Source organism: Pyxicephalus adspersus, chromosome 11 (assembly GCF_032062135.1).
Source record: "Pyxicephalus adspersus chromosome 11, UCB_Pads_2.0, whole genome shotgun sequence".
NCBI lineage: Eukaryota > Metazoa > Chordata > Amphibia > Anura > Pyxicephalidae > Pyxicephalus > Pyxicephalus adspersus.
Window position 1 is genome coordinate 16,129,276 of NC_092868.1, and position 72,089 is coordinate 16,201,364.

The 72,089-nt window shown below is 36.6% G+C and overlaps 1 protein-coding gene across 1 annotated transcript; it reads left to right on the forward strand.

Moving 5' to 3' along the window:
* The first annotated feature begins 1,189 nt into the window (after window positions 1-1,189).
* Window positions 1,190-59,102, forward strand: SLC17A7 (solute carrier family 17 member 7). The gene is made up of 12 exons (XM_072426879.1): window positions 1,190-1,895; window positions 23,330-23,582; window positions 26,577-26,695; window positions 45,939-46,053; window positions 47,206-47,293; window positions 49,571-49,657; window positions 50,632-50,774; window positions 52,059-52,208; window positions 53,261-53,393; window positions 53,925-54,035; window positions 55,394-55,521; window positions 57,310-59,102. The coding sequence occupies exons 1-12, from the start codon at window positions 1,834-1,836 to the stop codon at window positions 57,652-57,654; spliced, it is 1,734 nt and encodes a 577-aa protein (XP_072282980.1). The 5' UTR covers window positions 1,190-1,833; the 3' UTR covers window positions 57,655-59,102.
* The last annotated feature ends 12,987 nt before the right edge of the window (window positions 59,103-72,089 follow it).

The window sequence follows — 72,089 nt, forward strand, 5'->3', positions numbered from 1 at the left end:
GCAGTACAATTATGTTAACAATAATTATTGTAAAAGTGTGGAGTTTTACATTACTACAAATAATAATAGCAATATTAATAATTACCAAACTGGCTTGTGTATCACACACATTAATTACTTTTCTGACAAGACCCAGAAGCCAAACCACATAATTCTTTACAGCTCCCTGTTTACTTACATCTTCCAAATGCTTGTGATTTGAAAGTGGCTACCCAAAAACTACATCAAAAATATATTCCATTGAATGGTCTGGTATGGTAATATGTATATATATATATATATATATATATATAGGTGATAATGTCCCTGTATCCTTATCTCTCCCTCTTACCTTTTTTACTTTAGTCCTGGAGTCTTTATTGGTTAACTCTTTTAGGTGGATTTATTATGGTGTCACAGTATACATGCCAATATTGTATGTTGCATTCTATTAAAAATAATATAATTATAAATATATATATATATATATATATATAATTATTAATCCTAATTAAAATTAATACTAATAAATGTATTTATATTTATAGTAATAAAAGAATTATCTGTCCCTATTCACTTTTTTTTACTTTAGTCCTGGAATCGATATGGGTGAAACACAGGTAGATTTATCATAGAATTATTATAGTTCCATAGTATGCAGGCAAATAGTGTCATTCTTTTTAAAAAATAATATTAAAACATATACTTTTTTTTGGAGATAAGCAGTTATCTTACCCTCTTTTGGTTCCTGTTTAGGTCCTGAACTCTATGCAATAAGCAGTTATGAGAAACTACTCCATGTCTTATTAGTCCTGGTGGTCTGCATAGGTTTATTACTGTAAGGTGGATAAACTATTAGAGTACCATAGTATACATGTCACAAATTGTATGTTAATTATATATATATTATTGTTGTTGTAATAAAAAATTGTGCCCCTCTTACATTTCTTACTTTATTCCCAGAGTCTATAGATCAAACACTGTTGAATGGATTGCTGATAGTAGAATAGTATGCATTCCTAAACTGCACCAACCCTACCTTTGCCCATCCCTCCCACCCTGCCATGCAGACCACCTGCACCCATCCCCCTTCTTTAAGTACCTTTACAGATTATTACAAGTGATGCCTCCTGCTTTTCCATCTCCCCCACCCACCGGTCCTCATCCCCTCCCTCACTAGAATTCAGCTGGGACAAGCAGGAAAACGTCTTTTAATCCTTCTCCAAATATAGCCATTGAAGCGGAGCTGTCTATGGTGCTGGGAAGGAGAGGAGGGGGTAAGGCGCCTGCATCTGATCGCAGGGAGCTCATCCCCTGTACACTAGCTCTATAATTACCGGACTGATTTATGGGACCAATAGGTGTCTAGGTATTTCAGTCAGTGCCTGTGAAGTTGGTGCTGAAGGTTCAGGATTTCATTGAAGTGAGTGGGGAAGCTTGGCGCTGTCCTTGGTGCTGAAGTCCAATGCTCATCCAGCGTCCGCCACCAACATCTTTCCCAACCGTCGCTTCCAACTGACTGCAGATTGTTCCCCTCTCTTTCATGGCCGTCCCACGCAAGAAAGAAGAATTTTATTGGATATTATAGAGCATAGCACAGCCTGATCTATCCTCTTATCACTCCTATGGCTCTGCTCATTACTACATAAGCTCACATCTACTTATGCTTGTCTCTGTTAAGGCCAAACCTTTCACAGGCTTTTAAAAAATCTTTAAATCAGAAGCTTAATGTGTCATATTTAAAGAGTAAACTGCAAAGGGCTTTTTTGATATATAGCTTAAAATTCGTAATGAGAACTTTTGCTTAAAAGCTCAGAATTAGAACCTGGACGATTCCAGATTAATAGGACTACCATGGAGTTTAGGAAGGAGGAATTCAAGAAATTGGCTGGGAATACCTTAGGACAACTGCACAGGTATGTAATGTTTTCTATATTAGGTTTAATATACAGTAAATACATTTAATTAATCTTTTAATTAAGGGTGTTTTATTTTATAAACCCATTTGGTTGGGGTTTGTACATTTATATATATTTATTGTAGCTGTGATAACAATAATCTTTCATGGTTGATACACTGTCTTATTTTTTATTAAATATTACAGAAGCAGATAACAAGACTTTGCAAGAGACTTTGATATAAATTTCGTTCTGTAAAGCTATATTGAATTAATGGATTGTCTTCTGTCTGAACACAGAATAGCTCAAACAGCATTACATTATTTTTTTCGTTTTATTAGGTTATTTTAAACCCTCAATGTCTTCCCCATTGTTGTAAATATGTTAATTCTGTCTAATAAACTGATAAAACTAAATCTCTTCGGTAGGCAATGTATTGTATATTTTTTTTAAATCTGGATTTATGTCTGTAGCTCAGAATGTAATGAAATTCTTATTGTGCCATCCATCATGGGCGTTTCATGCCCGTGTGTGGCAGGGTAACCCCCAAGGGGTATGAACAGGAAACCAATGGTTGTAGAAATATCTCCCCATTCATTTATTTTATCCTAGAACCATAATCCGAGCAAAATCAAAGCGGCTTTTCCATTCACAGTCAATAGCATTTTTTATTCCTTTCTCTTCTTGATTAATTTATGTCCAGTCTTGTGAGTGGGCAGAGAGGACCATAATGTGCTTATGGGTTTAGCAGGGTGAAATGCTGGGAGGAGTGATTACGTTGATGGCCTGCAAAGTATATTATCCTGTAATCCCGAACTGAGGTTAGGGGATAATTTGATGGAGGGGCTTTTTTATCTGTAATTCGAGACCTCACATGCAGGAGGACACAGAAACTGCACAGAAAATGCAATCCATGGTGTGTGTGTGTGTGGGGGGGGGGGGGAAGTGGATTGGAATAAATCTATATAGGTTAAAGAACCCTAAAAGGACCTATGTATCTATTTATATATACATTCTTTCACCAGTGGTCTAGTTTGTTCTGTATTCTTTATAAAATCTAGAACCTTACCTCCATAACCAAAATTTTTTTTTATTGAAACCTCTATCATTCTTCTATCTAGTCTATTCTAGTCTAGTCAGATCTTCTATCTATCTATCTATCTATCTATCTATCTATCTATCTATCTATCTATCTATTCTCTATTTATCTATCTATCTATCTATCTATCTATCTATCTATCTATCTATCTATCTATCTATTTATCTATCTATCTATCTATCTATATGTCTATCTATCTATCTATCTATCTATCTATCTATCTATCTATCTAATCTATTCTATTTCTCGATACTATTCTGTAAATTGTTTGAAATCCCTCCTAAGCCTTTGCACATAGGGCAGCAAACGACTGCTTTGCTCTGCATTGAGACCTGTTGGATTAAACGTGTTCTGCTGAATTTCTATGTCTTTTCAAAGTCACCTTGTGCATAACCTTCTTTCATTGATTGCTGAATCAGGATGATGACTGATCACAAGGTGTAGTAGACTGGCCACCTCTAGCCCCGCCCCCTCCTGATACAACAATAGAACTGCTTCTACCTGACTCCATACTATGTTCTATGACTTTCTGTTGTAAGCCAAACACCTCCATGGCATTGTTATATACCGGAGGAGAATGAATGTTTATTGTGGAACCTTGATATAGACACTGGAACATTAATTATTTATGTTAGTCACAAATAAATTTGTGCAATTTATCTTTATTTTTGATATGCAGTGTTAAACTATATGTAAATCGATGGCAAATCGGCATTTTTTTTTATAATCTGAATGTTTTAAAAATAATGTAGAACCTTTTGAGTGCGACATAGGAAATGTATAATCTTCTAGGAACTTAAATTGTACAAATTCATAAATGTATGTGAGTGTGTATGTATATATATATATATATTTATTGATATATGTTTTTGTAAAAATAAATAAAAACTGGGTTTAGATAGTAAGGTGAAGCAGTATTTGAAAATAGCATGCAAAAAATACAATAGGAAACTACAATTTGTATATGACTGCCTGAATGAATTAATGAACATAGCTTCACCAACAGTCTCTTTAGTCAGCCATATTATCTATGTATCTATCTATCTGTCTATCTATCTATCTATCTATCTATCTATCTATCTATCTATCTATCTATCCGTCTATCTATCTATCTGTCTATCTATCTATCTATCTATCTATCTATCTATCTATCTATCTATCATCTATCTATTTATCTATCTATCTATCTATCCGTGCTGTTATTTATATCATAGGTGTACATGATTATCAGCACAAAGCATCTTGTGAGTATTTAAAAAAAAAAACATAATAATTAGACACTCAATTGGTTTGTTCATTTTGCTGCAAATAAGATGTTGGCATGTGAGTAGAAAAGGAACTATTGCCTAAAATTAATGAAATAATAAATATACTATTGTAGCTGAATTTGGCTAGCTTTTTGTAGTTTATTTTAGAGCTTTTACATATGTTGGCAGCAGAGGCAGCTGCCCAGGGTGATACATTTTGGTGATATAGTTCTGGCCATGAGCATATCTATATACAATATATATATATTATATATATATATATATATATATATATATATATATATATATATATATATACACACACACACCTTTACTACAAATACCGCTAATTTAGCATTCCAAAGGAAGACAATGTGATGGAAATGGGTGAACACATCGGGGTGTGGGCTGTAGAGTTTTTGGCAATATTACAAAGTGAGCTCGGAGCACACAACCCCCATCTTTCATCTCTGATGACCCTCATTTATATTTCATGTAATTAAACATCGTCCTTGCGACTCGCCTGGTTCCGCAGCTCTCTTTTAATCATCAGAAATCGGCTAAGGAAAATATGAAACAAACAGCCAGAAAAAAAGTCTAAAAGGGCATTGTAGTCCGAGGAATTATGCTGCAGTACAAGATTACATCCACCGCAATAAACGCCGCTTGCTGCATAGCAATTAAATGTATCGGATTCTTCAGAGGATGGAGACAGTGAGAATAGATACTTATGGGGCAGAACACAATGGCAAATCAACAGAGTTTAAATATATTTCATTTTTTAAATATGTTATGAAACGAAATAAATACTAGCATGACCCCAAAAATCTCATACAAAATAATAAATAACCGGTTTTCTCTTGTACACTATACAATAATTAAATGTGATAAAAAAATACAATGTGTAAAAATTAAAAACACGTTATTTGGTAAAACGATAAATGTCTTTAATTTTTTTTTGCATAAATGATCAATCTCAATATATATATCTAACGATATATAAATATATATATTTAATTATATATAAATATATATATTTATATAAATATATATATTTAATAATTTATATATATATATATATATATATATATATAGAACAGAAAAAAAAAAGATTTTAGTTAAGGATTACCAAAAAAAGAAAAAAATGATAGCATTACAAAACCAAAGCTTTTTTTGATTTTAGAAAGAAAAGTTGTTTTAATTGAATATGGTTTATCCCAACCCTTGTTACTCCAGATTATTTTTGCTGGACAGCTGTCCTGCATTTAAATGTGGAGAAAAAACAAAGGATTGAGAAATATATAAATGGAATTAATGTAATAAATGCCATAATACAGGAAATATTACAACATTACAAAATAAATAACATCATACAGTAAGAAGTATACAAAAAGTTTTGCAAGGGGGGTAATTTAAATAGTAAAGGTGCACAGTCTATACAGTCTTTTCGCTCATCAATATACGTATTGATTTGGGTGAACTGGTCTTCACTGGTCTTATTCACATTTGTCCATTTTCCTGCTGTAAAACTCATCAATTTTACCTAATTAAAATGTATTATAGGTAAATATTCGGTTTTATTCTCCGTGACTTTTTCACATCTATGCACTGCAGTATAGTGTGTTTTAGGGATGCAAGTACATATTTCCATCCATGTTATCTATAGTGGTACCAATGGGCTCTTTAACATATTCACTACATCAAATATAGATGTTAACACATTGTACAGATGTGAACTAGCACAATTTTGAACACAGTCTAACCCAGATTTTCTTGACCTTTTTAACATAGGGAAAGCCTTGAAATAACTTTTAGATATTCAGAGAACACATTGTATGATTACTTTACCACAGCTCCCAGGATAGCTTGGCAGTCAATAGAAAGAATGCCTCTTACAATGTTGGCCAGTAGGAAGAATGCCACCCTTACAGATAGCCAAAATGATCATTGGTTACAGTTAAACTGACCTGAGGCACAAGTTAGGAACCCCTAGCAACCTCTGGAGGAACCCTGGTTGGGAAACACTGGTGTAACCAGTATGGATGTGTTCTTTATGTGTAAATAAGTCCAAATAGTTAATGAGAGAATACTTCGGACATGTTCCTACTACAGATTCCAAAAATGGTGTGCATTTACAATTCATGTTGCTGTTCATGGCATTAGGGCAGCCCAATAATTTGAATGCGCAATAACACAATAAATTATGCATGCTGCACTTTGAAATGCCAGGCATTGCTGCACATTGTGCTGAAGTGCACTGGCAGGGTGCTTTTGGGTGTGCCATTGGAAATGTTAACTTAGCCCACCAATGCATGTCAGGTCTTTAGGTAGACACTTAGGAAAGCAGATTACTTAGAAAGCAGTAAATATCCTGACTATGAGGGGCACATATTAAAAAAAAAGATTACTATATTTTTCTTTGTCAACCCTCTCTCCATTCCTCTCAAATTTGCTGTATAGAATCTCCTTTGTTCTGTTTTTCCATGGAAGACAGATCGATTTTGCTGATGGGTGTTATAAATATTAAATGAATAAGTACAGAGGCAGTAGTAAATGCCTTTGTTAGGTGCAGATTTGCTTGGAACAGCAGCCCCATCCTTCAGATATAAAAGTGACTCTGTATATCATATTTGTCTCAGTGAATACACATTCTCTACTTTGCCTATATTATAAAGACATCATAAGAGATGCCTCATCACAGTCCAGGGCATTCAACAACCTAAGCATGTTGATAATTAGAATTAAAGTCACGTTTCTCTGTATTTTTCTCAACTGTTATACCTTGCTTTCTAATATCAAATGTACAGATGTATTCCAAAGGTGAAAATATATGGCGAGTGGAAGATCTGGATGCTGAGTAATTGCTCTTTGGGCTGATCAATGAAAAACATGCATTCCCTCATTGGCAGAGCATGTACGTTTATTTCCTAAACATGCTTCTCTGGCATTGACCTTATCTGGGAGGAGTAATATGTTTTACCTTGGATCTTACAAATCATCACTTACTCATTGTCAGCCAAGGGGTGTCTCCAAAGGTGCCCCTAGCCCTAAAATAGTTTTCTGATCTGAACATAATCAGCTGGATTGGTAAGGTGAACCTGTCATCACTATGAAGGATAAAAGCACATGTAAGAACATGCACATATCTTTTTTAAAGTCTCCTTTTTCTGGTCTTCTGCAAAAAAAAAATAGTTGCCTGGCTTTGTCTAAATCCAATATTTATGACTTAGATACCTAGAACAGACATTTAACTAAAGGAATTCAGAGAATGTAGAGTAGAAATCTTGGACTCCAGGTTAATGACTGTATACTACGACACTAATAACCACTAACACTACTAGTTGCCTCTATTACTACCACTACTGTAACTACTGCTGATACTTTTCAGCATTTTAAACTATTGTGAGATATATATATGGGTTGATGTTTTTGAGGAAGTATTGTAGCCAAATATTAACATTACATTGTGTTAAAAATGCTTTCTAAGATTAACAGATTTTTGGGCTGATTTTTTTCAAGTGGTGTTGTAAATAAAAAAAATAGTCAAAAATAAATATTCAGCAATCTTTTGTGGCAGTGACCATCCTGAACAATATAATATTTAAGACCATGGGGACATATCAGGGAATTTGAGATGGTTTTATTGATGACACTTTATAACACAGGCAGGAGTACAGGCAATATATTTAATCAGCTGTACTTCCTAGAAGAACTGTTTATAACTGTAAGGAGTATATGAACCCTTTTCTTTGTATTACATAAACATTTTTTTTCATTTTGTGTTGTATAAAAAATACATCCCTGGAGGTTGCCCCTTTGAAAACAAGTTGGCATTGACAACATTTATTTCTCTGCAGTCTAGCAGGGTTTTGTATGTGTGTTTGGCTTTCCTTGGGATAAACAGATACCCCAGGCCCTGTTTATGTAAACTATTTGAGGCACTAGGATTAATTTAACCCTTAGGACTCTATACTTGGAGGATAAAAAAGGTCAAGATTTCTTTGTATTTGTGCTGCCCTCTTCTAGAGATTAGCATTTCAGTCGTGTAATCCGTTGGGGAAAGTCTCACTCTTGGGGAATTATTCAGTGAAATCCGGAAAACCAAGAAAGATTACAGAGGAAATGAAGGTCCAGTAATATGATTAATTTTAGCCTGCTATGTTTCATAATAACTGGTGATCACAGCTGTGTGATGCTCATGTATGATCTTGTCATCTGGCAGTTGGTCTTTTTTTAGGGTGAAGTATTTATTGCCTGCCATCAAGTCCTGCCCTATATACAGTATAAGGGCAACTGAATAGGAAAAGTTTTCTAGAATTAAATAAAATTCAAAGTTTTACACACATATATGTTTGTCTACACATCTTATTCCTTCTCTTGCTCCTTTTTACTAAATCTCTTTGCAGTGAGAGGAAATAGTGGGTACTCACTCTTATCCCCTAAAACAGCTCTCCCACTGCATTAAGTGCCAAATTTCTTTACAATAATGCTTTGTACTGCCCTAAAAGAAGTGCACCAATAATTATACTAATATGATCATTTGTTATCTTAGTCATGCTGGAACAAATCACACAAAGAAACATATTGTCTGAACTTTACCCAGGTTAGCTCCAATGGACCTTCTTGGGTATTTTATCATTACTTGTTCCTTTGTATGCATTGTATCCTCCACTGTTTTATACAGCGGTGGAATTCCACAATTGTGTCATCACTTGAGAAGGGAACCCCTATATATTTAGCAAGAACAGCTTACAAAACATTCATACCCACTCTTCTTGCATAGGGAACCATAAGGAAAGTAGGTCATGGATCAATGTGCTGTCATGCTATGGGGCCTAGTCATGCTTCCCATGTGTTTACAGACCCATAGTTTTCAGCTTAAGGGACCTTTATTTTATAGACAGTACATGCTCAGAAATCCCAACCTAAACCTCCCATTTTGACACATTTAACCTAAAATTGAGCCTAATTATAGAAATAACATAGAAACAAATGTTTTCAAGTGGAGATCATCAGCTTCTATGGATCCTCTGAATTCTAGGGTCTGGTTTTTGCTTTGCTAATGATCTGTGCTGTGTCATTATGACAACATCAAAAGTGCTCTCTAAGGCCCTCAGAAAGAAGGTTGATGATGCCTATGAGTCTGCCAAGTGAATTAAAAAAGGAAATACAAACATTTTTTTAATCAAACACTTTACTGTAAAATATTCTACAAATCGTGCAGATTTTTAACATTCCGGCTCAGCAAATTCACCCTAAGGACTGACTGTATGATGCTAGGTAAGATAGTAACATAGAAGCTAGTTGAATTTAGTTACTTAAAGCTAAACTCCACTCAGCACTTCAAAGTACCCTCAAACCTTCTTCTCTTCCCCTTGTGTTTTGTTCCTTGGTAGTTTTTGTAAATACCTTGATCTAGTACTATGAAATGCCTCTTACCTGCTCCTATGACATATTTCCAGGGATTGTAAAAGATCTATCCACAGCAGTATGATAGAGTAGCCTAATATCTGTGCCCCCATGTTGAGTTAGGCTCCTTCACTGAATGCTGATTCATTCCTCAGCTAAGGTCTTTCAGGACACCTCAATATGCAGTAATGTGGAAGTTGTTGGGAAATACTGAGCATGGGAAAAGTGATGGTTTTTCAAAAGACTTTAATTAGATTGTTCATGTTTATTGCAAGGATAACACTCCTTTAGGTTCAGTTTTTTAAGGAAAATCATATGTTACTGTACATGGTTTTGTGATCCATAGACATTAGATTCATGGACATAAACAATACATTTTTAAAGCTGTCATTACTAAACTGTTCTTTTAAGAATGCTAGTTGCCAGACTCTTAACGTAGATTCAAAGGATTCAATGCTTTTTAAGTCACTGACTTGGAAGAAGTACACAGCAGAAATTTGGGTCAGTGATAGCTAGGTAGGTAGCATTTTCAGGGGGAGACAGCAATGGCACCCCTATTGTTGTAAGTGTAGGGTATATATAGGGTTAGAATGAATTCACCATTACCTGACATCCTTCAAATATTTTCCATGACAGTTATGACCTTGAAGAAGTCACATTTCAAGGTCATTGAACTGGGATCGATATTGGTAATGAAAAGATGATCTGTCAGCCTGTTTCCCAAGCTGCCTAGATAGTACAGAATCAGCAAACATCAGATGTAAACCCTAATAAACAGCTAGCAGTACAGATCTGCCATAACAGCAACTAACAATAATAGCTGGAACCTGCACAACAAGCACAGTAGATGACATTAATAATAATGCCAGAATAAAAGAAAATGAATGTGAATTTATAATTATAATTATAAAACCCATAAAAGAAGCTGCAGATAAGCTCTTTCCTGGTAAATATTAAAGATACATAACCATATTTACAAAGTTTGAGTCACATTCCTCATAGTAATCAGTGGTTCTCCTGTTAAAACTAGATAGAAAGATAGGAAGTCATCAGAACTCTGGTAAATGCATTTTACGTGTTTTCTTTTAAAATATCACATATTTCAAAGTTGCCATTGTTTTGGGGCCTCGCAGGGTCCCTTTCTCAAGCTAACATATTGACCAATAAAACACAAATAACAGGGATGGTGGTGACTTTCTAACTTCTTACGTGATTTACACATATTTGTGTATATTTGTTGTTTACCAGAGCATTTGCCAACTTTTAAAAGATTCACCAACAACTGAACTTGTTTTCAGATTATGTACAGGTTATGAGCAGAGTTTGCCTAGTGGGTGTTACTTTATTGGTCTGTTACATTAACATCACTCTGAACGACATTTAAACATTTCATTTATGCTCTATGCTTAATTCTAAATTCTCAATTACAAAAAATTGTCAAACACTCATCAATGATTTATCAAAAATGTACCTGGTTTGCATTAGTGGGTTTACCCCCTTTGCAGCATTATAAGACCTTTTTATCTAGTAAATGCTCCCAGCAAATTTGGGTGGATTGAGGCAGCTGGATGAGCCTAAATTTGTCCCCCAGTTAATAAACAGACTCCCAAAATCTCACAGACAAACTATCAAAAAGTTAAATCAAGGTGCAAATAACGTTATCCAGCAAGCACTGTTGCCGAAATCAATAAGTCTAGTCAATATACCTTATCTGCGTTCTTTGTAGTCCTTTTGCTAGATCTAATGCAGGGCTCATCAAGGGCCACTAGGAGTGTATTTCCCAAAGCATTCATAACTTCATCTTTCTTAGCTTCTTTCTTTATCCAAAGTTTTATTCAGACATCCATGGCAGGTTTAAATCTTACTGCTGGCTGTGAGACAATTTATAGAAAATATTTTAGCTTTAAATCAGACTTTCTGTATGACCAAAGCACGGAGCTGCAAGGAACATATTTGGAAATCCCTCTTCTCTTTCAAAATGGGAAATCTCTGATGAGGTAGCCAACAGTGGGCTCTAATGCAGAATGGACTTGAGACCCCCACACTGAGCTGACTTGGGACCCCTGTTGGCGGAGTAGGGTCTGGGCCTCAATGGTGTGGCATATTTTATACTCCCTGGTGTATGAGAACCGGGTTGCTGACAAAACTGTTGCTGGATGGAAAACCAAAGTAATATGTGCAGTAGGTAACCTTTGCTCCTAAACCTATATACATCCTAAGGCCTATGTTTCTATTTGGACTGGTGTTTACCTTTAAAATAGAGAAATTAGATTTAGTCCTGTATAGTTTATTTATCTGCTCTTATCAGAAGTCTAACAAACTCAGTGACATACCTTAGGCAATTATCATTCTTGTCATGAAAGAGAATAAAAAAACTTTTTTTTTTTTTTTTTTTTTTAAATGTGGGAGCGGCTGTCTGCAGTCTATCCTCTCTCCACTTAGTATTCCCTTCCCCTGTGTTTTCTCAGCCTAAATAATTAGCAATATGCAGCTATTTTTCTGTCGCTGATCCAGAACACAGGCTGGTGTACCAATTTGCTGCTTGGCTCATTTCAATTCATTATGCAGAATATTAACAACACAGTGCAATAACCTTAAATCCTCTAAAATATCTCATAATGCAGTCTGCGGTTAAGTTAAAAGGAGTGTAAAAGGCTATCAGAATATGTTCCTGGCTACAATGAGCCTTACAAATAGAGAGCTTAGCTATTATATGCAGGGGCAGCCCCCTACCATCATGTGAATTTATTTATTTATAGCTAGGGGAGGGGAGGACTTGCTGGATGTGTTGCTGAATATTTTATGACACTAGGGGCCCTGCTGTATTTCTTCCCCACATCCTAAAGATCTTGGTGCCAGCTCCATATGTTCTCACTCCCTGCATCGCAGAACCCCTGCATGAGAAAAAATAATGAAACACTCAATTAACAACTCCATTGGAGGGCTGCTGTCTAAACTAGACAAAGGAAATGTCAGGAGCGGACAATGGGTAAAAATTTTTTAGTTGAAATATACTGATATATATAAATAGTAAATAAAAGCTGTAGTGCACCAGTGAACCTGTGTTTAACTTAAACAATCCTTTCACAAACCTGGATAGGAAGACCTTAAACATTTTAGTGAATCCAGAGATACAGGAAACCTATATTCCTTGAAATTGTTGATTTTACCCATTTTTTTAATTCTTTCCTATTGGTACCTTTATTGCTAATATTAATTGGCACACGCACTTTCAAATAAGGTGTCTCAAGCGGCAGAAAACCAGAGTTTAATATCTATAGGAAAGGTTTTATTAAAATTTCCAGATGCCGATATCTCAGAATTTATTTACCATTTGACACACAGCTCTAGGAATGCTTTTTTAAAAGATCCTTTTATTAGTAGCTACATCAAGTTGCCTTTGTTTTCAAAATGAATAAATGTTTCTCTTTTATTCATTTTATATAATGGAAAATAAATTTTCATCAACATCAACAGAAAGGAATGGAGGTTGGATTAGAATATATTTACACGACTTTGAGTCATCCTAAAATTGTTGCAATCTTTGTTTGCAAGCTTGTTTAAAACATGGGCATTCTGCTATATTCCTTCTCCAAAGTGATCTTTTGAGTCTTAGGAAAACTGCCTAAAACACAATCAACCATTTACTGCTTGGTCACACCTTGCATACCTCTCTCTATTTAGGAACTCCATGTGCTCTCTACCCTCCAGCATTTTGCATTGGTATCCTAATCATCATCAACATTTCCACTGCTTGCCTACACATAGCAAAACTCTTCAAGACATGTTTCCATGATCCCTCTGCTCAACCCTTGCATCTTATTAATTTCAGCCATACTCCTCAACAACCTTTCAGACTCCACTTCCTAAAGAATTAACCTATAGTTTTCCTAAAATTAGGTATGTTGCAAACCTAGTCATTCAAATAGAGTTGTAAGGGAAAATGTGTAAGCAGATGTTACCCTTCGCAAAAACCTCATGTCAAAATGATCAAAATTCAGAATTCCTGTAAATGGCCCCATACTCTCCAATTCCCCAGTGTTTCCCAAACTCTACTAAATCACGTCATCATATCAGCACCATTCAATGGCCCTGATTTAATAAAGCTCTCAAAGGCTGGAGAGAATACACTTGCATCAGCGAAGCTGGGTGACCCAGCAAACTTGGAATAGATTTCCTAAAAGTCATTTGCTATTTGTTAGCAAATGTTTTTAATCCTGAACCAGATCCAGAACCAGAGATTCAATAAATCAGGCCCTATAAATCAATAGGCATCTGAGTACTAATAAGCCAGAGAAGAGGCAAAACTGTGCATCATCATGTGACCAGTGCAAAGACCTTGGAATTTATATAAATATATATATATATATATATATATATATATATATATATATATATATATCTATATATATATATATATATATATACCTTTTTTTGGAAATCCTAAATGCCATTGAGCACCTTAGTTGATTTTAATGTGAAGTTATTTGTTCTCAAAGATCCTTAAAGCTCTCTCTAAAGTCAGGTTTTCAACTTTTTTGGTTTTCTAAGAACAAACATTAGCTGCCAAGATTCTGCTGCAACAGAATACAAGATAATAATTATTTTTTACACTTTATATGTTACATTTCACCACAACAGAGAGAGGGTGTATGCTATTTTGTTTTAAATGCTTTTACTAGAATATGTTTAAAAAGTTATGTGCATGCTCTGAGTACATGTTCACTTTAAACCATAAACTAAACCTAAACTTGAATAAGAAAAAAATTGTAAGCAGGCATGTGCATTATTGCAGAAAAAGTATGCCCCTTTTGCAATATCCTCAGTGTCATTCAGCCCACATGCTCATTCCCACGGTTGGAATGTTGGTTGTTCCACAATACTGTATGAGCAGCTTAAAAGAGACCTTGATAATACTGTAGATTTTTAAGATACAAGTAAAGGGACAACAAAGTCTATTGTGAATACTAAATTCGTTGTTTTTGAGAGTCATTCAAAAGTGCCTTGGCCATTTCTACATAAGGAGAAATGAAGAATCAAATGTATAAACATCACAAGGGTATATATACAATCTACTGGGAATTGTATGTCCCTGTTCCTGGTATTTATGGTACTTGGTTGGTTTATGTGCCAAAGCAAAGCTTTCTCCCATTCCACTAGTGCAGGGGTGGTCTCATATTTCTTAGTTGGTCTGTCCTAATTTCTCAGGATACTGTAGTAAACTATCATATTTTTAATGCTTGATTTTATTATATTTCATAAAAGAGGTCAGCATATTGCAAGTCATCCAACTGTGGTGACCTTTCAAAAACTGTGTATAGATTGTAATTATATGCGTATATATGGGAAGCTGTTTATAATTTATTAAAGATACAGGGACTGTTTCACTCGGAAAATAAATGTTTATTGTTTTAGTTGTGCTTACTTTTAATACCAAATGTGATACGTTATTTTTCTTACACATGAATGGATAAATAAGGTAAAATTAGTTTACTATACAAAGCACTCCTTCAGTACATATATATCCTATGCACGAGTTGGATTTTATGTGAGCTTGCACATGTTTTTTGATTTATTGTTGTTGTAAATTGTACTGGTTAATAAATACATAGACAACTTTTGTTGATTTTGAACTCCTAAACTCAGACCTTGAAATTAAAAATCAAAATATATTTGGTAGTGTTATTGTGTGTCATTTAATGCACACAAAAGGGAAGCCATATTTATTCATTACTTTTTTATCGAGTAACCATAGACATGCATACATACTAAAAATAAAGGCATTGCTATTGCCATCTCGTTTTTAACGACACAAAAATATGCTTCGGTGAGTGACTTGCTTCGCATTGAATGAATATAATCAGAGTGCTAGAGCCTACACCTTCAAATAAAGTCTGAAATGTCATCCCCACACTTTTTAAACCCTGTAGGTTCTAGTAATATAGGACAATGGTTAGTGAATCATGGCATGGCATAAAAAGGAAGCATATGGAAGGGCAGAAGCATTCAGTTTTCCTGGGACAGTGTAAGAGGCCTTTATGTTATTTGGATTACTTGCTCATGTGCTTTAATTAATGACAGATGGCATTTAATACTGCATAAGCTGGTTGCAGTGATTCTTGTCAGGCAAGCTCCAATGAGCTTAATTGGTAACATGCGAGCTTGTTAAACATGATAAATTTATGCACTGTTTATAATGGCTATTTGTTTATTTTCCAAGCATTTATTAATCACACACGTTACATAAATGCATAGGTAAATCTCATTTTTTTGCAGACTGTCAACTTTTTCAGTGTTTTTTTTTTTAGACTAAGATTAGGATAAGTAAAAAGGAATTTACAGATAAGTTTTAAACTTATAAAATGTATAACATTCCTAAAAACCTTGAAATTAGGATTTTTCTTATTTATACAATTTCTTCCTATGACCTAACCTTGCCTAACTAATGTTGGCAGATTTTTATGTATATTCTGTGAAAAAAAGTAATGGATTAAAAAGGTAATAAATGCCAATGTTTAATTCAGGTAATTACAAAGTGACCATGAAGCACTCAGATTTCAATTGTTAACATCTGATAATTGTATAGGTAGGCCCAATGGGTACTACAACCCTAGTTTATTATACAATAAAGCACAGAGCTTTAATGGTACTCAGAAAATAATACATTTATTAAAAAAAAAATAATGATTTCAGTTACTCTATATATACATTGTGCAACTGTATGTGTCTATAGCAAAATCACATCACTCAACAGTGGAAATTTGTTTTTCTACATGTTTCACAATGAGATGCTTCATCAGGAGGAATCGGAACTAGTAGTATATAAGTGATGGCATACTTTCAAATGGAACACAGGTAAAGGAAAGTCCTACACTGAGCCATCCACTGGGTGGGAGAGGTAGGGACAACAAATTCACATAGAGTATCCTTGCAAAGGGTAGAAACATGCCCCAAATGCAGTTTTAGATGAAGCAAAATACTGATCGTTAAAATACTAATTGTTTTATTGCTGATACGCAATAAATTTTACCTGTTTATCATTAGCCCAGAACAAGCATGTTCCTTTAAGTTGTTTCATAGCCAGTCCACTGCCCTAACTGCCAATAAATCAGCAAGAGCCCATTCTCCTTTTTGGTTTGCATTGCGGCACAATAATTTTTTTGGGCAATGAACCCATACTTCACATTACACACATGCCACGCATTGTGGAGCTCTGCACTATAAATTAACATAACAAAGCCTAAATGTACGTAATCTAATCAGACTTTTGATTCAATAGACTTTAGAATTCTCTGAGAAAATAGGCAGTAATAAAAACCAGTACACACGAATGTAAAGTAAACCTGTACTCAAAGTTTTAAAACCACATTTTTTAGGAATGAAGATTTCATAAGGTGACAAGCATGAACTTTACTTTTACTGTCCCTGCAAAATCCCTAGTCAACTATGAATATGTGGTTATCATCTATATTAGATAGACATGCTTTCTCCTACCTCAAATTTACCCCTGGTATAGTTATGGATGGGCCTGTTGATCAGTTGGGTTGCACAGGTGGGCGGGAGTGTGACTGTGTTATCATATTAACATAAAATAGTCAGGCCCTACCTCATTTCTTTGGAATATGTTGACTTAAAAATATGTTGAATGTATTCTGTTCCTGCTAAAATGATACATACAGCTATAATTAGTAGAACTAATCGGTGGAGTGATTGATCAAGGGAATTAAACTGACTGCCTCTGACAGGGCCAAGGAGAACTTTTTTTAGCATGGTGTTGTTACATTTGCAGCCTCCTCATGGGGTTTCCTCATGTCGACAAGATCATTACTAAAACAGTTTAAGAATTGCTGAAAAAACAAATAATATGAGATATTTTACCTTCAATGTCTACATTAAATAAGAAAAAAGGAGAATAAATGATTTCAGAAGATAGCATGTTCCCTTTTATGAAGTTTAGTTATGGTAAAACATTTATACATTTTCACATACATAATGAAATTGTTTCTCTATTTTGAGATGACAACAGGACTAATATATATTTTTATGTTTCTCCATTCAGGCTCCTGGTCCAGGTCCATTTAGGTTTTAAGAATATCAGAGTTTCCTCTTGTTAATCTCAGCCAGGTTCCAGTTAGTGCTACTAGTGTGTGGCTTACTCAGCAGTCTTTTAAATGTGTACCTTTATTCATTGTCATTGTGCACTTCCTATTGAGAATCATAGTAGAATAGCTGACTCCTTCTAGGTCAATGACACCAAGTTGCATAATGCAAACTCAACATGTTCTTTTAGTTTTTGGGACATTTTTGTGACACAGGCAGCTTAATGTGACATCAGAGGGTCTTAATGCATGAAATGTGTGGTAAAAAAAAAACATCTTGTTGAGAGTGCAACCAGTCAGATATCTTTTCACCAGTCCTGGTTTTAAACTGAACAAGAATTCTGATTAGTTGATGTATTTTATAGGACAGGTAAGGTCTACGACCTGAAGCAAAATCTTTAGCATCCAACAGTTGTGGGTGTGCCAGAAACCTGCATCCTGCTCTTTGTGTTGTAATTTCATCATCTAAATCCTACGAAACACAACATTTATGTGGAGGCCATGGAGAGGAACCGGTGCACAGTGGGGGACCAAACATCCAACAATCCCAGAAGTCAAAATTCTGCCAAAGCTTGAAGTTCCTAATCACAGCAAAGTGATGATTTTCTAAGGTAAGTATTATGAGCCTTTTCTCAGTATACTGAACCTTGTTCTTCCTGGAGTTTAAAAAAAAAGTAAGTCCTAGGACTCACCATATCCAAGTGTTTTCATATAACACATGTTGTAGACAGAAGTTTATAGTTAATAATGGACAATATAGGTTCTGATTAAAGCTGTAATACTAATATCGCAGTGGCCAGTCTCCCGCAACAAAAGAAAATTTACTGTCAAAGGGAACCAATATTTGCTAAGTCATGTGATGAGAAGATCAAATACCATTATGTTGTGCCTTTGGTGCAAGTATAAAATGTAAACCGGGCCTAAAAATGAGGGTAAGGGGATAAGAAAAATACAAAAAGGAAAATGTTTGTGGTAATCTAGTGGTTTGATGTATACAAACCATACTATGTATCAGAGTGGACAAGCATGGGTTTGTGTTAACATACACTTCTGGAGGTTACAATGTTAAACATAAAAAAGAATAAAAAGTTGTTTTGTTGGACATTTTACTAATGAGGGATACATGTAGAGTAAGCTTTGGAGACTTATGAAGGGATGTCTTGTGGTACTGAATTAAACCTTGGGAAAGTATTAAATGGCCTTCATTTTAATTACCATTCCCAAATAAGGGTGAGTTTTTATCATCAGTAATTTGCAATTATTTCAGGTAATCTCCTTTGCTTTAATCTCTGCATAGTTGTCTGTTAATTTGCACTGTGGCACACTGTATAATGCATCCCATTTAAAATAAATTGATACAATTCTCTGTGATAAGTGGTGTGTTGCACTGCATGTATGCATTAGAATAGTGTAACACCACTGGTGTTACTGCAATGCACTTTGTGTCAATAGGTCTTAACTAAACCACACTTTTCATACGTTGGGGCAAATGTAACTATTTGTGATGCTCACATTTTAAAGCATTCCTAACATAAAAAATTACAATTGATATAGGCAACAACATTTTTTTAACCTTAGCGTCATGCTTGTAATATAGTATTATCTTGGCATGTAGATGTATTACTGTTGTTCTGGTCTTCTAGCTCATCTTAGTTTTGTATTTTTATCTTGCCCATTTTAATATGATTTCTTAATACCAACACTCAATTGTTTCTTCTTGCCATGGCTTCACACAATCTACATCTGCAAAAAAAACCAAATAAGCCATATTTCCTTGTTGCTGCCAATAAGTGATGAGTACCTGGCTAGTCCTAGAACATTGCTTTATCTCTGTTCTGCATACTGGATTAAACACACATAGTCGATGAATAGATGAAATATAGGTTGAGCCTGCTAAAGGTCCCCACTACAAAGTAATTTTTTTTTATCTTGACTAATATGTACAGATCTGCTATAATTTGTTGTACTGTGTGTCAAATATACATTCATACAGAAAATAATAATAATATATGTTGCTGAAAAAAAAATAATTATTATTAACATCTTTTGCATCTAAGAAACTTTTCTCTAGTTTAAATACCTCAAGATTAAACTGCCCCTTGTGAGCTTTGAATTTTTATGCATCCTAATCCCTCACTATACCTACTTCTATCTGCAAAATCCCTCACGACTGGACTAGACTAAAATGCCAACTGGATTAGTCTGTTGCAAAGTTTGCCCCATACTCCATCCAGACATTACTAATAGCATAGCCAACAGCATTCAGCATCTAGGCCAGTTTTAGGATAGAGCCCATTGGGTCACTTCCAAAGCCTCCACCTCCAACTAACATGGCAGGGGTGCAGTGTTTGCATTTGAAACCCCCACTTTACATTTGTCCTGGGCCCCATTTTGTCTAAAACCATCCCTGTTTAGTAATTACAGTCTTAGAACTACCATTCAGTCAGCAGCTACAAATAGTATTTAGTAATGTTCTTTTTTTATTTTAAATCAAATTTAAAAATATTTATGTTACAATACATGTATTTCATGCAGTAAAAATGAGCAGTTTTCATCTGGAACCTTGCCATCATCTAAGATGAAGAGCATCTGAAATTGCATAACATTTCTTCCAACTATTTACTAACAAGTGCTGAGAAAATGCATATATTAAAATAGAAACTGTAATTACTGTTTATCTAGATAGGAGAATTTCTAATAAATTATAAAAGCTATTTGACTCAACAAAGTAAAATCAGTCGGTGAACTGCTTTTGCCGCTCCAGCAAATTTTTCTACTGTTTGAGGGAACTTAAAATATCATCACATGAAAAAGAAAAGGGGAGCCAATTGAAATTGTTGACATTTTCAGCAAATATGAACAAAATACAATACATCCTTATGCAGTAAGTGCCTAAAGATAAATGTGATATACTATAGAAAAATGCATTTCTATTTATCTTGGCAGATGCCAACAAATCGTAAGGATCTTAAAAGCGAGTGAATTGATGCCATTCAGTTTATGTTCTAAGCTTTGCACAATAATGCAAGCCTTATCCCTGGTTTCTCTATCTAAACCATTGGTGGAACTATGACTGCTTGGTTATGCTGGATCTTCAAAACAGAAGAGAATATGCTTAGGTTGAATAAAATCAATTGCATTTAAGTATTTATTATTTTGCAATATGTGAAGCATAATTTACCCTCCCCGGTGTTAGTCCCGAGTGTGGCTTGGGGATAATTTTCAGTGTCAAAAGCCACACTCGGGGTGGAATTGCCAGGGAGTTTAAAACTCCTACCTGGTTACCACATTCCGGCAATGTCCTCCAGTGGTGCCCGCAGCCTTCCCCTGGCGATGCTGGCGGGCATCTGCGTCCCCGGTGTGTGAACTTTGGGTGAACGTTGTGAACGTTTTGGTTGATGAGAGGCCAGGGGAAGCAGATGCCGGGCATCTGTTCACAAGCCTTAGGCTAGAAGACGGGATTGTTGGGCAGGTGGGTGGGACCAGACATGAATTTTGAAATAATGAGTATTTAAAAATACTCATTATTCATACCGCCAGGGAGGTTAAAATACATTGCGGGAATAACAGTATGTCTGTAAGTCCTGTTACATTTAGATAGATCAGTGCCAAACATAGTAAAGATCACTGCTTAACATAGGTAATACTTCCATCTTGTTATTTTTATTCATTTCTTTAATAGTTTATTCTGCAGAAGTGAGATTTTTCTCCAGTTTTTCAGGTTTCTTTTTCACAACTATGTTGAGGTGAAAGATTTCACAGCTGGTAATCAGCTATTTTTAAACAGTATTATACTGATAAAAAAAAAATAACAGCTTTAGAATGTGTCATTCAGAATTCATTTGGGAACCATTTTGTGTTAACAGACTGATGAAAATGACTAAAATGTCTGCTTTTTACATGGTCCTAAAGAGAACACCTAGGTAGAGAAAACACAACCCAAGCCCGGGGATTAATCACCAATAAATATCTGGCGCATTGGCGCATTGGAGAGAAGACTACAGCTCATTGGTGACTAAGTGCCATCACCTTTCTACAACTAATCTTAGTAATCCTAAATGCAATCCTATCAGTGACAGAACTGTAGAAAAGATTGATAATATACGGTTGTGGTGCTGGTCTAAAGTTTTCTGCAGCACCACCATGCAATTCTCACATTTACCTCTAGCACCCCTTTTCCTGTACTGTTTCCTTCTTTTTTTAATCTCTTCATTGCCTCCCTTTAACACTCCTCCCTGTTCTATTTCTTTCATCCAGTGACCTAGTGCAGTGGTCGTCAACCTTTTCAGATCTGCGGACTACTAAACTTACGAGCTTGGGACCATGCGTGTGCAGGGAGCCATGTGTCAATCAAAGGGGAAGGAACTTCCCCCAGAGTGATGTCATGATGCCAAAAACCACCCACAGGCTCAGCCCTGCGATGGGAGAGTGGGCAGGTTGTGTCTAGACACACCACCTTGAGCCTGCGATTTATATGAGAGACATGGTCTGTGGTTCTGGCCGGTGCACCCCCCCCCCCCCGGTCATTCTCCTGATTCCTCTGGGGGGCGCGCCGACGGGAGTCTTCTGTCTGCCCCTACTGTGTCTCTAATCTGCCTCTTCCACCCCTTTTTTGCTTCTGTTATCTTCCTCCAGCATCCCAGTGACCTACTTTTACCCTTTTCCTGCCCCCACCTGCATTACTTTTGTATTGTAACAGTACCTTGCTTCTCCAATCTGCCTTCTTTCCCCCACCACATACTGAGCTGGAATGCTTTTAATAAAGTATACCGAAGTTTACTCACCAATACTCCCACTTTCCCATACTTTAATTCCTTTTCCCCTCCAGTCTCCAGTCAAGAAATAGATGGCAAACCATCCACATCCAGAAAAGGCATAATAGGGAATATCTAAATCACTATTAGAGATAAAAAAAAAAATGTTGTTACCTTCATCTATAGTAAGTGATATGGCAATTTATGGAATCTAATCAGATACAGCCAGTAATCATGTTAAAGCTATTGTATATCATGCCACACATGATGAAATCAGATTTTGTGATACAATTTTATAAGTAAATATTTTTTTATGGTATACCCGTTTTTGTTTATTGCTGTTTTAGGGACATGGAAATACATATGGTGTTTGAAAATTATTTTGGCAAACCATACTGGTCATGAATCATGCTGATAATAAAGTCTTGGTATACATGGTATATTACAAGTAATGGTTTATAGAATGCAGCAAGGGTTCTCATTCTCATGTTTTGTTGGAAAAATGTAGGCTACTGATTGTTGTAACTATTCCCTGACTTATGTTTGCCCTTACCCCTGCATATATTCTTGACAAATGTTCATTTTTTATACCCAATACTTATATACCTAATACTCAATACTTAGTAGGATTTCACTGTCAGTCTGAACAGGTTTACACAACATTTTTGAATATTTCCACTGGGTACATACTCCTTACTTTGTATGTGTTATGAGGACAATAGTGAAATAGGTGTCACAAGAACTGAAAGAAAATCTAGAAAAAATTCAAAGTGTAAATATTATCTCTGCAATGTGTCACTGTTAGCATCAGATACGTTTCATGGGTATTTAATATTGATTACAGGATATTGGAGAAACGACAGACCAATGGGGAAACAATCGAGCTTACAGAAGAAGGGAGGCCTGTAACAAAAACAGAGAAACGCCAGCCTGTGGTGGACTGTACTTGCTTTGGACTGCCCCGTCGGTATATTATTGCCATTATGAGTGGATTGGGGTTCTGTATATCATTTGGCATCAGATGCAACCTTGGAGTGGCCATCGTTAGCATGGTGAATAATAACACAGTATACAAAGGGAACAAACTCGTTATGGAGGTAAGATCTTTTTTAAAGTTTTAAAATGAATATTAAAATTCCCCAGTCAGAACAACAGTGTCTAGAGAAGTCACAACAGTGACTTCTCTAGACAGAGAAGCCTTTTTTCAATCTTTAATAAAATAAATAACTTTTAGGTCTTAGGGAACCTCTTGCTTTTATTTCGAGTTCCTCAGCACACAGTACATTAGTATGGTGGTGATTAGTGGGAAGAATGTGTCCTACATTGTTGGCTAGTGGGTAAAGTGTCACCATTGCAGATAACTAAACAGTTGTTCCAATCAATGATAGGCCGACAGCATTCCCTTCCAATGTGGCAATAGTTGTCAGCTTACCAGTCACTCTTTTCGGAAAAAGTAAGGGGAAGTAAACAAAAATCATCTTAAACTGAATTTGCAGCAATCTTAGTGTTAAGTTTAATATTTTGCAGCTTTCTAAGTATAAAAGATAAAGATATGGGTGAATTATATTCAAACCTTTAACACAAGGATATGGATCTTTATTTTCTGTAGCCTTGTGACACCCATTGTTAAGTTTTATTACGATCAGGCTGATAACTCTTTTTTTTAATTTTTATTTTTTTTAACATAATTCTACCACATCTACAGATTTAGATTTGGGTACAAGTAATATTGACCTTGTTGATTAAGTGGCTTCAGGCCTTTTGTTGACTACTCTACCATGCTGATGCCATTACTAGTGTTGGTGATTGAATTCTGGTTGTCCTTATATTCGACCCGAATATTTTTGTTTGAATTAGGATAGACACGACCGGAAAATCACAGTATTCAATTTTGCAAATTCGTGTGTAAAAAATGTGTTTAAAAAAGAGGCTTTATTGTTAAAGTAATTTATTGAATGTGTGTGATTTGTGTAACTAACTTTTATTTTTTTACAGGTTATTCCACAATAACAGGATGATTTCCACGACTGCACAGCTGTGGGAATCCTCCTGTCAGTGCGGGATCCCCGGGCACTAGATGTTAAAGGAGGACAAGTCTCCCCATTCATCACCTCTAGTGCTCTGTGAATGGCTGAGGACTCCCACGGGACTCCTGCGTTCTTGGAGAATCTCTATACAGAACACATACCATAGTTACACATACACATAGAACACATACTATAGTTACGCTAGGGCTGCAAGAGCAATCAGAGCAAGAGCTGACAGCTCCGCTCCTTTAATATGTTTTTGCAGCCCTGGCAGGAACTGTATGTGACTCTACGGCCTGTCACATTGACAGGATGATTCCCACGGCTGCACAGCTGTGGGAATCATCCTGTCAGGGTGGGATAACCTGTAAAAAAATAAAAGTCTCTCCTTTCATCACCCCTAGTGCTCTGTGATTGGCTGAGGAAAGGTAAACTCTGATGAAAGCTCAAGCTTGTTTCCTTGTTCTTGTTTTGTTATTCCAGTAAAATAGAAATCATACATTTACTTGTCAATGTTACTGAATGTTGGAGGAGATGGAGAGGATAACATGACACCTGCAGCCTGTAGATCTTAGTTATAAAAACACCTTGGTAATAAAAAGCCTATCATGAGAGAAGAATAATTGGCTTCCATTGTTGGCCTTATATGAAAATGCTATTTGATTTAATATTGCACTATATATATATATATATATATATATATATATACACTTTAACATATTATTTTTAGTAAAGTCTAATTTGCTTAGTTAACATGTTTGTTCACCTGTTAAAACAGACAATTTCTAGGGTTCATTACAAATGTAATAATATTAGGAAAAATTTACTGAAAAATGTACTATCACACCAATGTGATAACCTATCAGTATATATGATGTATGGGATCAGCCCCATTCTTCTTTGCTCAGGTTTTAAGCTCTAGGTGATTGACAGTATTATTATGTCTGAAGATTGGATGGTACAAAAGGTAATCTGAAGTTTGTTTTCCAAACTATATAGCAAAGCTATAGTGCTAGTAGCAGCATAATATAATTTTAAATAGGGGAGGTTCCAGTAAACTGAATTGCCCCTGGAATTATTTATTTGGTGTGATTAACATTGAATGAGCATGACATTTAACACTTGATTATTCCACAAAATTGGAATTTTTTTGCCAGAATGTTGCTGAGATTTAAAAAAAAATACGAAGTCACGAAGCTATGAGAAAGTAGTGTTTGCACTAGTCTTAATATGAGTGCCTAAGCCAGGCATTTCTGATTGTTTTAGGACAGTGGTGACAAGTAGACATTACCTTGTTGCTCCTGTTTCACCATCGGCTTTGCTAGAAATAAATTGGAATTTCATGTTTTTAAATTAGGATATTCTAGTACTTACCTATTAATAGAAAATATTGGTGATTATTTAGTGGGTCTGATTTTTTAAAGCTCACCATGGCTGGATAGGATATACTTTCATCAGTTAAGCTGAGTAATTCAGCAAACCAAGATTGGATCTGGTCCAGAATTCAAAACATTTGCTAGCAAATAGCAAATTATTTTGAAACAATCTATTCCAGGTTTGCTGGATCACACAACTTCTCTGATGTAAGTGTACCATCTTCAGCCTTGCAGAACATTTTACAACATTTTATGAATGTATTGGGGGGTCTTTATTTACATTGCAACACATTGTTTAAAATGCGCAGAGTGCATTTGGTAGTCCAGAAAAACTTTCTCATATTGCCAGATATTATTTTTAAAACACATCTTGCCTGTCTGTCATTCTGGCTTTTTATTTAAAATTGAAATTCACTGAACCAGTGTGCAGTATAAATTTACATGTTAGTGTTGATTAGTGTTAAAAGTTAATGTGTTGGAAGAACAGCTATGTAATTAGCATTTTCAGAAGGGGGTAATCAATGGCAGAAAATAAGTAAAACTCAGCTGGCAACTTTAAATTTTACTTTTACTCTTCATCCAAATAAAGTTATAAATTTGGATGTGGATCTGCCCCGAACCTGTTTGAATACCTAATGAAGATCCATCATATAGCTGATATAATGGCATAATAATTTTGTTTTCACAGCAAGCACAATTTTCCTGGGATCCAGAAACAGTTGGAATGATACATGGCTCATTTTTCTGGGGGTACATCGTTACGCAGATTCCGGGGGGCTACATCTCTCAAAAATTTGCAGCTAACAGGTATGAGCTTAAAAATAATATTATTATTATTTTTGTTCTGCCACGTATGGTCATGGACTTTGGGCAATAAATAATAGACATAGTGGTGCTCTATGTCTTATCTTTGAACAACAATGTGGAACTTTAGTACGAGTACTTTTGTAATAATTGATTTACCAAAAATAATAAAAGTGTACTGTGGAAATTCTTGGAATCAGAAGCTAGTATTGTCCGCTTTAGCAGAAAAAAACTTTGGGTGTGATTTATTAAAGCTCTCCAAGACTGAGTAAGATAGAATATGATGGGGAAACCTGGGTGATCCATCAAACATGTAATGAATTTTCTTAAAATTATTTGTTATAATTTGGAAATTTTTTTCAGTTCCGGACTAGATCCATTGCAAGTTTTCAGGATTACCCCAGTTCTCCCATGACATTCTCCTGTCCTTGAGAGGTTTAATAAATCAGGCCCAATGTGTAGGCAATTTGCATAACTGCAGACCAGTGTTTTTATACTGCCATTTAAGACCACTCTATGATTAATCTTTTAAAGATGTTTATGAATTTTATGGCTTGACCTGTCAATTTCAAATCTCCCTACAACATTTAAATTAGATTTAGGTTACTGTTTTGTCTAGGCCAGTACGTTTTTTGAGCCATTCCTTGGTGAATTTGCTTGTGTGTTTTAAGTCATTATCATGTTGACAGATCCATTTCTGCTTTACTTTTAAGCAGATAACTGTAAACATTTATCCGGAAGACTTGATGAATTAAAGTTGCCCAGGCTCTAAAGCAGCAGACAAACCTTAAAATAAATTTCCACCAACATGCTTCACAGATTGTATTTTTTTTTTTTTATTCTGAATTATTGTCTTTTATGTTCACAAAACATGTCTACTGTTACTGCGGCCAAACAAATCTCATGGGTGCGCAGTACATTGTTTCAATAGGATTGGCCTTTGCCAATATGTTATTGACAAACTGAAGTCTTGGAAGCAATTACTTTTCCATAACACAACATGCATTTCAAATTCGACAATTTTTTTCTGATTGTACATGTATGCACTTTGACACCATTAATAGGATGAATTAGCTCCAGATCCTGCAATAAAATCCTGGGCCTTTTGGTGTTCTTTTACCATCAAAAAAACCAGGACAAATAAAACTTATTTAAAATATATGGCATTGGTAGACTTTTTTTCCTTAAGTGGAATAATTAAAGAGGGCTAAAAATCTAACATCAGATTTATTATTAGATATCTATTCTCACTTACTTGCGGTGGAATATCAGTCCGCCAAGTAGCGCTGGCTTCTGTCAGCTTGCATCCAAGAAAAAGAAAACTTTCTTCTTTATATGTACGGAAGAGGTCACCTTGTTGATCTTGTCATCCACTCCTGACCCACTGACAGCCCTCCTTCACGGCTTAAGCTCTCCCCAGGGCTCTCTAACCAATCAGGTCAGTTTGTTGTCTTCTGTGATTGGTTGGTGCTGATATCATAGATGTTAACTACAGATCAGACCCACCATAAGAAAACACAAATCAGGTCCTCACATCCGACCAGCCCCTGCACAGTATCATAGCAGTCCCTTATTATTATTATCATCATCCGGAGCCCATTATCACCTTCATCAGTGGAGTCCATTGTTACCCATCCATTGAGCCTGTTCTTACCCCAAATTCTGGAGTCCACTATCATCCCCAATAAATAAAAAGTTACATTCAGGTGTGAAGCCTCCCTGCTGAGGATCTTTGGAGCTGTGCTAACGCTCCTCTCTCCTTATAAGCTAACAGTGATGGCGCTTAGGAGTAAGCAGAATATCAAATGGCAAAAGAAAAAAAAGCACCTGCTTTACCTGCTGACCAATCAGGTCAGTTTTTCCTAAAAATCAGGAAATGTGAAAAAAAAAGACAGCAGACCTTGTGAATGTATTTTAAAAATTGAAATGAGGCATATTTTATTGCAAAAAGAACATTACTTGTCCCTTTTGCAATAAAGGACCTACCTGGTCACAATGTTTACATTTTTAGCTATAGTTCCACTTTAATTGTTTTAGCGGCTCTACAGTGAAGAAATGTTGATTCTTTTTAGTTGCCATAGGGCACTAAATATTATATCTATTACATGGCCTTGTTACAGCTTGAACAGCTGCACAAAGGGTCTGAAAGTACTTTGACAAGTACCATTCATGTACAAAGTGTACAGAACAATGCATTGGCTCCATGCACCATGAGCCCTATACACAAAAGGAGCTTCAGAAAGAGAATCTGTGCTTTTAATCAGTGAGGAATCAGGGGACAATGAGAACACATCATGCTGTTATAGACACCTTTAAACACCGAACAGTGCTGACTGTTATCACAAAGAACTGCTATACCAGCAAAGAAGGCTTTGTACAAAAGTGAATGCTTCTCTGCCTGACTCAGAAAAATATGAAATTCTTTAGTAGAAATATAATTTTATAGTATGGTAAGTAAAGTAAAGCAAATTTCAAATGTTTAAAGAAACCTTCCTTTTTTTAATATTTGTTATTAATATTAACTATAATATTAAGGAAAACAAGTTTGTGACTTTTTATTTTACCACTCTTTTCTCTGTCCTGTGAAAGTTGTCATCAAAGGGCATCTGGCATTCCTTTTCTTTCATTATACTGTATGCTGTTTTCTAGGAAGCTCTCTGGTCTTTTTGTGGAAGGAGTTTTAATTAATAGGTAATCAATCCACTGTGTGAGCTTGCTATGGGGGATTGCTCATGTCAACAGGTTTTCAGCAGTTCAATGAGGCAGCACACTGTCAATTTTCAGGAAAAAACAAACACATTTCAGGTGGTAAATACAAATATTGCTAATAGTAAAATGGAGAACAAAAAATATTTTTGTATAAACAAATTTTGGCATGAGCAGCTTTCTTTGAATCATTTGACTCTGGAGCTCCTTCCCCTTCAAGTCTTGGGAAGCTGATTACCCAAGTAGAGTACCTCTGCTCTCCAAGTACAGGCGAAGACCTGGACATGAACTGGGTGGCCAAGGATTCCCCCCAACTTTTCCTTGGCTCTTTTCATACAAGCCATCCGTCTGCTAAACATCACAGTTATTTTTCATGGGGCCCTAATAGACAAAATGCCTCGGCATTATATATACCCCATACCCCAACTAGGACTTGCTAAGCCACGGAACATCCCTGCCACTGCTGGCCTTTTGGATAGTACATCTAGGCCAGTCATTCTCAATCAGGGTTGAGTGAAACTGCATATTTCCTCCAGGGTTTGCTGGAGTTTCTTTAATTGTGGCTAATGTACCTCCCATAAGACAGTGCCTGCATAATTCAGAGGCCAACACCACTTGGTAGAGCCAGCTGCGTGAGTCACTCATTAAATTTTTAGGTGCTTTTTAAGATGGTTTTCTAGCCACCACTTTATGTGACATTTGTGGCATTATGTGGTATTTCCACCAATTTAAAAGGCTTTTTTTCCCACAAAAAATGCGGAGAACAGGTGTTCCACAAAGCATGAAACCTTTTTCTAGGGTTCCTCAAAAATAAAAAGGCTGAGAAAGGCTGCTCTAAGCAGATTGTAAACACATTATTTAATGCCAATTATTATTCATCTATCATGAAGACATCACTAAATGTCATAGCAACAAAAACACATTCTTTGGAGGAATCTCTAAATTGAAAGTAAATATTGCAAACAGATTGTTGTGTTAATATATAATATCCTTTATTAGGCTATTCATTTTTATCTTGTTCTTTCTGCCTGTAATTCTCATTTGAAAAGCATTGTGTATTTTTATGGATTTTAACATAATATATTAAGTAATAATAGCTGCCTGTGTGGTTTTAAAACACTGCTCATATTTTGGAATAAACTGGCTTATTGCAACACTGTATTTATGGTACAAAAAAACTAGTAGCATTTATAATAAATATGTATGATGATACTCAGTGCCTTTATGTTTTATTAAAAAACATTTAAAATATCAACATTCCAATACATGTTGTACATTACTAAATGCAATAAACTGTCCATCCAGATACAATTTTCTTTTTGAGTAGAATAGGGTGGAAACAGTAGGTTAGAAAAGGGTAGAATAGTGGGACATAGGATAGTTTTCATTTTACTTCCTGCTAAAAAACGGGATTTATTACCATTCCTGAAGACGAATAGTTTATTCAATGTGACACAGTGAAAAACATCTGGCCAGCCATTTAGACAAGCAGCATTTATCGCTAGTATTTCACCGCAAATGAAGTTAGAAATTCCTGTAGTTTGGGCTCAAATTTTAATCCAAGAATATACATTCACAGATTAATTTAATTAATTGACTGAAGTTGATTTGGTGCCAAGGCAGCCAAGGGATAAGACAGACAGTCATTTGTAATGACCATTGCTATCCCATTGTACATTACTTAGAGATGTTGCAATACATAAACAAAGCCTAAACAATACATAAACTAAACCTCTGCAGCAATTTGGAGACTTTGTATTTCCCTGTGGTTAGTCAACACATCAGGTCACTTCCCCACTCCAAACTGTAACTGAACAGTAAAGCAGCAATGGGCTAATGAGGTCATATTCGACCCTTATTTTCTTCTCTTAAGAATTTTAAATAATTTGAATTGTTTTCCTAATAATGACATGACATTTATTGTGTTTTCTAACATGTGCCCATGACATCTGCTTATGACGCAAGTAATTTTCTGCGTCTGGAATACTAAATAGTATATCCAAATCAATATTAGAGGGATACCCTGTGGCCTTAGTGGGCCAACTTTTGATACAAAAAAAATCTTATTTTTGTATCAACTAAGCAGGATTGAACTGGCTGGTAGGAGGGTTTGGCAGGGTGCTGTACATAGCTTTCCAAAAACATCACAGTATCTGGCTCATTCAGGCCACCCTAGTTAATAGGCACATGTGATGTTGAAATGGTATGATTGCAAGAACTGAAATCTATTGAATGAATTAGGTGGGCCAAGGACAGCCTTAATTTGATCAGCCCTACATAATGCTTGCTCCTGCCTTTATTACCATTGGAACCTTCCTGTTGGTGACTCAAGAGCATTGTTTTCCAAATAACATGACTTTGACAACTTTAAAAGAAAGTCCCACATATCATCTTACTATCCAATAGGAAATCTTTGAGTGGTCCTGAGATGTTTTAATAGCATGATGGGATGAAAGGTCTGGGTTTAGTGGTGAAGTCAGAGAATTTTACCCTCTGACAGAGGTGTATAGTGCTAATTGCAAACACCCTGCAGTGCTCTACCTAAGAAAAAGGATTAAAGCCTAACACACACTTTTACAATGCACATTTTACCCGCATAACCATATGTTGCAGTGCCATTCTTTCCTAATGGCACACTAAAGCATTAAATATAAAGCATGGAACCAACAAACATGCATTGCACAGCATTACTTTAATGTACTCCTGTGCTTTGTGGAATATCTGTTTTCTCAATGATTATATGTTTTGGCTTCCCTTTTAAAATAATGGGCAGTCCTAATGGAATGCACATGACCAGGAAGCTAGGATGCTCACCACCTCTTTTACATCTCACCCATACCACCCCACCATGGCCCCTTTCCCCTTCCCTTTTATATTAACACTGATCACACTATTTTTGGGAAATTGGCCATAATGGACACTTTATTTACATTATAATAACTTAATAATTAACCATAATTACATTAGCCATTAAAAAAAAAACAATTACCTCCTTAACAAATGACAACAAATAATACCATCAGAATAACAGTCTTACCCCCAACGGCAATATTTTAAGCTGCAAGCTCTCGGAGGCACTACTCACCATCTCTCACCATATCACACCAGCATGGGGGACACACCCACCATAATTTATGTTCCCAGCTGCAAACTACTACCGGCTTGAGAATGATAAGCACCATAACCATCTTTTATCCACCACTTTAGAAAGCCCAATAAATCATACATTTTTAGGATATCCCACACCTAAGATGGTTCTCCCCCACACACTCAGAAAAAGAGAGCTAGAAGGGCGAGAAACTGGAGATAATCATGCTCTTCTCAAATGTACACATGGAATGTGTCAGTAAATTACAAATTCACTGCTTTGTAAATAGACCCCTATGAGCATTCTGCTGCCTTTGTGGAAGTCCAGGACCTGGTGGCATAACTAAAGCATAACGTGGGATGCACAGGAAAACTGTTAGCCTATACACAATTCAAACTTGTATGCCTTTTCTAAACTGATAAAAGATGCATCCATGCATCTGGCATCATCATGTTTATTATGTTGGGTAATCTCAAAGGACCCTTAAATACTGCAAAGCAGAGATTTCATATGTATAATGTAGGTTTGGTAATCGTCCACGTTTCCTGATACAGTTGTATTTAATTTGCAGTAGTGCTGCTATGTAGCATGTTTTCCCTGGGCAGTAATCTTAATAAAATTGCTTCATATTGTTTAACGACATCTTGTCCACTGCTTGTTACATCTTGTTCTCCATGTATTATTGATACTTATCATCATATTTTCTATGCTGTTTATGTTACATGGTTATCAATATAATACAGTGGAAAAACAGATGTTTAGTTTCTTCAAAAAAAAAAAAAAACTATCCTGAGAGAAAACAAAGGATGAAATCTTCCTTTATAAAATTCAAACTGTATGGTTGCCATGCCAATTCAAAGGTTTTATATTCTCAATCACCTGGAATGAGTATGGAAATTAAGTTGCTGACTTTTGGTAGCGACTTAAAAGGTACAGATGCTTAAAATGCCCAAGCAGCTAGTTTTTATAAAGGATATCAGATTTTGCAGACTACTTACTTAATTTATTGCATTTCCGTTAAATGACTCTTCAAAACATACGCAAACACGTTTTTTGTATGTTTTTTTCTGGATGTAGGTGAGGTGGAAAGGAGCCATCAGATGCAGTTTGATGGCATTTCTAAGGACAGTTTCCTGCTTGAATTTGGATAGCTGCTAGCTTGCAAAAACAGATTTTACTCCATCTGATTATTTTAGTGGTCAGTTAGCAAGCCATACCACAGTGACATTTATATAATTTTATATGTATTACAGTCAGAAATTCTACTGACAGAAGATGATTGAATGTTTGAGGACCCCTTGATCTATGACAAAGTGAAAGGGGTCTTTTTTTTTAATTAACCACCAATCCCAGGGGGGACTTTTCCTTGACCTTAGTGAAATCTATGGATCCTCCAGTGGTTGCTGGGACATTATTGGGTAGTGATCAATAAAATATTGATTTCCTACCTACAATGACCACCAATATAGTTGGAAGATGAAAGAAGCAAATTACAGCTTTTTTTTCAATATAAATAAGTGATATCTGTTACTGAACAAAAAATAAATGCTTTGCTAGACATAGATCCCCTATGCTGATGCAAAAATTCAGAATCCAGGTGCTCACATACCACATATGATTAATTGCAAATATTTATAATTTGACGTCTCAATTCTCGACGCATTTCGCTCTGCTTCCTCTGCGATTCAGAGACTTAGTTGTTCTATAGATAATTGTGGATCATAAGAATGATATGTAAGTAGGCAATAGGTACATATAAAAGATCACCGTGTGAGGTAGCTGGGTATATGGCTTTAATAATAAGATTTGAATGAGTATATTGGAGAGAAGGTGGTAGTTTTAGTTTAAAATAAAGGCTATTTTTCACCAGTCTAAGGGACCATTTTTTCACTGACCACCAATATATATAGGAAACCATTTTCCAATGAAGACTAGTGAAAGTGGTCATTGCAATTTTTAAAGACTTTTTACAGTCTGGCTATAATTATCCATTAATTTAATTAACTATGTTGATTAATTAATAATGATGTATAGATCAGAGGAATGTTGTAAATTGGTTCCAAGTATAAAATATTCTAGGTATGTCATATGATTTTTATTTTATTTAAAACATTTATGAGCCTACTTATATTTAGCAAGGGTTCGCTGAGGCCTTGAAATTAGGCCAGTGTCTACCTTACTGTTAGGTTAAAGAGATTATGACTGGCTATGCTTATGATTCTTAGCAGTCATGAGTCCTCTGTGTGTTTTTTTTAAAAGGTAAATAGATAGCAGCCTTTAGATGATAATACGATGCGATATGAGCCCTAAAGCATCTCTATCTTGCTCTCATTCTTTTTTTATCCTGGTTGTTTGGCTGTAATGCTCACCCCTTTGCCTATATACTGACCTGGTACAAGGATGCAAATTGACTTTGTGTGAAATGCATTTCCTGCTCTATGTCAGTAAATACATTCATTGCAGAACATTGATGGTTAAATACATCCTTTTGCCCTTAAGTCAGGCTGAAGGAGCTTGCGTGAAAGAAATCTTATTGGCAAGCTGTGGGGATGACAGTGTTGGTAATTATGTCAGATTGAAGATGGGTGAGTCATTTCATTAAAATCTGTCAGTGTGAGCACATGACATTGTATCATCCAGCATACCCTCTGGCAGAGAAGTGATTTTGACACTTTTCCTAATCAAGAATACAGAACCAAATTCTTTTTTCTTTCACAACCTCATTTATTGTGTTTCACCGCATGCCACCAACAGTGTTACTGGGTAGTGAAGAAGTGAAAATCAGCAGTGTGAAAGTAAGTTTTGCGATAGCAGCAGCCACTTTGCCATCTTTACACCTGTACACATATCACAACAACATATCATATTGTCAGCAATTTAAAGTGCAAATTCACTTCACTGAGTAAGTTCTGAGTTAAAAATTAGGTATGCATACACTACAGTTTTCAATAACATACCTGTTCCGTGTTAGTTATTTGTCATCTACTATTTATTTTCATCGGAAAATCTAAACTTGTTACTTGTTAATCTAAACTTAAACTTGTTCACCAATTTTTTATGAGGTAGTGGCGCTCACAAATTCAGTACCTCTTAATGAAGGTCACCCAGAAGGTGAGGAGGTTGTGTTTCTTGTAGTAAAGATTTTTTTTAAACATTATTCTTGGACTTTGTAAAAGGGAATAGGGTAATATGTAACAGTTACAAATGTGAACAAACAATTGCATAAATGTAGCATAAGTTACATAGACGACAATAATATAAAAATTCACCAAATGCAAGGTACCGAGTTGAACTTTAAATTCGACAAGTCAGGAGTGCATACCAGATGGGATAAAAAGATAGGGGAGCAGTATGGGGGAGGGGGGAATAGAGGAGGGAGTTTTGGGACCATGGCAAGGGCGTAGGGGAGTGAATGTTGTGATGAAGGATGGTACGAAGAGCTTATCAAAGGTGCTGTGCAATTGAGTCAAAATGGCGGTTATATTCTGTGGAGGTAATAAATTGAGATCAGTAGAACCATGTGTCACCGACCTTTCTGCTGGTCCCCCGAATGGGGTAGGTGAGATACTCCATATGGTGGATTTCATTTACCCTCTGCAATCACAGACAAATGGGAGGGGTTCCGCCAATAAGCAGCTATACATGAAGTGGCCACTACAATAAAGTGTCTAATCACTGAGCGTTTATACATTTTCAAAGAGAACGAGTTGTGCTGTAGGAGGAAAAAAGGCAGGGTCATCAGGGACATGTTTATCTGTCAACTGTTGAACAATGGTTTGTATCGTTGACCAGAAACGTGGATATTGTCAAAAGATGTGTAGGATGGCGCCAACTCCCATCTGACATCTTCAACACCTGTCCAGCACACTCGGAAAAGACGGTGGAGTTTCTCAGGAGAGCAGTACCATCTTGATAACACTTTGTAACTGGATTCTTGGAACTTGGTTCCAATAGACGTTTTGTGTGTCCATAATAAGATCCTTTCTCCTTGTTCCCTTGACAATGTAAGTAAAAGGTCTGATTCCCAGGCTAAAACATAGGCAGGAGTGTAATTCGGGGGTGAGGTCTGTAAGAGCTCATATACAGTCCAGAAAATGTGTCAGATCCCCCCCACCCACACATTGTTGTTCAAAGGGTGTTAAGGATCTGTTGTAGGCCATGGCCAGTTGGAGAGTTTGCAGAAAATGGGAGAGTTGTACTGACCTCCAAAAGTCTAGGTCATAGTCGCTTGACCTGGCACTCAGTACTGTCCTCCCCACCCATCTTCCAGATTGGGGGAATTGGCGTGCCCTGCAAATATCAACTGACACTAATCTCCAAAAAACCTGGTCTTCCATCCCAGGAGGAAGAAAGGGTTGCCCAAGATCGGAAAGAGAGGCAACGGGGAGGGTGATATATTTAGGCTATGGAAAAACCTTACACAAAGCTTAAGTCCCACTATGGATGAGGGCGGCAGCCAAGGTAGGAGGCACAGGGAAGTTGGAGAAAAAGTTTGTTCCATTGACACCCACTGTTTAAATTGTTGAATATGGACAGATACGTGCTGGTTGTGGTGTGGCTAAGTAGTAGTGGAAAAAATTTGATACTCCCAGGCCTTCTGCCGTTTTGGATCGCATAAGCAAAGTCCTGCAGATCCTAGGGGATTTGTTATGCCAAATAAACCTAAAGAGCCTTTATGTAGGGGTCCTAAAAAATGAGCTGGAACTTTTACCGGGAGAGTTTGAAAGATATAGAGAAACCGGGGTAGTATATTCATTTTGATAATGTTATTACACCCCATCCAGGAAAATGCTGTTTTATCCCATCTTTGTAGATCTGCTTGTAATGTAGAAAGAAGACCTCAGAAAGATCTCGTGGTATTGCCATGCCAAGGTAGGTAATAAGGAAGGAAAGGAAAGAGAGGGGCTTCAAGGCTGCTTTTCAATTATTATATTTCTAAAATTTTGTTGCAAAAGATAATATACATCAGAACATTAATGTGTATATCCATCTCCCATTATATATTCATGAGGTGGAGGCTGCTGAACTAAACGTAGATTACCTACTATTGGTACAAATAATAACATATAGCGTGAATAGAGCCGGTAAAATGTCTTGTTACCTGACATATGTTACCTTCACCTATAACGCTTCCTTGGGGGTAAAGAGTAGATGTATGCAACTAATGGTTGAAGAAAGAACAAAATTGGAATACAATCAGTAACATAGTTCTAAAACCAAATCTTACAGTACATAAATACGTAAATTACATTAGGAGCTTATGATAAGAACTCAGATATATATAAGAGTTACCATAAATAGAGGTTTATACACAAATAAACTGTCACATGTTATGTTAGTATTGACTATTTACAGTTATACAAGGTTATCTTGTAGGTAAGAAATACATACATAGAAATAATGAATATTTTGTGTATCGATTCTCTGTGTGTAATTGATTCATGTTGTTTTATCGATTTGTGAATGGTTGCCCAAAGGAGTAATACATTGACAGTTGTGTGTGATAAATTCATTTAGTGTTGTTTTTCTATATATAAATATATGTAAATACTAAGTGATGGGTGTAAATATTTATAAATTAGGCTTATGTTTATACTTTTTAGTATAGAAATTCAGAAACAAGGGGGAGGAGGAAAAATATATATGTAAGGTCACTTACTTGTTACAGTATTGTTAACTGGGATTACAGCAGTTTATTAAATCCATGGTAAGGAGGATAAAATTATATCCCTGATAGGTAGTACAGTCTGTGAAATACATAATTTCACTAATATTAGGCCTAAATATTTCATTGGTCTAATCATACTTGTATATAGTATCATTGAGGAACCTTCTTACAATTGTCATCCAAAGGGGATATACTGTGAAAAAGTGCTGGTAGTAGTTCTGAGACCAGAGTTATGTTTATGGAGTAGGTACCTAAAAGAAGGAGTCAGAGAATGCTGTCGTTGTATATAAAGTTTCTTACCTCTACCAATAGTCCTAATACTCTTCATTAAAAGTATGAAATAAGGAGGTAATTAGTATAAGGCTTTTAATTTAAGCTTACTGATATTCTGGGTCTTATCCAAAGTAAAGAGGAGAGACGGGCAGCATTTATGCTGTATAAATCAGTCAATGGGCTGTGTGGATGTCTCACCTCATATTGGCGAGGATAACGGCCTCCCATAGTCAAAACTGTGCCTGTGCACCTTCATTTGGAGCTGGGCATGCGCATTACTTTATGAAAAAAGAGAATTCCCTGTGCCAAGGTATGTGAATGACTGGCGTTTCCAAAGAAAGGCAAAGGAGCGTTTCAAATATGAGCAGGTGGTAGTCAGTAACGAGATGTCTAGTGTTGCTGACTTGGCGTAGTTTATCTTAAAATTTGACAATAAATCATATGCTTCCAGTGTTTTCATTAGATTCAACAGGGAAACTGTAGGGTTGGTTACTGTGAACAGCAAGTCGTCCACAAAGGCACTGACCTTGTGTATTGTGGGTCCCATTCCTAGACCTTCAATTGCACTTGAGACTCGAACAGTGAAGAGTAAGGGTTCCAGTGTCAATATAAAGCCTAAAGGGGACAGAGGACAGCCCTGTCCTGTGCCATTAGATTTGCATAGGGGGCCAACTGTAACCCATTTACCCTAACTGTGGCAGTGGGATGGGAGTAGATGGCCTGAATACAAGACAGCATATGGAGGCATAGACCTATGTGTATCAGGGTTTCAAACATAAATTGCCAATCGACACAGTTGAAGGCCTTTTCCCCGTGGGTGGATAGTTTTTGGATTTAGTGTGGTAAACCCAATTCAGCACTCATGGTTGTGTTATCCCTGGTTTCCCTACGGGGCATGAATTATGTGTGGTTATGGTGGATAAGGCTATGCATGACTTTAAAGTATTCACAAACTGGGAGTCTAGTTTGTCCTGGAGAGCATTTTATTATGAAGACGGTAGGGCATCCGGGCCTGGGGTCTTGCACACGGGGGTGTCCTGTATAGCTAAACAGAGCTCCTTTGTTATGATAGATGTCTCTAATAACTCCCACTCTGTCACAGAGAGGTAGGGCAGACGCGAATTGGAGAGATAGTCCCTGATAGCCCTTGCACTTTCATCTATCATAACGGGAGAAAAGAGCCCTGGGATGTTGTACAAGTTGTCATAGAACTCATAGTGGAAGAGTTTTTGCCACTATCCATGAGAAACTGTACAAAGGAACAATTTTTTTGTGTCTGAAATGCATTAGCCAGCATTAGGCTGCTCTAATTTCCATGTTCATAAAATGTTATCCTGCATTTAGCCAGGAGCTTTGGCTTTATTTAGGCAGAGCATAGATAGTCTCTTGCGAAGTGCATGGAGCTCCCCACCTTTCGTGGCATCCAGGGTAGATTTGTGAGAGAGTTCTAAATTGGAGGTCTGTTGTAAAGTGTCCACTATTTCCGGTTTCGTGCTTTTTTTAATCAGGTCCCATTTTTAATAAATATGCCACGAACGACTGCCATATGGGCCTCCCAGACCATCAGGGGAGCACTGTCAGGCGTTGCAATAGTGGCCTAATTCCAAAAAGACATTTACCATCACCTGGAGGAAGGACTCATTCAGGCTCTAGTTCCAAGATTTGGGTTCAGTGTGAGCTAGTTCTATGTAAAGGGAGATTGGAGCATGGTCTGATAATGGAATCGACCCAAGGTCACATATGTAATTCAGAGTGTTGGAGCCAAAAATGATCAATCCTTGAGTAGGAGCAGTGGGGGGAGGAGTAGTAGGTGTAGTCACACACAGAGGGGTTATGGAACCACCAAACATCCATCAGTCAGGCCTGGGATAACATTTTTAGAGCTTTACCTGAATTGCATGGGGGAGGTTTCCCTGTGTTGCGGGATGTATCCAGCAGTGGGTCAGTTGTGAAGTTAAAATCCCCACCCATGTTAGTGCACCTTCCCAGAAAGATTCCAATGTTTCTGGTATCCGATCTAGGAAGGTAGCCTGACGTGTTGGGAAGGTAGACAGTGGCAAAGATAACCAGGCAACCCCCGCTAGACCCCCGCTAGACCCCAGCACAACTGTTCCCTGATTTGCCAAGTGGCTGGAGATACCACCAAGACGCTGACACCTTTGGACTTAGAATTTTCAGTGCAACTGTGATAAGCAGTAGGAAATTTTCTATTCATGAGTCCCTACAGAAATGTGTCTCTTGAATAAAGGCAACCTGCGACCGTTGTCTATGTAGATCTGCCAATAGCATAGATCACTTTTCGGGGGTTTTTAGCTCCTTGACACTGTAGGAAACTATTTTCAGTAAACCCATTCCAATTAGTTAAGACTCTGGGGGGATGGCGGGAATTAGTTAGGAAAGTTTGTGATCAGAGGTAGGAGGGACAAATACACAAACTTGAAAGCTAGGGAGAGTATGTTAACACATCACTCCCAGGGCAACTAGCCTCAGGGGTATGGGAGGCTGTAAAGAACAATACAAAAACAATAAAGAACATATACAAACAATACAAAACAGTGTAAGTGCAGATTGCCTGCGTGATTTCCTTTAGAAAGAGTGGCTCGGGTAGTTGAAGCAGGGTTCTTACCACCCTGGGCCGGGCAAGCAATGATATATGCTAATAATAGGTGATCAAGCTATCGATGGCTGTATGGGCCAGTTAACTAACAATCATTTTCATACAAAACCTTAGAGATTGAAGAATCCAACGGGGGTAATCTTATAAAACTTTGGGTGAGAATATTAGGTGTAAACCATTAAGTAATAATAACTACATCAATACCAATGAGATAACAAAAACAAATACCAGCTTCCTACATTATTGATTCTTTGAGTTAGTAGGAATAAATGAGACATATCACATCTCAAGGTCGTGTGGGTCTTAGCTTTTGGGACCCAGTGTCCTAAGTATCCGTTCTATTTCAATGAAGTTTTCTCTCAGTTCCTGAAGAACATGGAAGTAGGTGCATCGTGTAGATTCTTAGGGTCAATGAACCCTGATGTTGTTATGGCAGCTGCAGTTCTCCAAATTGTCTCATAACCTAAATCAACAAAAATACATTGATGAACACTTTAGGCAGTATTCTGGTAGAGCCTGTCTTTTCCTAAATCTTAAATTACTTAGGGCTGTATTTGCTATTGATATGCGAGATGCCATCATGCCAGGATCAAAAGAGCTCGGCAAAGCTTTTAGAAAAAAGTGGATGTCTTTGAGTCTTGCAAGTGATTTAAAAAGATCATCAAACTGTTTAAACTCAAATCATTGCACAGTAAGAAATATTCTACAAGTGTATTATAATAATATAAGTATAATCTACTAGTGAGATTTTTAATGACTTCAAATTTGTCAGTTCTCAAAAAAGTCTCCAGAAACCCCAAAATTACACTGCAGGTAACAAAATAACTCTGTAGGGAACATAAAATGTTACATCTGCATGTAACGCTTGCTACCGTTGGTGTCAAAGTGCATCCACGTAGAATTAGAAGTAGAGTGTACCAATTAAAATTGCACAAAAAGTGTGCTAGGGAAAAGGCACTAAAGCAAGAATACAATTTGCTGTGGAACACATGGGCAAAGACTAGACCTTCTGAAACAATATGCTGAGTAGGAAAAATTTATAGTAATTAAGTAATAGTAGGACAGCATTTCAGGAGAAGAATCCCATACCAACTTTGAAACATGATGGAAACATCCATTGTTTGTAATTTTCTCCAGCAATATAGTCAAACTAGATGTCACATCCCCTTAAAAAACTCAGTATAGACGGAAAAACAATATATGGGACTTTTTAGGCATCAACAGGTTAACTATGAGTTTAAAAATAAACCATCATACATTTTATGAATGAATTAAAAAAACCTTAAGAAACATTCAACATGATTTCAACATTGTACATTCTTTATCACATTCAACGTGTTTTGCAGAGAACAGCTGTTTTTTCAGGATTTTGTTGGGATCTAAGAATTATACACAATAATTAAATAGTAAGCCATATATTTTTTTCATCTATAGTGATGAAAATATTATGATTTGGGGCAGCTTTGCTACTTCAGGATATGAGCAACTATATAGCAATCAGCTATATATGTAGAACATCAAAGTGTGCTTGATACATATGTGGGATTATCTGTTCTAAAGTAGAAGTTAAAACAAAAACTAAAAACTTTAACACAGTAAATAATGAAACACACTTGCCACTTTACCAAGGATTGGCTCTAAAAGAAATAATGGAGGGTTATGGACTATGCCGGTCAAATCCCTGATTACAACCCAGTTGAAATGTTGTAGGGGACTGGAAACTGGCTGTTCATAGAAGAAAACTCACAAACATATTCTAAAATATTTTAACCAAAGAAATTTTGAGGTAGCGGTCAAAAATTGAGTGTAAGCGTCAGGGAAGTAATGCTAAAGGTCTAAAAGTAGTTTGTTCTGGTAAAGGGGCCAATACCACTTTTATGGAGCCTGGGTATAGAACATTATATTTATTGATATATTTGTTGAATGATTAATTAAAAAAGACAAATATTTCTTCCTTCCAAAGTGAAAAGAACATACTATAAGATATTTTCAAAATACATGTATTCATTTTTAAGTCAACTATATGTAAACTTTAACAATTAACTTCTCTTTTTTGCTTCTTTTTAGTCTGTTGAACTTACCATTAAAGTGTATTAATAAAAATTTAGTAAAAAAAAATATTCATCCCTACAGAATGCCTTAAACCACTTCTCTCTGCCTGTGCTGACTGCTATTAGTTATAATGATTCCCAGTACTCAATGGCCTATAAATCATATCCCATGCAACTTCAATGAAGATAGGGGGTGCTCTGAAGTCCTAAAACACTTCTGGCCCTTAGCTGACACTGCTCTATCTCAAATACAGTATAGTGAGTGAGAGTCATTCTGGGACAAGAAGTATGTTACTGCCAGGATGGCCAGAATAAACTAAAGGAAAAAGGTTACTGCATCAAAAGACCAATAAACTGCAATATATTACATCCTAATTAGGTTTAGATTTGCAGGAACCTAACCTAACAGGAAAGAAAGGTGTTATAATTGCTATGAAACCAACTTTAAAACTATGATAAAGCTAAAATGTTCCTTTGATTGGACCAAATAAAAGTGAATGAAGTGAATGAAAGTGTTACAATCCCATCTGAGTTTTGTTGGTGTCTGTCCTCAATGGGGGATTCAAGTTCTCTATTTTTCCTTCTGGCCATAGTCTCTGGTACAGAAAGTAATAGAAATCCTAATTTCCCACCACATTTAAGGCTTGCTGGTTAGCCTGGCAGACACTGATTATCTGCAACTGCAGCCTCCCTCCAAATGTTGTGATGGGATTTTACAGGGTGTTTGAAAAATGCCCCCAACTGCTCCTCCATAACCCAGGTGCTGCTTGCAACATCCAGCATATGGCCATGCTTATGAAGCTGTTATTGCAGAAACTGTCAATCTGAACAAGCCCTGGTATTGTATCAGGAGGTAAAGGCAAAGTTTTCATTGCTGACACCTTACATAGTTACATAGTAGGTTAGGTTGAAAAAAGACATGTCTATCAAGTTCAACCACTAGGGAAACAAACGTCCCAGATATAAAACCCTATAAGACATAGTTGGTCGAGAGGAAGGCAAAAAAAAAACCCTGGTACAATTTGCATTAACACGGGAAAAAAATTCCTTCCGGATTCTATGAGGCATGCGGAAATGTCATTTGCCACTTGGCTACTCAATCAAACAGTACATCCAGGCCTGCTTGTAGATTATAAACATCCTGTATGGACTTAATTCGATTACATAGTTTGGTGTCATCTGCAAACACAGAAATGGAACTTTTACTCCGAAACTCTATATCATTTATAAAGATGTTAAACAGTAAAGGTCCCAACACTGAACCCTGGGGTATACCACTAACACCTGTTGCATTAAATACTGCAAACCAAAATTGGGCATTATATAAAGTCAGGTAAAAAATGAGGTATATAGGGGGAATGACCCAACAAGTACACTATAGGCATCATTTCTTTCAACACCTAAAATCCTTTATTTCCAGGTATCTCTGATTACCAGACCTATCAAAAGCCAGCTTCCATACAATAGATGATGAGTGTATGGATGTTGTTTCTCAAGCATGATACTGTAAGTTTAAAAAAATACTTGCAGGAAATTGAGGTATTTTTGTAACTAGTTCTCAGTTGCAGCAAAGCATTAGCCTATGCTTTTATCTGATCCATGACAGTGCAAAATCCTATAATTCTAGATTGAATACTGCTGATATTCAATTCAAGCAGTGTCCTCATGTATGTAGGATTTCATTTAATAATACTTAAAGCCAAATATAGCTTTTAGCCTTGCAGCTAGAAATTGTAAGGAAGGACTCTACAGAATGGGGCTCACGCTAGGTGTGGGTTTGTTCATATATTGGCTCGAAGGCACAAGTTAATGAGACATGCTGTGTAGTTATGCACTTCTTTACATGCCACATGTAGTGCCAAGCCAAGAGCACAATTGATGGATTTTAATTACATTTTCAGGATTCTTTCCTAGATCTTTCTCAGCCAATTTAACAGCAGTGTGTTAATGAGTCGACAGTAGAATGAAAACCCAGTCAAATCAATAAATCTCCACTCTGCTGTATTTTACAGCAATTTTCTCATCTTTCTACTTACAAGCTCATTTACAGTTCACAGGGCATTCAACACTTCATTTAGCAGGTTGTAGACCGACCTTCCTTGTTAGTCAGATAGCTCTGTGAGGGACAGCAAAATAAACCAGGTCCTAACCTTGAACATAAAGTGTAATAGTGGCTATTCCTTCCTCTCAAATCTTTTCTGCTTCTTGGGAAACAACAAAGGAAAAGGCAGTAGAGAATCTGAAACAATGCATTGTGTCCATAAGGATGGATACTGTTGCATCTTTCTGTAGATTTGCAAAGAAGATTTGAATTTTTGTGTTTAGGGCAAATAAATAAAATATTTGATTAGGTAAATAGAAAATATTACATTTGAATATTCTGTATTTTCAGCATAAAGAGCTCTAGTTTCTGTTTAAAATTTTTAGTAGATTTACCTTTTTTGGTTTGGAAAAAAAAATGCCTGTCGATTACAAATCTCAATACCCTTGACATGAAAGATGTAAATACAAGGGAATGACACCACTCAAAAAAGTGCTATCAGCAGTGCCTGAGCAAACACTATATGGCACAATACTTTTTTTTACTTGAGACATGAAGGTCTCTTTGGCCAAAAAAAATTCCTGGCTCCTGGCAGCTATTTATTTGGCACACTGCACAGTACATATAGAACAGTGCACTGTAGTTTTATTTTTTTTTTATCTCTGTTTAAAAATGTATTCAATAAAAAAGTGACATATAACAAAAATGAATAAATGTAAATGTGAAATTCAAAAAATTCCACCTGATTTGTGCATATCAATATATATATATATATATTACTGTATTTGTCTTTACATTGCAGAGTGTTTGGATTTGCTATAGTTGCTACATCAACATTAAACATGTTAATCCCGTCAGCAGCCAGGGTTCACTATGGTTGTGTCATCTTTGTCAGGATCCTTCAGGGATTAGTAGAGGTAAGCCTTTGCATGGTCTGCTCCTAAGATTTTTCTACAAGCAACCTTTCGAAGATCCTGTACATTACAGTGGATTTAATAAATCAATGCTGGGGCAAAAAGAAGACTTTTGACCTTTAAACAAATCAAGTTTCCATTTGCATTTGTAACAAGGAAAGTTATTAGTTTTTCTGTGCAACAGCTCCTCTCTAAAGATATTCATGAACCCCCCTCTCTTATTTTGCTAATTCTGAAGTACCATTAGGAGTTGACAAAGCAATAGACATCTCCAACTATTGACAGTTTGTGAGACACATTTATACATTATTTTATTAGTAAACAGAATATTTAAATACTCAGAAAAGGTAAATGGTAAAGGTATCTGTTACTTTTCATAGACCCTATCTAGCAGTGGATGCTGTCATTGCTCACCTGCTGAAAACAGCACTAAATCTGGGGCACAGCACTATAAAAAGCACCGCATATAAGTACTTATTTATTAAAGCTCTCCCAGGCTGGAGTAATACACATTCATCAGTGAAGCTGGGTGATCCAACAAACCTGGAATGGATTTCTTAAAATTCATTTGCTATTTGTTTTTAATTCAAGAGCAGATCCATTCCAGGTTTGCTGGATTACACAGCTTCACTGATGAAAGTGTATCTTCTCCAGCCTTGGAGAGCTTTAATAGATCAGGCCCATGAAGGTCTAGGTAAGGTGCCAAAACAGATTTCCGTTACAAAACAGTATATGTCTGTCTTCTCAGGAATTGTACTAGTATTATTCAAATAAAATATTTTACAAATAAATTTTTCCACTGTGTCACTGATTACAGATTATAGGTTAAATAAATACTTAACTTCTCTTTTGTTGCTGAAAAATATGATTTTAATTTTTCCCAAATGTACATTAGTATACAGTACACTACAAAGATTGCATACTTTAACTGCAGTATAGTATACTACAGTGTTGTATATCATTTACATTGCTTTCAACATGACTTACTTGGCAAGCTTTGCACTTGAACCACCTACCACCCTTTTTTAGTAAAATCACTCGGTCTTAGTAAACTAAAAATCAACATGACATTTTGTAAAGCTAATATATGAATTAAATACAGTTGTATATGTGCACGTATGAAAAAATGGGTTAACAATCTGTTGTTGCAATTAGGGAGTGACATACCCAGCATGCCATGGAATCTGGAGCAAATGGGCACCTCCACTGGAGCGCAGTAGGCTGGCCACAACAGCTTTCTGTGGTAATGTCATTCAATACAATTTACACTCTGCATGTTAAATTCTACAACACATTTTCTAGAAAGTTCTAGTGAGTGAAATGTTGAACAATCATTTTAGGGTATTGTATTAAAAATCCCATCCAAAACTGTTAGCATGAAAGATGCATTCTAAATTATTAGTAAAAAGTAACTTTAACATTTTCAAAAGCTTTATCTTCTATATTTATAATTATTGTATTAAAGTGAGTTTTGTAGATGAGCCACTAGATGCAGCTCCCACTATCTCTATGCAATTATTCTGCCTACTTGTAACAACTGTAAGTTAAATTATCAGCCACTGAGTTGTTTTAGTTGATTCAGCTAAATAATTTACTTGCATTACAAGAAGAAGCAAAAAAGCACAAACATTATGACACACTGCAAAATTGGGAAGAAAACAAATATGGTGTACCCTATGAGTATATAGATATAATTGTAAATTATAATTAGAAATATGGATTTAAACACAATACCACTTACAAAGTTTAACCTTAACTTTAACCTTAAAAGTGTGAAATGAAAAGATTATGCAGTTTATTTTTTTTTTTTACTGAATCAGACATTAATTGTCCTTGATTGACATTTAGGCAGCCCTAATGTCTGATTCCAGCTCAAATCATAGGTAAGGTTGTCTTCTAAAAATGGACAGGCTCCTCATTGCTGCATTAATAATGCATGTAAACTGATTGGAAAATACAAATTGTAACCTTTTTGTGCACACTTATTTCTTAGTAGACTAATGACACATAAGTCATCTGTTTTTGAGAAACAAATTGGTCACATGATACATTAAAAATTAATTTCCTGATCCTCTTTTATGGCTCTTACAAAATTGACAGAAAATAAATAAAACATTTAGAGTGAGATTTATACAAAGTCAATAGCCAGGCTAAGCATTTACTGTATTTTGATAATGTTACAATTGCCAGTTCATTTATGGATCTAAGAAAAATCTATAAATTCGATTCTGGTTACTTCCTGTGTTTATTGTCCATACAAACTCTGCTGAATATTTTAGTGTTTTTTTTACTCATTAATGTTGCATAAGGTAAAATAGATTTCGATGGAGCTTTATTAAGCAATGCTGTAATCAGTTTTTATGACACATTAATTTCCATAAATAGATCCTTGCTGGCAGTTTTTTTTTAAACTCTCATTGGAAATATCCATCTTTGTGACTGATGGCTGGCTGTATGTGGCCTTGGGCATGAACAATGAGTATTAGAAGGCTGCATTTTTGCTATGCCAGTGCCATGTACACGGCAAAAAAAAAGATTATGGGAATTGTCACAGAAATAACAGCATTGCTTAGGCAATTTGGATGGCAATGGTTGGCAAAGTCCTCTTTTCAGACAGTAAAATTTTTGAAACAACTGTTTCAATAATCAGTTGAATAGTACTCATTATTACTAAGTCTATGTCAGTGTAACAATGCCACACTTACAGCTAATAAAGCATAATTCTAGGCAGATGGTAAATGCACAGTTGAAATGCATTGATAAGATCTGTTTTCATTTCCAAGAGATTTTAAATTCTGTTTAGACAGACTTATGATCAGCCCTGCTAGCCAACATATAAAGGTCAGCAACTGCTCCAGGTAAAAAATGCAGCTCAGTCACCAACCTTCTTCAGTCTGTAATTGGACAATAAAAAAAGCAGCATACTGGTTAACAATCTTTCTGTTCAGTTTTGTGACCGTGTCCAAATTCAACTGTGCAAAACTGTAAAACTCAGATTGAGCTACTGATTGAGTGAGTTCTTCCCTCTCCCAAGAACCATTGTGCAAGGGATACAAGGTTTTAAGAATGAAATAATGTTATTATCTTCTATGTAAATAACTATTATGTTTAGTTTATATAAAGCCAAACTTGGCTTTTTTTAGATAAAGAAAGAAAGATCCCCAAAGTAGGTGAAAGTTCCCTCTCAATGTTACAGAATACGAGGTCACCTGTGACATTATAACATTTTTTATCAGTGACAATGGTCACCACTGGATAGAATTTAGAATTTATTTAGAAGTTGAATCTTTTCAAACTTATTGCAGTTAGAACATGACAAGGGATTTCTATCTAGAACAAAACAAAACATTATATTGGCTTTAGATACCCTTTAAAGCTTTTTTTATAAATGGTAAATAGTGCTGATGGACCACAACACAATATTGCTCTATTGGCCTAAAAAGCAGTCTGAGGAGGCAGGGATGGTAAAACAGAAGTAGTTTTCATAATAACCATTATTATCATTTTCATGCTGATCTAGGTTCCTATGCTGGAGCTGTGGTGGCCATGCCCTTGGCTGGGGTGTTAGTACAGTATTCTGGATGGAGCTCAGTGTTCTACGTCTATGGTAAGTTACAGCAGCATCACACAAAATGCCAGAAATATATAAAATATGAAGTTTTGTTCCATAAATTATAGGTTTCAAAGGAGTCATTGATATTTTGGGATTAGGTCCCATCCATGATAGGAAACATTTTTTTCATCAGAAATAAACTTGTACACTTTTAGACACAGGGTTAAAGTATTTCCATATAGACAGGCAAAACCAGGTATTCAGTATTTTATAATATTTAGTATATATTAGACTTATTAACAACACATTAAGATGTGTATATATACAGTACTATATATAAAGATTTATTTTACATGAAGGGCTTACTTATAAATAAAATTTTGAACAGAGCAGTATAACTGGACAACGTGTCTCTTTTCTAGCTAATATGCTTATTATTAGGGATGACTGAGCAAAATTTGTAATTTCGATCTCGTGGCAAATCGGGCCTTTATCACTTACAGAACATGTAAGCGAGAATGGCCTTGTGTTCTCGCCAAATTTAGAGTTTATCTGAGTTCACCTGCATGCCTCCAATCAGCCAGGTAACAGCAGGTTCCCACAGTCACTGGGCTGTACTTAACTCAGATGAACTCTCAATGGAGAATCTTCATTGAGAGTTCATATGAGTTTGCCTGCAGTCACAGCTGATTGGAGGCACCCGCCTGCCTCCAATCAGCTGTGACTAAAGGTTCCCATGGTTACTGGGCTGTACCTATCAATGATAAGTACAGCCCAGTGACTATGGGAACTGAACTCAGATGAACTCAGAGAATCCCCATTGAGAGTTCATCTGACTTCGCCTGCAGTCACGTGCCTCCAATCAGCTGTGACCACAGGTTCCCATGGTAACCTGCACCCTGGACTTAATGGAATTCACAAAATATTTAAAGTGTATGTCTGGACACAAAAACAACTGGTATATCAAAGTAGCTTTTTTTCTAAACATGGTAAATTGATGTTAAAAGATAGCATTTTTGAATTCTCAGGAAGCTTTGGCATCTTCTGGTACATGTTCTGGATTCTTGTCTCCTATGAGAGTCCTGCACAACATCCCACAATATCAGAAGAAGAGAAAAGGTACATTGAAGAGAGCATTGGAGAGAGCACAGGTTTCATGAATCCACTGGCGGTGAGTGACATACTCTTCTTCTGTAATGTCGCCAGGAAATGTTATAATGTGTTAGCCATGGGTAGTAGTAGGAAAGTATAAATGCAGACAATACCTTCTGAACATATTCTTTTTATGTGCAAGCTTTTACAAACACCTAGGAGCATATTTATGACGTAAAGCAAATATCACATTATGCTCTCCATTAAACTGTACTAATTAGGCTGTGCTGTACTACACTGTGGTACTGCTAATAATAAAAATCCATTTTGTGATTATTACTTATCTGGCTGAAGAGCAAAGTGACAAGAGGTCCCGCCTTGCACCTCTAGGCTGCAAGTTCTCAGATCCAAGGAGTGCCAGGAATGGATTGGCACATGTCAACAGTGCTGGACAGGTAATGTGAGCCAAACAGGCAAACAGGAAACCGACAAGTAGAGCAGTGGCTGGTGAGAATACACTTTCATCAGTGAACCTGGGTGATCCAACAAACCTGGAATAGATTTCCTAAAAGTATTTTGCTATTTGTTAGCAAATATTTTCAATCCTGGACCAGATCCATTCCAGGTTTGCTGGATCAACCAAGATCACTGATGAAAGTCTATCTCTCCAGTCTTGGAAAGCTTTAATAAATCAGGCCCACTGGGTTAGAGACAGATGAGCAGAAGCAAGCTCTAGTCAGGAGAGACAACCAGGATCCGCAGCAGGTAAACAGGAAAAGGTTCAGCTCCGAACTTTAAACAGGCTTTCTGACACCAGCTCGGATACTACCTTAGGTTGAAGTAGTATCATAAAGGAAGCGGAGGCAACTTTTATTCTTTCCTATTCCTCTGCATCTTAAAATTCCCCATTAGAACTGTGACCCTCTATTATCAGAATTAGCTTCATTTTTGTATATATTGTTACTCACACTCCTGTCATTACACATCATGATAGTCAAACATACTTGTCTATAAGTCCTTACCATTTAACCTTTTCTGTATATTTGAATCCCATGAGTTTCTCATGCTGAATCAATGTGTTAAAAAGACATAGGAATTATCAAAAGCTATAGAAATTCTTTTAGTCTGTGGGTACAAATGTCATATGGGTAGAGATGCCTTAGTGAATATGTGTATCTTCTGCTTTCTTGGACTTTCATGCAGAACCTCTGAGTTATTATCACCTGAATCAGCTATAGTTTTGTATGTGTTAATGTTGGCAGAGTATACTGTACGTCCAGTTAAAACGTAAATATATATGTCATTGGAGTATGTATTTAAACTAAGTTTCTAAAACGTTACATATGCAATAATGTTGTTGCAGAAATTTAAGGCACCTTGGCGAAAGTTTTTCACCTCTATGCCAGTATACGCGATCATCGTTGCCAACTTTTGTCGCAGTTGGACATTCTATCTCTTGCTTATTAGCCAGCCAGCCTATTTTGAGGAAGTGTTTGGCTTTGAGATCAGTAAGGTATGTATTGTGTCTGGCAGCATTGTATTATTAACTTTCCAACTCATGTTGAGATCAATAGCCTCTGTGAATAAACAATTTTAGTGTCATGTGGTTTTGAATAAAACCTTAGTAAAGACAATTATAGCAATAAAACACAGCCTAAAAGCTAGTTTAACAGGGTTAGCCAAGGATATTATTGACAAAGTAAGCAAGTGATACAATCCATTCCACATTATGCAACTTGTGGTAGTGTTATTCTGATTTGTAGAAATTCTAATATACTATAAAGGGTAAGTTCACATTTGTGGTAAACATATGGTCACAGGCCAATGTCTGCGAACTATGTTTTCCATATAATAACGCACTCACATCATATCAATCAGAAATAATATAATCGCTGACAAAGCAAAAAAAAAATAATTCAGTAAGCCTTAACTAAACCCAACCTATTTTCAATCATGTGATCTCAGACAGCCTATTTTAAGGCTCCTTTATGATGTCTTTGCTGTTAACAGTTCTTTTCGCCGGATATACTGCAGGATGGATCACCCTGAACCCTGGTGGGTCATATAGACTGAAAAAATACAATGTTTATAATGATCATAAGACAGTTTCTTTAGAAACCTACAAGGAAGTCCTTGGTCAATTTGCAGCCATTTTGTAATCCAAAAATAATGATATGATGACAGTTGTACAGCTTTAATGATACTTATATGATACTTATATTGGTCTGTCAATATATGGGTATTGCGGTGGTTTCTATCCTCATCTGATATATGTGGTAGACTGTCTACTCTGAATGTGACCATGATGCTGCTGAAGTTCTTGGCTGGCTCCACAGCCTAAAAACTAACTACACAAAAAAAAGAGTATTAGGTCTAATTAGGGTTTATTACTGAGATGTACTTAGCCTGTATTGTGTTTATGACAAACCAGCCTAAAGAACTGGGTATGGTTAAAATTAAAGGTATATACATTATAAAATAAGCAGACAAGCAACATTGCATTAAACTTATCATAAAGCATTATCTCATTCTTACATCATTTTTTGTTTCCTGTTCGTCCCACAGGTTGGTCTTCTCTCTGCACTACCCCACTTGGTAATGACAATCATTGTACCCATTGGAGGGCAAATAGCTGACTTTCTACGTACTAAAAGGATAATGTCTACTACTAATGTCCGTAAAATGATGAACTGCGGAGGTATGTATTCTTGATAAAACAGTTGAGTGAAATTGGGCACTACATAGTGTACTTGGCACAAAACTTTATGGTTTGGGACATAGCAGGCATTTTGTTGGCAAGGCCAATCATTTTAAGACTGTATCCTTAACTAGCAGACTTAAAGATAGTGAAAAACTAAAATAGTAAGCATGTACATTTTCATGATGTTTGGAAATCAAAATCACAAATATAAGGATTAGCTACAACATGTCTATGAATGTTGTCTAAGTTTGGGAAAACATTTTGCAAAGATCATTATATAGTTTGTTGAACTAGAGTTTTGGCTTATGCAAACCCGAGTGGAGTCACAACTATTTTTATAAATCTGGGGTTTAGGTTACAAAAAATAGAGTTACATATGTAAACATTTGGCAGATATTCTTTAAATGAGGTTTCAATTACAAATCTATTAATAACCTTTCTAAGCCTAGTCTTGGGAACAGAATGTTGAAAGTAGCAATGATAACTGGTAATCTTTCTATATAATATCTTTTTATGCATTTTTCAAAGGTTTTGGTATGGAGGCCACACTTCTTTTAGTTGTGGGTTATTCACACTCCAGAGGTGTAGCCATCTCTTTCCTTGTTCTAGCTGTTGGCTTCAGTGGATTTGCTATATCAGGTGAGTGACTAACCTTGTATAATTACCAAAAATAATGTATAATCAATTTCATATTTTGAGATACTGCAGTAGAAGAACAACTGGAAAAAAAGTATAATGTACAAACGTTTAGACGCCCCTGCTTGAATTACATGGATTATTAATGTTGCTAGGGTTTAAGGTCCTTACTAAAAGAACAGCTGGAAAAAATGAAACATAAAAAAACAAATGTAGTAAGGTTCAGACACCTTTCTATTTCACCCAAAGTCAAAGACATAAAAAAAGAAGGCAATTTTAGCTACAAATTTTTATCACACTATCAATATGCAAATTATGCAATAAACACCTCAAGGCAGTTCAAGGCAATCCAGAGGCATTTTCCAATGAATTGTTGTGGTTTTATAGAACAAAAGTGAACCTTTAGAATTCATCCAAGGTATATTTTGGTAAGAAGAATAAAGAAAAAGAAATATTTAAAGAAAAAAACAAAGCATTGATATGAGTCTGAAATACTTTGGGGTTGCTAAGTAGCCAGTGAAAATATTGAAGAAAGCTGTGCACTAACATTCCATACACATTGAATAAACTTCCTCAAGAAGAGTAGATTCTGTTCAAGTTTCTGGAATTTTATTGGCCAGCCTGCAGACAGTGGGGCACGGGAGGGGTTGGTGTAACTTTGTACCTACAGAAGGAAAGGTAAATGCATTAGAAGGAGTTAGAAAGTGGGCAGGAGGCTTTTGTAACAAAGCTGAACTTATATCCTATTTTTTTTTTCTGCAGCACAAACTTGATTTCCTTTAGGCCAGGGGTCAGCAAGCTTTGATGACCACTAGCCCATTTCAGGGGTGGGCAAGAGCACACAAGGCCGAACTGTGAGTCCCGCCCTAATGGCTCCGCCGACCACCAAGGAACGCCCCCGGAAGTGAAATTCCTCTCCTCTGTATGCATTGTGGAGGAGAAGGATTTCCCTTTAGGGAGCTTTCCCTATTTACTGCGCTGGCAGCAGGATCAACATCGGCCGCCATGGTAAATAGGGGAGCAACAGCAAGGAGGTGGCACCGGAGCTCCGGTGGCTGCGGCAGCTCCTAATGTCCCTGGCCGATGCGGCTGGAGCCGCGGGTTGCCGGCCAGCATTAGGCCGGATCGGCCAGGTGGCGTTAGGCTAGCACAAACTACCGGCTAGGCCGTATCTGACCTAATGGCCGGAGTTTGCTGACCCCTGCTTTAGGCAAATCTATATCTAACATACTGCAAAAGACAATAATAACATACTTTTAAATCAAGTTTTTATTGCAAAATTTTTTTGAGTAGTTGCAATGTAATGAATAGCATCCTTTGAATATACAATATTTTATGTTTTTCCTTATTGTACCATTTAGGTTTTAATGTGAATCATTTGGACATTGCACCTCGTTATGCCAGTATTCTGATGGGTATTTCCAATGGTGTTGGTACTCTGTCAGGAATGGTTTGCCCCCTCATTGTAGGAGCCATGACTAAACACAAGGTATGGAGATGTAACTACCAGATGCATAGCTACTCTAATATTGTATAACTTTCAAAGAAAGGCAAAGCCAACCACTGAATGATTAGTGATTAGTTAAAAAAAAGTACAGTTTACATTGTCACAAAAAAAAAAAAAAAACATATAGAATTTAATGGTAAATAAATTAAAACCTGTAAAAAGAGGCAAGTGTTTTCTGCCCTCTTCTCTCATTTTCTGGATTACTTCAAATTGACAGCAAAACTAGATACTTTCAGGTCTGCTTTGTAGACAAGAACTACTAGTCTACATGTCTATGCCCAATTGACCATTTTAGATCATGAAGCCATTGGTAACAGGGTGTTCTAAAACCTCCTTACAGTGGTGGCCAGTGGAAAAGTGCCCCTTATATTGGTAGTGGTAATAAAGAAGCTGGTCTTGTTTCTTTAGCTCTACTTGGTTAAGTCTGCATTGGCACAACAATAAAGCTACAGACCAACAGTAACTGTATAGTTCTAATATTGGTCTGGATGCCCACAGTTCTCAGTTTGCCATTAAAATAACTTTTTACTAACTATGTTAGCTATGGCAACATGGTGAATGGACAGCCCTTTTAGCTGAAATCTGTCATTTGTGCCTGCCCATGCAACTTGCTAGAATTTTTGAAAGATCTAGTAAGCAAGAATGGTGTTGTGAAAAAACTCGCTCTCATTCACTGGGTCTTAATAATTAAAATATTTAGAGGTGCATTTACACTGGCTATCAATTTTGGCAGGAGGGAAGGGGGCGTCATATATATTGGTCAATAATATTACAGATGCATTTACATTGAACACTACTATACCAGGGGCATTTGCATTGACTACTACTTAAATGCAGGAATTTAAATCCCCAAAGTGACAAAGAGAATACATGCTAACCACCAACGTAACACAAATATTTAAATACACTATAACTGCAGGGTAATTTATATTGACCACCAGTCATGAGTATACCTAGGGACTTCTGTCAGGGTAGTGCTCAACTCTATATCCCTTGATGCTACACTTTTGTATACTATGCTTTATGTCACATACCCCTGCTTTATGTCACATGTTGGCATGAATGTTACATAATCAATACTGCCACAGGATTTGCAACATGCTATGCATTACATATTCCAACTCTTGCATTCTTTGCAACATAGTTTACATTGCATATTCTTTGCCACTGCACTCTTTCATAATATAATCCAGTATACTATTTTCTATACATTATGTTGCACACTACATAATCTAGTCCACAGCATTGTACTCTGTAGTTACACACTACTGACTATGTACACACCATTGAGTCCCGCCCCAGTGGCTCCACCCACCACCAGGGAACGCCCCTGAAGTGAAATTTTCTTCCTCCGTATGCAGGAGGAGAAGGATTTCCCTTCAGGGAGCTTTCCCTATTTTCTATACATTATGTTGCACACTACATAATCTAGTCCACAGCATTGTACTCTGTAGTTACACACTACTGACTATTTACACACCATTGCATGCTGCTGTAAATGTTTTCTGTAATGGGCCACTATACATTATACATTTTGGTATAGATTGCATAATTTGGACTACTATTCATTACCAGGATTTATTTGAGAAATGTAACATGTATTTAATGGGCACATTTTGTGAATATGTACACTTATGTACACATAAAAAAACTCTGTATAACTGAAATGGACATCATTTCTAGTAATTATCAAGACTATAGCTATACGTACTCTATGTAATATTCGTTTTAATAATTCTAACTTCATTATACTCTTCGCGTTCATTGCAGACTCGAGAAGAGTGGCAATATGTCTTCCTGATTGCATCTCTTGTCCACTATGGTGGTGTCATTTTCTATGGCATCTTTGCTTCAGGAGAGAAGCAGCCATGGGCCGAGCCAGAGGAAACCACTGAAGAAAAATGTGGATTCATCCACGAAGATGAGCTTGCTGAAGAGAGTGAAGATTTGCCTCAGGGCTATAGTGGTGGATATGGCAGCTATGGTGCCACTCAGAGCACTAATTTCCCCAATGGAGGATGGCCAGCAGAATGGGAGAAAAAGGAGGAGTTCATCCAGGACCAGGGCAAGGACCCCTATTTATATGGGACGGCTGCAGAAAGGGACTTGTCTTGAAAAAATATATATACAAAAGCCTATCTAAAATGACAGCAATGTCTAAACTTCAACCATGGGTGAGCAAGAATCTAATGAAAGGTGACTGGTGTTGCCAAGTCTCCCCACTTCACATGATCATGTGGCTTCATTTTTATTGTTTTAATACATTACTATATACCATAAAGGGTTAAAGGCAGTGCCTATAGTGCCCCCTTCCTCAAAATTGCAACTTTCCTGTGGTGTCAAAGGGCCCATTCTGTTTCTGGTATCAGTAATTTGCTTGTTGCTTATGTAGGTTGTCACAAGGCTTGTGTCTTGAAAATGTTCATCACTTGTATAAGTGTGTAAGCAATAACAGATGAGTGTGTTTTACCATTAATATTGAACACTGAGTTACAATTGTATACTTTCTTGTGAAATGTTGTTTATTTATACTTGTTAATGAACCAGAAATGAAATCATGGGCACTTCCATGGGCACACACCTCTCCAACCAAGCCAGGACTACCCAAATACTTCTAATAATAATGTTTCTCCTGTTTATTTTCTAAAGAGATTTAATTAAATATTATATAAAGATAAGGATATATAAAATATAAATAAATAAATTAAATTAATATATATCTATAGAAAATGTCTCCTTGTCAGGAGTAACATATGGTTATGTATGGTACCCATTACAGGCCCATTGTTTAGTATGTCTTTAGTTTCCCTGAGTTGTTAGATGCCAGGGTAAATATTCCATTCATTGGATGATGAGTGAAATCCATTTGCTAACTTGGTGGGTGTTGTTATTTTAGAGTCTTGGGGCTTATGTTTGTGATTGACGTAATTGAAAAGACACCTTTTTGTGTACTGTTGTGTGCTTGGCAGTAGTGGGTCAATCCATGGCATGCAGCATTTACCCTTGGACCAACACAATGACAAAAAATTGAGACATCTTGTAATTGACTTTTAGGTTATTTTGGTCACTTTCCATCTGTTTTTAAGGCCCAATCTAGCATCCTTATGTCCAGAAATTAAGTGCATTACTTTACAGTCTTATATGTGGCCTCTTAGCACATGCAGTAAACTTGGAGTAAATTGTGCCCTCAGCAAAAGTAATTTCTTTATCAATACATACTGAGCATTTTGAACTCTCATGCCAAAGCCCTTTCTGGACTTTTCTGACCTTATCCAAAGAAGACAGCTGTCAACCTGTAATGTCCTGTAGGCTCCCAGGTTCATAGACCCAGCATTTGTCCTCTGCTGCTAATGTATTTGGGCAATAGAGAGACCTTGCTGTTGACATATTTTTAATTGTCATCAGGCAAACCCAGTACATTGTATAGATAAAGCTTACATTGGAGGGGAGAAAAACTGGGACTGAACAAGGATAAGTTCTCTAGGATGGGTAATGGTCTTGAAGTTAAATTTACTTTAATATGTGCAGTAACTGTGCATAATAAAATATATTCCAATTCACAATGTGATGATTCTTTTTTTTTGCTTTCTTTTAACTTGGTCAGCATGATTAAACAAGTTGGATAAATTTACTATTAGTAGCCCATACCACACTGTACACCATATATTTTTCTGTAAGACTACACAGTTTGAAGAATTTTAAATGCAATGTAAATTGAGTATTCAATAGTTTAGACCTACAGCCTTTTATTAAATAACATTCTACCTCCTGTGCTCCAGTATGTAAGGGAAAGGCTGCATGTAGTTCAATAACATGAACCAGTAATCAATCTAGTTTGCTGTTTTGAACAAGCATTCAGAGTATATTGGATATTATTAACACCAGGGGCACCACAAGTGGAACAAAAAATTGCACAATGTGATGAGCACACGTAGAATGTCGCATGGACAATTGATTGCCTGATTGTGATGACAAGGTACCACACTGCATCAAGCTAAATCAAGCATTTTTCTTCTATACATATATGAAGCAAAATCAAAGGATACAGATTAGGGTCCATAGGGTGCCAGATTCTACCTAAGGCAACGACTACAATAATATTGATGGTATAGTTTCAAAAATAAAGCTACTTGTGAGCCATGTCTATAGTAAATATTTTTTTTTAAGGTTTGTATCCTCCTCTTCTTTATATTAATAAGTGAAAATCTCCCCACTGGTAACTGAGACAGCTATAAAAAGATTCTAACCTTTTCATATCATATACAAAACAAAACAAATTGGGTTAAAGAAATGTTTTAATAATAGTTAATAAAGATCAGTGATGTACAATATACCATATTAGTCAATCAAATATTGGAATATCACTCAAAAGCAAGCAGCAAACTGATTTTGGATTGGTTGCCGTGGGGTTACTTGGATTTGCATGTTATCACTACCTTACCCCTTGCATAGTATATTTGCAGTTTATTTCACATTTTTTCAGTGCAATAGTTAAGCTTGTAAGTTGTGGATCTAACCACTAATACTTTACAATAATTTTCCCAGTCCTGGCTACAATAATACCTTTTTACCAGTAGCCTAGTAATTTGGTCAGTGTGTTAGTAATGGTGCTTCAGGTCTCCATTCAGATTCATGAATATGTTAGCACTATATTACATCTCTTGTCAAGGCAAAGCACAATGCACCCGTGCCTTGGGGCCCCAAGGGAAAAACAATCAATCTCAAGTCAATAATTAAGCAGTTAGTGTCACTGCATCTGGGCTTTCTATCTCAAGGTCCCATTAACGACTGGTAGGATCGTTCACCATTAATCACTTCCTAATTGGTTGCTGCTTCACCAGCTGTGCTTAGTTGAGCAGAGGACAGTTCAGTTAGAGGAGTTATTAGAGAGGAGGGTAGGACTGGTTGTGCATGCACAAGCAATCTACAAACGCTCACTTTTCACCATCATTTTTATGATATATCTAAATCCAAATCATGTCATGAGCCAAAAAATTTGAAAATGGTTCCATCACTGTCACTAACAGAAAAGAACGCTGCTTAATACAAGAACCAAAATAAAAAAAAACAATATTTATGGGATCCCACACCACCAGCAGTCACAAAACATTGCAGTTTTTACAAATTTGCCAAAACTGTATACATTGGCATGAATATTTTTTTGTGTGCTTAAACCTAATATCATGACTGAAATATATAGGCTGGTATTGCTGATCATGTCTATTAAGGCAGTGTTTTAATTATAATGTTTATCAGAGATTTCAAGAGTTCCTCTGGGCTGCTCCATGGTGGCTGTAACTACAGTGGCCAATACGGGTGACTTGTTTTAATTTTTTAGAGGTTTTGTCACTATCTGAATAGGGATAGCTGACCATAAATCTAATTTAATGTTAAACAAAGAAGGGTGGGGGAGTTTAGGATTTTAAATCAGGACTGCATACTATATTGAAGTGTGCATAAGCTGTGAATTCAATAGTCAGCTAAAGATGTACTGACAACAATATGTAGGGTAAAATGGCAAACCTTTCCTTCTCAAAAAAAGGTTAACTGCCTGGCTGTTATAATGATCCAGTGGCTAAATAGTTACTGAATACTGAATGTCCTGGTAAACATGTATATGCTTGCTTTCACTGATTTCATAGAGGTTCTGGGCCTGTTACTCAGTATTGAAGCCAGAGGTAACAAGACAAGTGGTAGCAGCCTTTATATTTCTGTGAAAGTGGGTTTTTGTTCTATCCGCTATTATACAGGGCAAGATGGTAGAAAACAGGAAAAACATATCTTTCAGCTGTAGCAGGTTCCAAGACACTCTATGTCAGGTCATGGGACCCAAAACTGCAGAAGGGATGCACTTGGGCAAAGACATTGGAAGTGCCAACATCTGAAAGGCAAATTCTACCACTGTTCAAATGCAAATCCGTCAAACCTGCCTATATAATGTAGACCTCACTTTACAAATATAATTGATTATGTTTAAAACAATAACTGGAATCTTTCACTTCCAAACATTTCAGAGGGCAGAGTAAGAATTACCAGAGTAATAATTGTGTGCTCAGAAAACAGGAGTCTTAGGAATAAGGCGCCAATAATAAAGGGGTGGGCACAAATGGAACCATGACCCCCTGCAATTAGTAAATTAGTTTACAGGGAAGTCGATATCTATTATAAATTATTAATAAATAATTAACAAATAAATCATAATTAAACTGGAGATTGTCTTCATCGTTGCACAAAACAAAATGGTACTAAAGCTCTTTTTATTTTTGACAAGTTCCTTTTTATTAATCCTTTAAAAATGTTACCTAGTAAAGTTGATTAAATTTTCCTTCTAGATGTCCTGGCAGCCACTGAAAAAATCCTATCGCTTACCTTTACTGAAGTTAAAGCGAACCCATCAACAGCATTTTTACTTTACATAAAAGGGCTAACAATCTTTTTATGTAAGATAAAAATGACCTTCTTTGTTTTGGGGGGGGGATAAAAACCCTTTTCTAGAAAAAAAAAAGAAAAAAGGGTAAAGCCTTTCCCTTCTGGCTGCTCCTTTTGCCCTGACGGAGCTTTTTCTTTAATGTGGAAAAAACAAACTGCTGATCTCACGCATGCACAGTGTTTTCTTCCCCATTTACAACTAGATATGACACCCGGTCTCACGCCTGCGCAGTTTGAGATCGGGTGATTTAGGCAGAAGGCGGAAGAAGAGTACAGAAGATGGCAGCGCCTGATGCACCGAAGACAGATTACAGGATGATGCGGGACCTGATCCAGAAACCGAAAACCTCTGGAGGGATTGACAGATCTGTGGAAGTAAAGGTAAGGTATTTTTGGGTTTTTTTTTTTAGTTTACTTTAGATTAGTTCAGTTTTAGGCAGATTAGTTCGAAAGCCTATGTACTAAGAAATGTTGCTGTAGCAAGTCACCACTGGGTATCACTACTGAAGGACCTGCATATGAAGCCATACATATACCATCTATATTATAAAATACCATCAATATCTAAACTTAAATGTTCCCAGCAGTGTAGGACAGGAACACAGCTAGAAGGTACAGGTCATGCTGCATGAAACCAGACTTTTCTTCGGTGAAGGTATCTTACTGTTATTTTACCATGGAGAAAAGGATACCATATTATAGATCAGTGTATTTCAACCAGGGTTCCTCCAGAGGTTGCTAAGAATTTTTTGAGCAATGAGCAATTTTTATCTTTCAGGTCTGTTACCACTAACAACAATGATCCTTTTGGCTATCTGTACGTGTGGCATTCTTCCCACTGGTGAGAAATGTAACATGCATTCTTCCCACTTGACCACCATGCTACTGTGAGCTGTAGATATACTAACAGAGGTTCCCTGAAGACCTGAAAGTTATTTTAAGGGTTCCCCCATGTAACAAACTTTGAGAAAGGCTGATTTAGGTACATCGTCATTTTGTCAGAATATGTGTTGTTCGGTCCTAAAAAGATGTAAGAAGCTGATATTTATTTCACCTTGCCATTTACAATACAGGTAGCATTGTTAAACTGGTGACTGGTTGTTACGAAGTTAATACATCTTGGTCACTTCACTGCCTCCAGACTGTGATTGGGCAACAAAGAGGCAGAAGCCACTTTTCTTTTCTCTCGTTCACAAAACAGATATAGACAGTTCCCATAAATAAACTGAATTGAATTATTTTTTTTAAATACTGTATCTTCCTGAGATCTTTTTTTAGATTTTCCCGAATTTGCATCCTAAATATTGCTGAAATATATTTTTATCCAAGCAATCCAGTACTTTTTTTTTGCAGTAAATATTTTAAAAATGCCACAATAATAAAATGTATTTTGTTAGTAAATTAGTGTTTAAGAACTGCATATTTTAGCAAGCATATTAGAACAACTCAAAAGAGTAAACAAATAAAAAAAAAGAACAGTCACAAGAGACCTGACAAAAATTTATTCATCATCTTGCTTGAGCCAGGCACAGCTGCTCCCTGTCAGACTGGTGTAATGAAGGATATTTCCATCACATTCAGGGTCCCTAGAGTTATTACTTAGGGAGGCTGAGGAGCCACAGAAACATTGCCTGGGGGTGATGGGGGATTGCCAAAACGTGCAACACTTCATTGAGTGCTCAGTGATCCCCCCTAGGATTCATGTACATACAAGCAAGCCTCCCACCCATCACAAGACACACATACTCCCTATGAAATAAAAATCACTTAGGTATGACTAATTGATCCAAGAGATCAACCAATTGGCTTAACATATCTCTCTGCAAAGATTAAAAAATATCATAAATGGAATGAAGCCACTGAAATGAAAGGAAAGATTTATAAAGGTATAACTTGTGAACTTATGAAAAATGCATTCTGTCAACTATTTAGCATATGCATTTTTTAAGTATGTATATTTTTCTTCACATTATATACCAATTAAGCTGATAAACAAAAGTTACGCAAAAAGTTGATTACTGCTGGGACTGCATGAAACAGTCAAATTCGGTTATTTATTCACATATTTTTAAATTATTTTTTAAAAATTGAAATTGTTCTTACATTTGCTGACAGTTCTATAGCTTGTCCCATCCCCAGTTACTGTCACTTTTATTAGTCAGCCTGGTGTGCAAGAAAATATGGGAAACTATAAAAATATGAAATAAAAAAAAGGTATCTTAACATTTATATTATTACATATAGTTTCATAATATAATGGGTACTGCCAGGGGTAACATGTACCAAAAAAACAAAACAAAAAAAGTTTAAAAAATATCATGACGTCCTTTTATTTGTGACTTAAGGATGAGACTAAAAGAAGACACAAATTCTTTGAATAGCATAAGAAGGACCAGTCTTTATGTGACTGTATTTGGTGTTACAAGGGAGTACAGATTTCATGAATTAAGTCAGTAACACCATATTCTGGCATTACACATTTGGATGTGCATCTACTTAACTTGTATATTTAGTGTGCCCTAAATATTGAACTTAAACCTGAATAATTTCAAAAAGCTTCAAAAGCTTTAACATAAAAAATATCTTGGAAAGTGTTTTCCAAAAGAAAAAAAAATAGCCATTAATACGGATAATAAAGTTCCTGTTTGGATGCTTTGTGTTAAAAAGTGACAATGTTCAGCCTGTCAGAACAGTCTGTAAAAATGAATGCAGCCAGCAAAGTTTGGTTTCTAAAAATACATGCAGTCTGAGGCCAGCCTAGAAACAATTGGCATATAAAAAAATTGGCATTCAACTTAATGATAATATGGCTTTTAAAAACATGCAGCTTGAAGTCAGCAGCAGTTGGGAAATATTTCTTTAAGAATCACATGCAACATGTTATTAGCACATGTGGGCAGGAACAAACCCTGCATTTAATCAATAGCTCTGAAATATTACAAAGGATTAAAATTGGGGGCATGGCTTTAGCGTCGCACCAGATGGCTGCATGCTAACTTCACTCAGCACCGGACCCGCACATGGAGGCCTATAACCTGCAAAATATGGGGAGCAAGAAGAACCAAAGGGATCCTAAGAGTGCTGTGACCTGGAGAGCACCCCCATCCCCCACAAGTTCTGTGGCCAGAGGTTCAGGACCCAAGAAGCTGCCGAAGCACACGGATACATGTGGTGGGAGGTGGAGCACTGCCACGTCTTTAACACAGATCCCTTTCTTGGCTCCGTCTTCACCAGAGGGGTTCCTGTTGGACTTTCCGCCCTTGCAACAGGTCAGGCATTCCCCCTAAAGGGAAATATCTACTGACCCCAAGGGGACACCCATCCTTCCCCATTACAACTAGAACCCACACCACTGCCACCACCAAGGAAATCTAATGGGGACCTAAACTCAAGTAACAGGGACTGGTGGCAGGACATGATAAGTCCCCCACGGGGGCTTCAGCTTACGCTGGCTGCTCCTTCTTAGGGTCATTTACAGACTCAATCACCTTTGGGCCCGCTCTCCACGTTGGCTACCTCCCCCCAGCATCCCCCTTCTCAGCTACTGGGAAAGGGGATTCTCCAACCTCAACTTCCTAAAGGGACAAAGCACCCTGATGATACAGGCAGATTAAGGGATGACCCTATGGATGACCCTACTTGGCAGGACTATGTGCAACGTATGCCTACCAAAGAAGATTTTCATTTATTAGTGGTGGAAGGTAAAAAGAAGCATGCAGAGAAGAAATTATTATTTTTAATTCAGTTTTTCGTGTTTTTGCAGACAGGGTGGAATCAGTTAATACTGAATTACAGGTCGCTAAGGTTGTGATCACCAACCTGCAAGACCAGGTCATATTACAAGCAGGACGTTCTCTATAGGAACACATCCAATTTGATAGAGCACATAGGGCCCTAGGCTACTTTAACCCACCATCCAGACCAAGGGATGTGATTTGTCGGCTACAAGATTACCCCTTAAAAGAGGACATGGGAGCTGCATGAAATATGTGCTTTGTGGAATTTGATGGAGCAGAAATTCAATTGTTATTGTTACTTATCCTGTATCACACTTCAACAGTGATGCAGCCTTCAAGCATTGCTCACCGTACTGCAAGATAACCATGGAGTTCGCAGGTTCTCCCTTTGTTTTCGCCTGTTTCCTCCAGGTACTCGGTTTCCCCCAACAATCCAAAAACATGCAGTTAGGTTAATTGGTTTCCCCCAAAAAAAATTACCTTAGACTGTGTTAAAGACATATAACTATGGTAGGGACATTAGATTGTGAGCCCCTATGAGGGACAACTAGTGACATGACTATGGACTTGTACAGTGCTGCGTAATATGTTGGCGCTTTATAAATACTGTGTAATAATAATATTATTAATATGTACCACTGGGGATTTCCATTTAGTCTCACAGCACGCAAGGATGGAATCCCAACTACACTACGGCATCCAGGGGACTTGCTCAAGTTTTGCACAGATCTTGTCATTGTCTGCCCTAAAATTTAGGGGTAGGACCCCCTTTTAACTTTTGGCCCTTCAATTTCGAACTTGCAGCTGGTGAGAGGGAGAAAGTGTCCACGCCACCGAAGTCCATTAACTGGCCACACAGACAACTGAGTAATGCATCATTTTGAAAAAATGAAGGAAGTGCCTTATTCCCTTTTAACTCCACACTTTTGAGAGCTAGCTGTTCTTTTTGTTTCTTTGTCTTTGGAAGATCAAATGGTAATGAGGAAAGCATATATGCAGATATGATAGCTGATATTTTGTGCTAGTTAATACAGGGAGGGGGGTTGAATTCTTTTGGTTAATATGGCGATAGTTTAGATTTTTCTGGCCCATGATAATCCCCACTTAATTCTGGGCTGTCACCGACCTATATGTTCCAAAAATGGGGATTTGGCTCTTCTCCCAGTCTTTATGTCTAAACTGCGGCATGTTTACTGCGCCTCAGTTAAACATAAGGTGTGGAGGAGATGGGGGGGGTAATTAAGTTAAGGAAAATGATAACACATATCCACATTATATTCACTTTCTGGTTGTATACTATTTTCTTTATCTCCCCCGTTTCAGATCCGTGTGGGCATTGGGTTGCCCTCACGGGAGAAAAAAAGGCACTGTTATATGCGGAAGCCATTCTTTGGATGTGTCTCCGGTTGTGTGGATTGGGATGGGAATGGAATAGGGTACTAAGCGTTTCACCACTACTCTGGTAGGATGTGGATCATGTCTTCACGGTGGTTCTCCTCCTTGCAATGTTTTGTCTGGACACAGGGTGTGTACACTCTGGTTAGGTCAGTAGGCAGGGAAAAGAACTCCTCCGACTTAGGTAGGATTGATGTAAGTTTTATGTTTTCCTTCTTGTTGTTTCTTCTTTTATGTGTTTTCCTTTCCAAATTTCCTTTTAGGCCTCCCTCATTAGGGATCAAATCTATTGAGCAAATACCCATTGCCATTGTAGATATGGGGGTGGCATAAGGGTTTTGGTGCTTTTTAATACAACACCTTTTTTCCTAAATCAACATGACTTGATTAGTCTCTCTGAATGTTAAAGGGCTTAGCTCCAATGCCAAACATTGTTTAACACATCAGGAACTCCAGCAGTAACAGGCAGATATTGCATTTCTTCAAGTAACTCACTTAGATAACTGGTACTTTTACATTTGCATTACTCACAGGTATTAATGGGCCCCACTAAATGCAAGAAATCTTCAGGAGTGTCAATACTTTTTAAGGTGGCAGTGTCATTTACTCTCTATAATTTAATAATAGATCAAGAAGGCAGGTATATCATGCTGCAAGATATGTTGGAATTACGCTGTGCAATGTTTATGTTTAATTGAGAACCCGTGTAGAATATGTCTGGCTGATGGAACACCTTTCTGCTAGACTTAATAACAATCAGGAGAAATTTGACGGGATATGGGCCCCCCCCCCTGGACCAGGCAGTTTCCTCAGATGCTATATGACACTGAATACCCACATTCCCACATTACTCAGATTAACGAAGGCAGAACTACTTGACTCTCCAATGGGATTCTGGACCCCTATTTTTTTTTTTTTTTGCTTTGTTTTCTTTCCATTTCTTTACCAATCTCTTCTTTTCTTGCTTTTTATTTTTATCTTCTGTCCAGGCGTACACTTTGCTCTTTCACTACCAGTTGTAACAAGGCTATAGTGGACCCTCCACAGGATTGGCTATATTTGATGCAGATAAAGTAAAGGTTACATAATAAAGTGTGTTGTAAGAGAATTCAGATAAGCCAAAATGCATCTGTGTTCTTTTACTTATTTCTATAGTATGTTAACCTCCAAAACCTGAGTTCTATTAAATTGTATTTACTTCCTGTAAATACATTGTACATTTGTACAACATTGTATCATTTTTCCATTACCACAAAATTCAACTGAGCAATATTCTGGTGCAATGCATGGTAGTTTCAGACCCAAAAACCTTTCCAATACACTTGCACAATTTTCAGATTGTGGAAAGGGTTACAGAATATATCCCCTATATATTATAGTTTATTATTGTACTATGTATAGTTTATTGTACGATTTACAATTGTTATTTAGAATGACTGAAAGATTGATCTAATGGTATTTAAATGCACACAGTTAAAGTGATGACAGGTACTACATCTGTCACCAGCATTTAACATTGACATATGACAGCAAGATATATAGGAACAGAAAATTGGAAACCAGGAAGGAGCAAACACTGTAAAATTATTGGAGGAACCTAGTGTTTGTAAACTTATCTGATGTGCCATGGTTATTTAAGGTGTTATGGGGTTTAAATTGAAAGAACACTGATTTTCTAAGATTCTAATTCTATTAGAACTTGTGAATTTCAGTGAATTTTTTTGAAATCTGACATTTTGCACTGACCAATAACCCACTGCCCTGCACACTATCTGACCCTGATTGGAAGTATTGTGTGGGGAGCTGGATAACCCCTTGAGAATAGCTGACTGACTGTATAGGAAGATTACATAGTAAGGTGGATCATTAAAGGTAAGGGGAGCATATTTTACCAGCAGAACTGCTGTGGTTCACCACTGTCAACCAGTCCTCATCCACATCAGTCCTGGTTGACACTAAAACAAATTGGAACATTTAAAACCAATTTTTTTTTAATTGTATTTTTATTGAAAAATGTTTCAACAGAATTACAAAACAGAAAATAACAATAAGATGCATGAACATAACAGGTGTAAAAACTTGAGCAACACAGTTATGGGGCAGTGGTATAATGAGAGGTCCGAAAGTGTTAGACAATTGACCTTGACCATAGGAACATTAGCACATTATACACAAAGTCAGTAGACAGTATATGAATACAAAAAATGCACATATATATCCAGAGTAGCGATTTCACACAGTCCATGTGCATAGTGAACGTTAGTCCACAACAAAGATAATGAAATACATATGTGAAGTATCATAAAAAAAAGAAAGAAAAAGAAAACACATACAGTAAAATGAGTACAAATTTCCTGAGAACCAAACCAAAAGAACAAAAGGGAATGGGGAAAGGGGAGGAGGAAGGAGTGTGACTGCAGCCTAAGTCAATAAGACTCTGGGGATCAATTGGACAATCATGCATAATTTTTGTTCCAGCTTTCCCACATTTTTTCATAATTATCTGTGGTGTTTCTAGGGAAAGCAGTAAGGTACTCCATTAGCAGGGATCAGTGCCCGTGCAGCTACCAAAATATGCGATACCAGTTTGCGAGTGAGTTTGGGTAACATCTTAAATGGTTGGCCCAAAAGGTGGGTCAGAGGATCCAGGGATAACTGCATTTGAACCATCTCTGAAAGCAATGAGTTAACTTGGGACCAATAGCTTTTAATAATAGGACAGAACCAGAAGATGTGATCCAAAGTGCCTTGGGGGTCCCTGCAATACCAACAGTTAGGGTCAGTACCCGGGAAAAGCCGCTGGAGTACAACCGAGGTATGGTACCATCTAAAAAATGATTTTATATAAGTTTTCCTTATATAACGTACAAATTGAGCTCTTATTAGCAGCCTCCCAAATCTCCTGCCAATCATCTAAATCCAGGGTCCGCCCCAAGACCTCCTCCCATTTTAGCATATATTTGAACTTGCCTGAGATTTCACGAACTGACATGTGCAGGAGGTGGTATATAGAGGAGACAATACCCTTGGAGTGCGGGCCAGAAGGGAAGTGGTTGGCTGAGTTAAAGTCAAGAGAACATCTGCATACAACAATATTTTTTAAAGGATTTTCCTTTCCTTTACTGATACGTCCTTGATGCCAGGGTTAGATCTGATGTAGGCTGCCAGGGGTTCAATACATATAGTAAAGAGCAGGGGGGACAAAGGGCACCCCTGCCTGATACCATTTCTATTAGGGAATGATGAAGAGGAAGCGTGGTGTAGTTTAACTTAGGCTGAGGGGGATTTATAAAGCGATTTGACCGCCTTCGTAAAGCTCTCTAAGACTGTAGGAGATTGACTAATATGGAAGAACCTGGGTGATTCAGCAAACCTGTAATAGATATCTTAAAAATCATGTGCAATTAGTTGGAAAATGTTTGTCCTGGGGAGCTTAAAAAAAATCAGGCACAGTGGATGGTCTGCCGCTCAACTGCTTCCATAGATTTTAACGACTTTGTGCAAACATTCTTGCAAGTGATTGAAATGGACTTTCCTGAAGTTTGGAGTACAACAGCACTGGAGCAGATTTTCCTTGATGCATTGAGACCAGTATGGGACAAGCACAAAAAAAAGAAAAACTACAAACTGCATTTAGCAAGCTCTCTCAAATGCTCTTGAATGCCTACTAGTTGAAAGTGAGTAGTTGGCAAACACCCATTTGAGTTTACTGTTTTTTTAATTGCAGTAGTGATGCAATTAAATGTACATGTCCACTACTATCACCTCATCTCCAAATGCAAAAAACACATAAAATAATAAAATACCAGACACGGGGCGGTGGTTTATCAAGTAAGTTAGCTTGGATGGTATGCATTGATGTGATTTTTTTGTAATCCTCATGATTGTTAGTTTCATCTGTTGCTGCAATGTTTTTGTGCCTGGTTTGTAATGCCAGTTTCTGTAGTTTAGCAATTCTTCAGCAATGTGTTGTCATTTTTTTCCACAAGTATTGAGTACAAATGTCTGCATGGTTTCCACACCAAACTCCTACTTGAGTAAATGCTGATACTAAAATTGTTAGGGGGCAGGGGACCCGTGGAAACATGTCTCAAGTAAAAAAAAATGCAAAAACAAATCGCTGATAGCTTTAAAATTATAGCAGTATGATGATAGCATTCCCTACTATAGTTTAACCTTTAAAGACAGATAAACTATTTCAGTTTTAAAATGTTTATCACTTGTTACACTTGGGATCCTTTATTGGTAATTTACAGAAGAACTACATGTTTTTTCACAAAAATAACCTTGGGTATGTTTTTACAGGTCTCTGAATATTAAACAACCACAGCTACTAATGAGACGTTCACAGCATACCATCAAATTATATTTATTGTGGTCACAAAGAAAACCACTTAATCAATTAAATTATTGTTTATTATAAAACTATTGTATCCATCCAATAAAAAATCTTGATGACAATGAGGATATGAAGTCTGTTTTTATATGCCTAAACTCAAACTTGTTTCATGAATCAGTCATTACCGCTTTATCGGGAGTATGACTGACAAAACATAAATATCTCAAAAATTCAAACTATAATTTACCTATTATCATATAAACATATGGTTTTACTAACATAAAATGGAAGTTACAATAATAAAAAACCAAATTGTTCCCCTAAGCGTGTGTCACATTTGTGGATTGTGGAATAAGTATATTGAGAGGGAAAAAAGACAAGGCAACTCACACCATGTGTTGATGATGTATTTTTTTTTTCAAGAGAATATAAGGGTGAATATATATCATTTTGCTTATCCAAAAATTATATATACAGTGGCTTAAGAAAGTATTCAGACCTCCTTGCTACAATTGTTTTCATGAACAGAATTTTAGACAATTTAGTAAATTTATTAAAAAGAAAAAAAAGAAAATGTCACATTTACATAATTAATCAGACCTTTTGCAACAAGACTTGAAATTTAGCTCAGGTGCCCCCCACTCTTAATT

Excerpts from the sequence above, each read along its gene's own strand:
- SLC17A7 (XM_072426879.1), top strand. The coding sequence starts at position 1,834 with ATGGAGTTTAGGAAGGAGGAATTCAAGAAATTGGCTGGGAATACCTTA. Across the intron at positions 53,394-53,924 it reads TAAAATGATGAACTGCGGAG|GTTTTGGTATGGAGGCCACA; the intron begins GTATGTATTCTT and ends CATTTTTCAAAG. Across the intron at positions 55,522-57,309 it reads GAGCCATGACTAAACACAAG|ACTCGAGAAGAGTGGCAATA; the intron begins GTATGGAGATGT and ends CGTTCATTGCAG.